We start from the raw sequence: 70819 nt of genomic DNA, 5'->3' as shown, positions 1-70819 counted from the left end.
ATTAAAAACTTAATTTCAAAAATGTTTAGGGACTAAAAACTTAGTTAACACTATAATTTATGAGTCAAATCTCAGTTAATGTTATACTTAGAGACATTGCCTTGTATTCCTTTTTCCTTAACTGTATCTCTCTTGAAATACGATGCCAATCACTATTTTAGGTTTTGATCTTAATGAAGCCCCTTTGATGTAATGATTACATGATATAAGCCCCCGAATTTTAAATTGGCAGGAGTTAAGGCATCAAGTGAATTTAATAAGGAATGTTGCTGATAAAGTGTTGTCTGAGATGGGTTCTTCTTTAAGCTATAAGGTTGGAACTATGATTGAAGTTCCAAGGGCTGCACTAGTTGCAGATGAGGTAACATTTATATCCTGATGTCTTGAAGATTCACTCTTAAGCTCTAGCAAAAAATATTTATGAATGTGGTAAAGAAAAACAATCTTCTTTTCCATTTTCAGTCGGGTTGTAATTAGCCTTAGAGATTAGACTGAGAACTGAGAAGTGTATTGTAGATTTATAATTACAGCACAACAATTAAAAGGATCATTTGTCCTTTCCTTTCTAATTTGATATTTGGTTCATCTAGATTGCAAAGGAAGCAGAATTCTTTTCGTTTGGAACCAATGACCTTACTCAAATGACATTTGGATATAGTAGAGATGATGTTGGCAAATTTCTTCCTATATACCTATCCAGTGGGATTCTGCAGCATGATCCATTCGAGGTTAGTTGCCTAATGCTTGTTTGGTCATTTACTCACTATATGAAGGACGGTTGCGTGAATTTGAATTGTTGACAACAATTGCAGGTACTTGACCAAAAAGGTGTGGGTCAACTAATCAAGATTTGCACAGAGAAGGGTCGTGCTGCTAGACCAAACTTGAAGGTAAGTAGTACTTACCAATAGAAATTTAAATTAAAGTTTTTTTGTTACACATCTTAGTCATTCTTACAAAATCAAAAAATGGCCTTAAAACATTATATTAATTATCAGGTTGGAATATGTGGGGAGCATGGTGGGGAGCCTTCTTCAGTTGCATTCTTTGCTGAAATCGGACTTGACTATGTTTCATGTTCTCCTTTTAGGTCAGATTTTCAGTTCAACATTATCTCAAAAATGAAAACTTTGTAATTTCCATTGTGAAACTGAAACTCGGAGGACTCGTTTACAGGGTTCCAATTGCTAGGCTTGCAGCAGCACAAGTTGCAGTTTAGGAAACAGTTCCTGATGGCATATGAGAGGGATTATTGACTCTCTACAACTGTACATAACTACGGTTCATCAGAAAATGGAGGTTTACACGAAGACGTCCCATATATAAAGGAGGGCTTCTAACATATACGTATAGAAGTGAAAGCAAAGGAAAATAAATAGTAATAAAAAAGAGAAAACATGGTGTACAAATATTCATGCAAATGTTTCTCTTATACCGTGTCTCGTCATCATAAAATAAGAGACAGACTCTGTAAAATTCTTGTACATGCTACTGCTGTATTCTATCACAATAAAAAAGACAAATACTGCTGTAAAATTCTACGTTTACTATTATTTCTCCCCCCAATTAGATCAGTAACATTATTGTGTCGAGACAAAAAAAGGTTTATCTTATTTTATTTAATACTTCCCTTTCTTTGCTGCTTATGCCAAGCCTATTTCCGTTACTCCTTCCAAGTTGAAACAATTTCTATTCAACGTATAAATTATAGTAGGTTAAACTATTTATTTCATCTTTATATTCTTTTCCCAATTTAATTTTTAGTCTCAATGAGAATCTGCAAATTTTAGTCCTGTATATGCATGTCTAACTAAGTTCTGGTCCCCCTCGCTAATATTAGGGAAAACTTTCCTGCAGTATAAAATGCCTACGAAAACTTTCTGAGTGATAAACCACTACAAAAGAAATTGCGTAGAAACTAAAATTAAAAATTTTGTTGTATAGGGACCAAAATTCAAAATCAAGACAATTATAGAGTGCTTCAGTGATACACTCTGTACAATGGGAACAAAGCTCTTTATTGTGTATGTGCCTATTTTTTAAGTCGCCGTTAGCTTTTGGAAAATTATATTCCACCGTCTTTATGGAAGGTTCATTCCAACTCTAAACATTTGCTTCTGGTTCTGGCAAAGAAACACAGACAGCAAGCCAATTAAATCAACTAAACTATCCAAATCCAAACTGCATTTTGTTACACAATCTACCTCATATTCACTATGATATTTAGTTCCAACTGCTTTTGATATATTCCATATAATACTGTAGTTTCTGAACTATATATATTCTTTTCGCCAGTCTGGGCAGATTTTACAGAGAGATCTCGTGATGGAAATAAATTTGTTGTGGCTGCGAGACCTGTAAAACAGGTTCGCCGTAATTACTGCACTGAAACAGAGGATTCTATCATTGAAGAGCGTAAAGCTAGAAGAGAAAATGCTGCCAGTGGTTTCTTTGATGAGACTGAGAGTGGCAATTCATCTTCAAACCTCCTTGATGCATTATTTGTTGATGGTTGATGGGAAATGTGTGATTACTTGACAGTAATGATTAATTGATCTTTGGAATTGTAGGTTGAGGACTTAAATGCTTAAGTTGCAACAGAGGATAACCAATAATCTTCTTTAATGGGGATTGGGGGAAGGAAAACTGATTATTACATGGCTAGCTTTATATATGTAACATTTCAAAAAGAACTATTAGCTGGGGGAAGGTTGCTACTGAGATTTGGTGTGTATATTGTAACTTATGGTGTGTTTGCTGCTACTGCCACTCGTGACAGGGCATGAAGTTGTTAAAACTTAAAACCAAATTGTTCTTGTAACATGATACTGCCATTTGCTTTACTGCTGATGATTATTAAAGCCGCTTAAATGATAAATGTGTCTTCCTGCTATGGTATAGATATTTCAGTCTCTCACTTTCTCTACCTGTATTATTGACTTCTATAGTTTCTGTGAAAATTATTCACCATACTCAAATGATACCTTTTTGTAATATATCTCAGGATTAATAAAAAATAATAATAATATATCTCAAGAATCAAGTGTAATATTACTCTTTTATAATGGACTTTCTCAATGTCGATTCTAGAAGCTGGATCTTATTAGAATCACTTATGGTTGCGCTACGTTAGCCAGCATGTTTTAAGTACTACTATTTACGTCGACAGGTAGTTAATTATCAATTTGTATTCTATGTACATTATTTAAATGAGGCTAATACTATCGTGGGATGATAATTAAGTTGGATTCAAATCCTTTGTTATTCCTCAAAATATTTATTATTTAAAAAAAATTGATCAAATGATCTCTATATACTATATAGATATACTATAATTATAGAAAAATATAGGTATAGTGGTATACAAAAAGTTGGGTACACAAATGATACCAAGATCAGCCCAATATATATATAAAAACAAGACCAGCCCACAGTTGTAAAAAATAAAGGAACTATTGTTATGCATATTATTAAAAATTTCAACATTAACCATTGTTACAACAAATTTCAAACATTACCCTTCTTGTGTCCAACAAATTTCAACATTAACCATTGTTATGCATATTATTAAAAAATTTAATGTATATTTAATATAAATATAAATTTACATAATATAAAAATTAATTTTGATGTAATAATGTAAGTTGCCATACCATCAAGGCTAGTAATCCTAAACAGAAGTGTGGTTGGGATGTTGTGGAGGAGCGGTAGTGTGATTGAGTTCTGGGGAGGTGGTGTTAGAATCAGAAGTTAAAGGGTATCCTATTCCATGGCGATTACTGGGGGAAATGACGAAGTGTCCACCCGCTAATACCCCAATAACTGTGGGCAGCACCTGAAGCAGAAGCCTCTGAGTTGACTCAAAGCCGGGGTATAAGCAGTGCACAGTGTTGGTATCCAATAGCCCTAACACCGCAAACACTAACAAGGATAAAACGGCATGCACGAAATCTCCAAACTTGAGTCTGTAGGTTGACAAGTCAACAGACTCGGATGCTGGAGAAGGCCACAATCCCTTGGTAGTTACGATGCCATAGTGCCTCTGGTTGTCGCTGCCTGTGTAGCTATCTGTGAAGGAAGAAAAGGCGCAACTGAACCCACATGCAACCAGGAGAATGCCGCTGAGCCACTTGTTGCTGGCGTTGCATTCACCGCTGTTGGTCAAAACAGGGTTCAGGAATTGGAACACGAAGAGAGTCCCTGTAGGGAGCAGCTTTATGAAGCTCCCAACTGCTGAGAATGGCGAAGTGTTTGTGTTTGTCACGCTCACGCCTGTACCTAGTAACGGTTGGGTTTGGGTGTTTGTAGACATAGATGAACTGTTTGCATTCATTTTTTGCTTTTCTTTTCCTCTGGTTCAAATCTTTTGATGGGGTTTTTTCTTTCAAATTGTGTTGATCTTATAGAAGCAGAAATAAGGAGTTGGTGTGACAAACAAAACAACACAAATAAATAAAAAAAGAAACAGGGACTTGGTAGTTTCTAAGTAAAATGGCCTCATTTCTAATTGAATTAGAATGGTTCAGACATTCGGCAGCTTTGAACTTTCTTCTGCACTGTTTTCAAACATTTTTGTTATAGCAAATTGCATTATGCAATGCCATCCCATTGAACGATTCCAAAAACAAAAATATAAAATCAGACCAGATAAAAAAAAAAACGCACACAAAAAAGTCAAACGAAAACACGCACACGCAAAGAATTTAATTGGCAATGTAGTAACAGACACATTTTACAGGTGGTCGTTTTTTTCATTTAAAAACAAATATATATCTTTCTCTTGAGTTTCTCATCAATTTAACTTTATTTATCCTTCTACTTAATTCTTTTGCTTCTACACGTTAATTATTTTCGTCACTATCACTTCCATGTATCTTCTAACTTAATGGAAGTAGCGGACAAGATAACATCATTAATCATAGGAATACCCAATACATTAATCATAGTGTGAGATCGATCTAAGAGTAGGTTATGACAGTTCGTTTTGGGTACAGAAAGAGAAAGAACATTTTTCTAAATTGCATGAATTTGCGATGGAGTCTGTGATGCTGATTGAGGTCGTGTGAGGCTAGTTAGTGACTCAACTAAGCTATGATTATGAGGGTATTTTCTGATAATTGATAGACGATCAAACGGTCAAGTGAAACTTAAGTGATGGTTCACGATTAGGATTGTACGAAAGTATAGCAACGACAAAAATGGAAGAAGGAAACCTAATCAAAATGACGTTTTAGGGACTTAATTAAAGATGTTAACTGTTAGACGTCACATTTTTTTGGTAATTTTAACGTCATATATGATACCTTGTTAGTTTGAAAGACGGAAGTGATAATAAAGAAATCGAATAAATAACACAACCATGAATAAATCATGCATCCACTATTCATTAAAAATAAGGACATATTTCTTCAAACAAAAATAAGGACATAAATCTATGGAAAAATTTTCCATAAACACTTACAAGAAAAAAAAATGTAAAAATGAAATAAATTTATCTATAAATTAAAATTATCTTATACATAAATTATAGATAAGATAATATAAAAAATTACAAATTAACTTATACATAAACTAATTTTCTTTTCTATTTTTTCTCTTATAAATGTTTATGAACAAATTTATCTAGACTAACTCTAAGTATTGTTAATTGTTAAACATTAAGGATATCTTATATTCAATTAGTAATTAATATTCTTGCATAATAAAAATTGATAACTTTTATAATTATTACCTTAAAAATTATATTAATAATAATTTGTGACTAATTGTTAGTGTAAAATTTTTACAATAACAATGTATGTATGTGAAACTTAAACTTAAAGTGAAAAATTATTAAGAAAATAATGAAATGAAAAATATTAGACGATTAAAGTCAAATTTAAAATAAATTTAAAACAAAAATATACTAATTTTGTATATAATGGGTATACAAAAATTTTAATTTTATTATTCTTCTGTCAAAAAATGTTTAATTTATTTAATTCGATAACAAATTCACAATTCTCGTGATACCCTTCAGTTTTACGAGGATATATATTTGATATATTCTTAAAAAAATGCTCATTACTTTGTTAATTGTCTTATTTAATTAAAATAATACAAAAATTTATATTTTAAATAAGTGGATATATAAATTAACTAACAACACTGATTATGACAGTAAAAAAAATAACACTAATTGTGAAGGAATTGTTATGGATTCAACTTTTAGCTTAATCCGTATAATAACCTATCCAAATCTTCCTAAAAAAAAGAACTATCCAAATCCAAGTAGTAAATTAGCTCAAAATCATAGTAATTATTGTGGTCAACACATATTAAGATCTAATTTGAACCATGAACATCATTACAACTTCTGGTTGAAACTCTGTGACTTGTGTTTTCTATTTTTTTAATTAGACATAGTTACTCACTCTATATGCATATATTACCAAAAGAATGGTTTTATATATTAAACATGAATATAAATAAATCTAACTAATTTTATCTTATTTAATGTTATTATTTTTAAAATATTTTTATTTAATTTTAATTCTATTTTTAATAACTCTTTTATTTATAATACCATGTTCTAATTAATGAATGACATTTTAGAAATAATTTTATTTTTTATTTGAGATTAAAAAAATTAAATGATGTCAATTAAATTTCTTAATTAATGTGAAATTAATTATTTTTCTTATATATCAGTACTGAAAGAATATTAGATAATTACTTATGATTGTAAGGGGTTTTAAAAAATAGTTGAAGGATAAATTAAAAATAAGAAATGTGTATACAAAATAGAATAATTAGCTTTATTAATAATTATAAATTACACATATAATATACATAAGATGTATTTGTTTTTCCGTTCAAAAGACTTCAAATGAACGTTCAGTCTAATAACACTATTTAAATGGATTGGATTTAACCTATTTTGAAACTTTTTTATTAATAAATATTAATTTGTTAATTTTTTTTAGAAATAAAAATAAGAAATTTTTGAATCCGTGAATTTTTCTTTTCTTCTTTACTCTTAAAATCTTTTTTTTTTTTTCAACCATCAAATCAATTTTATAATTCCTCAAATACTTTAAAACGTGGGTTAAATAAAAACTAAATCCACACAATCATTTTAGTAAAATCCTTATTAACCTTAATGTCTGCCCTTTAATTTGAAGATATGTACCCATATTTTACAATGTCTCAGCTTCATCATCAGAATACCAAATTATATAACTCAGCAAATCTTAGAATTCGATCCACTCAAAATGCATGAGGACAATATTAACTAAAAACTCAGTCTACAAACAATTGTCCACATCAAACACATTAAGTAGTCTATTTCAACACATCAACATTCTTCATCTAGAACAGATCGATAAGATATTCATCCCAAAAAAACTGTAGGATAAAGCAAAATTAATGATGTATTTCCATTCTTACTCGATGAAATTTAAAAACGAAAGAAGTCCAGATCAACATTGAAGAATTTGAAATTATTTTATATTTTACGTTAAAAAAAAAAGTTGACTGATGACTATTTAAACAACATATATAATGAGACCCGTTACATGAATAAATTTAATTCAATTAAATAACAAAAGCAGCCTTGTTTTTTTTTGTATTAAAGCAGCCTTGGTTTTTTTTTTTTGGTATTAAAGCAACCTTTTTTTTTGTTACTAAAGCAGCCTTGGTTTGAACTACTCGATAATTTCTTTTATCCGTCAATAACCATTAAAAAATAATGTAAATTACGAAACCAGGAATCAGGGCTGCCTTTAATTCCCCGAGCAAGAATGTTACGTAGTACCTACTATTGCGGTAACATTTTAAAAAAGGTAGGTCAACATTTAAAAAAAAAAATGCATCTTCCTTTAATGCTCATTAAATTTCTTAATATGATGCCAAATTAGCCTATTATGCTGCTATATATAAAAATGATTAATGCTTTTTTTACATAAATATCTCATCGTAGTTTTTATAATGAAAAATAAAAATGAAAAGTGAGATAAGATGAATAGTCTAATAGAAAGTGATAAAAAAATTAATTTTTTACACACATAAAATAACCATAAGTTTAATATATTATATATATCTAATATTTTTATAAAAAAAAAAGTATATAAGTATATTGAATACGAAAATAATATTACAAAAATAATAAATTAAATGGATTAAATAATTTTAAATAATTATATGTATACACATAAACATCATAAATACTTAATTAATAACTGTAATATCGTCTCTTTATCTCTTTTTCTATCAGATTATTATGTTATCTTACATATTTATATTTCTCTCTTTATTTTCTTTTAAGTGTCGACCATCAGTAATTTTAATATATCATTTTTCAAATAGTTTGTTTATATAAATTTTAAGAAACCATAAAATCATTTTTATAATAATTTAAGTGACCCTGCAAGTCCCTTTCGTTCGCCTCTGCTTGCAATATTTATTCATTTAAATAAGTGTATAACCATGTGGTTTTTACCACAATTTTTATGAAAACTCAAAATTTGAAAGGTCGTTTACGTATACTACCTATAAGCCTCTAAATATGACACATAAATAGGTAATGACTCGGTGTATGTTTGGATGCCAATTACAGGTTTTATTTTCAAAATAATAAATTCTTGTTTCTTCATTTTGTGTGCCTTAGAAATGAGAAATAAAAAAAATTCTAAAAACAGATTTTCAACTTTTATCCAAACATATTTCTCCGTTTGATGTAAAGTCCACGCTGGTTAGAAGGAAGGGAACAAACTTGTTCCGTGCACATATAACGCCTTGAGAAGATAAATTAAACTGCAGTCTCCTAATCCTCTGCAGTGTTCAGAAATGTGAAACAAACTTGCTATGAGATACAGAGATAATACTATTTCAAAGTTTAATACATCAGTTTTACAAAAAGAAAATTGGCTATACAAATGATTAACAACAACCCAAGTTAATTTCAACAAATAAACACTAGTTATTTCAAGGCGCTCAAAAGAAAAAAGACGATTCTTCACTATACAGTAGCCAAAAGCCTAGTTCAACAACACTTTCATACCATGCATGCATGCAGGTAGCTAGATACATAACATTATTAACATATATAGTTAGCAGCTTGCGCCTATTATTTCAGAGGCACAAAAAGTTGCTACAGCACATCATTATTTAGTTACTAAAAAAATAAAACACTAGCTATAGCAATACTAAACAGTAGTACTGTCATTGGGATTAATATTTTGTGGAGGTGAGGCGGTGGTATCATTGGATTTTGGGGAGGTGTCGTTAGAATCAGAAGTTAAAGGGTATCCAATTCCATGGCGATCATTGGGGAAAATCATGAACAACCCACCCGCAAATACCCCAATAGCTGTGGGCAACACCTGAAGCAGACGCTTCTGAGTTGACTCAAAACCAGGGTAGAAACAGTGCACAGTGTTGGTGTCCAACAGCCCTAAAACCGCAAACACTGACAAGGATAACACAGCATGCACCAAATCTCCAAACTTGAGTTTGTAGGTTGACAAGTCAACGGTGTTGGATGCTGGTGAAGGCCACAACCCCTTGGTAGTTACGATGCCATAGTGCCTCTGGTTGTCACTGCCTGTGTAGCTATCGGTGAAGGAAGAAAAGGCGCAGCTGAACCCACAGAGAACGAGGAGAATGCTGCAGAGCCACTTGCTGGTGGCGTTGCAATCACCGCTGTTGGTCAAAACGGGATTCACGAATTGGAACACGAAGACTGTACCTGTAGGGAGAAGCTTTATGAGGCTGCCAAATGCTGAGAGTGTTGTGTTTGTCACTCCTGTGCCTCTGTTTTGGGAGCTACTTGGTAACGCTGATGGGCTGTTTAAGGATGAGCTGTCTGCAATCATTTTTTCACACACCTACCTACGTACTATTCGCTTCTTTCTTTCTTTTCTTTCTACGCCTGATGCTATTGTGTTGATCTTATAGAAGCACAAAAAGGGATTTGGCAGATTCTCAGTAAAATAACTTCATTTCTAATTGACTTAGAATCATTCGGTCATTCCTGTGCTTTGAAGACCTTTTATATATTATCGCAATTGGCGTTATTCCATGTCATGCGCATTGAACGATTCAAGGAAATTTCAGAATAGGAAAAAAAAATAAAAATCCACACAAACACATAAAGTTCGACGGATCTATATATGCGTGTGTGTACGAAAGTAGAGCAACGACAAAAATGGAAGAAGGAAAACTTATCAAAATGACGTCCTTAGGGATTTAATTAACCATGTTAATTGTTAAACGTCATTTATGATACCTTGTTAAATTGGAAGACCGAAGTAATATTAAGAATAAATAATAATAGTACATGCATTATTCATTAGAATTAGTAATGTTAAATTGTTAATTGATAAACATGAAGTGATTAAGAATGACATCTACAATAAGTCCTATCTTGATAAAAAAAATAAAAAAATTATAAGACTTATTCGAGAAAAAAAAATAAAGTAAAATTAATTAAGCTTACCTTAAAAGTCAAAATAACCCATACATCTCATCTACCGGATAAGCTAAAAAGTTTTTTTTATTAAAAATAAGTGCATAAATTAATTTTAAATTATGAAAAAAAATAATTTCTTTTTTATATTTTTAATAAATGTTTGTGGATCATTAATTAATTAAAAGTGATAAGCTTCTATCTTCGAGTATTCAATTCAAGAGAACTGCTACATAGTATTGAACAGTTTTGAACGAATTGCACGAAAACAGGTTGCGGCTGTTTTATAGAATAACTCAATTTCAAGTTGGTGTTTTTACGGAAAACATGTTGTGCCATTTAGAATTTTCCTTAATTTAATACAGTTACATATTGATCTGTTGGGTGTGCAGTTGGCCTGGAGCCGTGGATTTAGAGTTTCATGTGGGATCTGATTCTCAAATTTCGATTGACTTGTTAAGCAAAGGTTATCCCAAAACGCATTCTTCCTCTAAATTGTCCAAAGTGTCATCCAATTTAAGATGGAGGGTGGCAATTTATTCTGGAGTCATGTCTTGCTTGAAGGAAATCAAGTGACGGATAATCTTGTTGGTTATGGCTTATGTTTAATTGATCAAGTTAAAGTTTTTGATGTAGTTCCATCTTTTGTTTTCATCGTTGTTCTAACGGATGTTGCTTCTATTGTGTTTTTACGCGGATTTTAATTCCAATTGTTGGGAACTCTTTGCCTCTTTGATTTAAAAATAATAATAAATATTGAAGACTCTCTTAACATGTAAAGAAATAAAGACTAGAATATGATAAATGCGTTTTTCTAATCTACTATTGCATTATTTGAAACGAAATCCTAACATTTAAGGAAAAATAATCATTATGCTACGTGAAGTAACCCGCTAACTCCTTAAAATTAGGATAATAATTGAACTACTCAAAATAAATATTTTTTTATTTTCTTCCATGCAGCACAGGATCCTTGGACAATTTAATAGCTGAGTTATTGTCACAAAATATTGTGGTTGCACCTGGTTGTTTGAACTTCAATTCTTCAAGAATTCTCTTTAACCAAATGGCTTGACAAGCACAAGCTCTAGCAGTAACAAATCTAGCTTATGTGCTTGACAAAGTAACTATTGGTTGTTTCTTAGATAACCATGAAATGGCACCGGTTCCCAAACATAAAGACATAATCAAAAGTACTCTTTTTATTATCTTGATCTCCTGCATAATCACTGACCGTGAAACCCAATAAATTAGATTTTTCACCCTTTTTATAGAATAACCCAAATTCTCTGATTCCTTGTGTAGGATCTTTTAGCAGCCAACAAATGTAATTATGTAGCTTCCTCCATGTATCTACTAGTCATACTTACAGAATACATTATATCGGGTCTCGTTGTAGTTAAATACATATCGGGTCTCGTTGCAGTTAAATACATCAAACTACCAATAATTTGTTTGTAAAGTGTGCTGTCAACCTTCTTTCCTTCAAGATCCTTGTGAAGCTTTAAACTAAACTTTAATGGTGTGTTTGCTCCTATTCTAGTCTTTATTTTTTTACGTGTTAGTAGTGGTGTCAAGAGCCAAACAAGACCTATATAAAAAAATAAAAAAAACAAAGGCAACAACTTTTATGATAACAACAAACAAAAGAGATATCATTTGAAGGACACTTTGTGCAGCATGTTGAGACTGTTCAAACAACATATAATGAGACTGTTCAAACAAATGACATGAACCCATAGTAGGATGTGGAAAATATGCATATTGAGACTGTTCAAACAACATATAATGAGACTGTTCAAAAAAAATGTAAAATATGCATATTGAGATTGTTCAAACAACATATAATGAGAGACAGTTATGGAATAAAATTTAATTCCTTAAATTATACTCCAAATATCAAAAGCCGCCTTTGTCAGTACAGCTCAGTTGGTTTCTTTTATCCGTCAATTAATACCCATTCAAAAATATGTAAATTATGAAACTAGTGGCTTTCAACGTCGCTATCCGAAGGTAGGTCAATAATTAAAAAAAATAAAAATTGCATCTTCCGTTACTGCTGATTAAATCTTAAGAGGATGCCAAATTCGTTTTATGTGCAACTATACAAATAAGTAATGCTATTTATACATAACTATCTCACCATAGTTTTATTATAAGAAGGGGAAGACAAGTGAGATAAATTGTAAGATGCATGGTGTAATATAGAGGGAAAAAGAGTTTTGCAAGAGTACTGTTGTGAGAAACTATTGTGAGAATAGTATATATTAGTCTAAAAATATTTGACATGCATGGCTTGGGGTTACATAATAATACCTTAACTATTTAATATTTAATTGATAGCTATGATTTTATATTTGATTCTATAAAATTCATCTCATATTAAAAGAATCAAATTCAATATTTTGAATACTAATTCATGGAAATTTTTAGAAACGTTTTCTGAAAAGTACTTTTTTATCAACATTTTGAAAAACCAATTGAGGAATTGAAAAATATTTATCTAAACAAACTAATACATGCGACTTTTTAAATGAGACTTCAAAAGTCTTATAATCACTCTTATGTTTAATTTTCAAGTGCCTCCTATGATGATAATCTTAAAAGTTCGCAGCTAAACAGCGACTAAGTTTTATTTTCATCTCAAGAAATATTCTTTTATATTAAGAAGTTTAAGAGAAGAAAAATTGTCTTGTAAGATTAAAACAAGTCACTGTGTGATCACTTTATCAGTGCTGTTTAATATTTCCTATATAAGTTCAGTCAGGCTGCAGTATAATAAAGGAAAACTAATATGTATCAAGGTATGTACCATTAAATTCAAGAATATAATTGTCAGCCAATTTCAATTAAACTTTAATTAATCCATTGGTTGAAGTAATTAGTTCCTGAGAAAATCTTTTTCATTTTTCTAATTAGTTTCGAACTGAAGCATGAAACAACCATATCTATCTCATATGTTAGTTCCGTGGCAGTAGGGACCTCATCTTCCACATCGCGTCAGGTCGTTCACCTTCCTGTGACAACAACTACCTCGTCCTCCACCATGTCAACCCTTACACCCTCTTCATCAACATCGTGCCGCCACCTTTCCTTTCCTTCCTTTACACCTTGGGTTTCTAGTGTGGGGAAAGGCATTGGTTGTGGAACAGTAATTTCAGAATGGTTTTTCCATTTCAAAAAAGTATTTTGAAAGTGAATTTTTCTTATATAAAAATCATTTTGGAATTGTTTTTTAGTATTTTATTAGAGGATTTCAAAAGGTAAAAATTATCTTTTAAAATAATCATTTTGTAATAATTTTGGAGTACTTATTTTTATTTCGGAAGATAAAAATTACCTTTTTAAAATAATTATTCTAACATAATTTTGTATCACCTTATTTTAAAATAGTTTTGGAACACTTATTTATATTCTAGAATAACTATTCTGGAAGATAAAAATTATTTTTCGAAATGATTATTCCAAAATAATTTTGGAACACTTATTTCTATCGTGAAATAGTTATTCCATAGGGTAAAAATCACCTTCCATAATAGCTATTTTGGAATAATTTTGTATCACCTTATTCTGAAGTAATTATTTCGAAAGATAATTTTTACTGTTTATAATAACTTTGCTAGAATATTTTGGAATACTTATTTTTATTCCGAACTGATAATTACCTAAATTTCAAAATGACTAATGACTATTCTAAAACAGAAATAAGTGCTTCAAAATCATTTTGAAAAAACTATTCCAAAAAATCAAAATTACTTTTTAAAATGAGGAATGTGTGGTGAAAGGATTATTTTTGTGGAGACAAAATGGGAGAAGCCCGATTCAAATGCCCTCCCTCGTACACTCCATGACATTTCAGTGTCGATCTTATTCACTAGGCTTGATATGATTTTTTTTGGGCCTTGCTTGAGGCAATTGTTTTCAAGTAATTTTCTGATCTACAAATTCTTCCATTGCAGGGCTCCCCTCAAAGCCCAATTGTTGGTCAATAACTTATCAATTCGAGTAACCTTTAGATTGCTTCCTCCCTGGTGATTTGTCAGGTTATTGTTTATTTACCTTAATTAATTTGAGATTTATCGCACGATGTTTTTAACTGCGATCTTTGCCAAACGCCACATCCTGCAATTTTTTCCGACTAAAGATATATAAGAAAGAAGTGGTAGACAGACAATAATTTATACATTTATTATATTTTATATTTTTCTATCTCTTTCATCTTATTATTTATTGTATTTAAATTTAAATTTCTCTTCCTCTTTTCTCTTAGTTGTATATTTACCATTTGTGATATACGTATGATTTCTCAATATAGTATGATAAGGTTTAAATTTGTCACAAAACTTTTATTTTTCTCACAAACAATTAAATCTAAAACTCAAGTAAAATAATCAAATATATATCTCTTAAACTATTCACTCATTGATCAACCATCAACTATTTTGATTTATTTTTTCGAAAGCTTATAAAAATAGAAGAAATGGTAGAAAAAGGAAATGGAGGGATCCATTTCCATTTGTCTTGACTCCACAAGAATTGAACTAAAATTTAGTTTGTCCATATATATTACATATGAACTAAAATAACCATATATTAAATATATATATATATATATATATATATATATATATATATATATATATATATATATAATCAGTAAGCTTGTATTTATCCATAAATTTGGTCTAATAGAAACTGTATTATTATATCTAATTAAAATTTGGACATCTCATACATATAGACTATGGATACAACATATTACTACTGATATAAAAACATCCCATATATTACTGCATTATACAACTATACCTAAAATGAAATGTGAAATGTCTACAATATTAATCGATTATAAATAAAATTTAAGATAAAGATTATTATTAGTATTATAAAATATATTTTTTTTTAATTTTAGTTTTGCAAAATATAATAATTTTAATTCTCTCATAAATTATTATTCTCTGAAGATAATGTAATATGTCACTTCATGGTTCTTGACGTAAGATGCCTAGATACACTACATATTACTACAAGTATATTATTTTTATTTTTTATAATATGATGCAAATATTAATTGATCTAAATCTCAAATTTACGAAAAGTAATTCTGAAAAAAAAAATACGAAAAGCATTTGTTTATTCTTATCCGGGGATGTCTTTGCAAAACAAGAAAAAACTTGCAGAAACTAAATCTGATCAAATCTCCTCAAGTTAATAATTTGCTCCACTTTACAAAAAATAGCGTACAAAGAGAAGCTGGCAAATTCACAACAGAGCACGAACCAGAACCATTCACTTGTCGATCACCGTGTTTCACAACACAGCACGAACTATACTTGATCACATCAAACTGTTCATAGCTGAAAGCCCAACCTACACCAAATTCAAACACTTGCTGGATTTTACAAAACTAACTTACATTTCCTCCTTCTTATGCTTCTTCCTCATTTCTTCCCACCCCTTTGAACTGATTGGTATTAGTGTTACAAGTATATAAACCCTAAATTTTATTTTAATGTTTTAATAAACAACCCAAGAAATATGTTACAAGTTACATGATACATAATCATAGCCTCACGGCCCATACGCTACTCCAAACCTTTAAACATTTCACCCCCTAGTTTAGATCAGATCATCCACCCTTCCGTTTAAAAAAATCACAGTCGGGTCAGAACTTCAAACCGGGACGGGCGTAACGGTAACGGTTACGGAGAGGATAAGAGAAAGAGAAGATTCTAGATAGTAATAATAAGGTGAGAGAGAGAGGGGAATATGGATAATTTGTCGGGTCCAACCCGACCCAGAAACCCGGGACTGCAACCCGGCTCGTTTTCATTCGAGGCGGAGCAGACGCCTCAGATCTCGCGTGGCGGAGTCATCAACCGCCACTGAGTCCTGCTTCTTCGTCGAAAAAGACGGCAGAGGAAGCGCTTCCGGCGACGGAGACACCGCGAACGCAGATCCGGCGTACACCTCGCTCTTCACAGCCGAATCAAGCGACTGGCCCCTACGTAGAATCGTAGTCATCTCCAAACTTTGGCTCCTGGCCACCCTTGAATCATCACGGCTCGGTCTCTTCAACACCGCCGCCGCGGCCTCCGCCACCACCGGCTGGGCAGAACCGGGAGCAGCCCGTTTCCTTTGGTCGGGTCGGCTAACAGGCTTCCGGCACGACCTGGAAGTGGCGACATGGTTGTTGTTGTTGTTGTAGTAATAATAATTACAGTAATTACCGGAACTCCTCCGCCGGGAAAAGTCAGCCGGAGGAGCCCTGATTCGTTCTACCAAGCAGTCCTGAGGTCGCAAAATCTGGGTTCCCATGGCAAAAGATTTAATCAATTTTTTTTTAAAAAAAAAAGCGAAAAATAGTAGTTATACCTCCTGAGAAGTAAATGAAAACGAAGGAGGTTTGTGTGTGAGAGAAAATGAAACACGGTATGCTGTGTTGTGTTGTGTTTGGTGGTAGTGAATTGGAGCAAGTGCTAGGTGGAGGAGGCTGATATATAGCATATGAGAAAGGAGACAAGGGTAGGGTTGGGTTGCCACCGACCTTGCAATAAACCAATATGACGCGTCACGAAAGAAATCAAGAGAGAGAGAGAAAGAGAAAGAGAAGGTTTATTAAGACCGCCTCGTCTGACTCTACAACGGACAGGTGTTGTTGGCTGACCAGACTAGGTCTTCCTTTGTGAACTACGTTTTTCTTAACGGCGACTGTTACTCCTTGCTTCGGAGTCCATCTTTTTTTTACTTCCGAACCACCTCATTCCTTTGCTTCGGGAGCTAGCTCCCTGCTTAGCTAACGGCGTCAGGTTAGTTGTCCTCCTCCGCGTAAATTATTTATTTGTCTGGGACCCACCTGATGTTCCTATTAATAATGCAATAAAATTCGTTTTCTTTTTCCCATTTTATTTTACTAAAAGGAAAAAAATAAAAAATAAACTGGACCTTGTACCGAAAAAGAAAGCTACTTTGCCTTAGTATAAAGAAGGAAAACGACACCCGCGCAATGCAAAATTGTCAGGTGGCACTCAACAATTTTCTATAGTTAAAACCAGGTCACAAACCATCAAATAAATTAAAAGTATATTAGTTTCATTTTAATGAAAAAGTTTATTTTCGAGAAAAAAAAAAACTTGACTGTTAATTTAGACTAACACAAGAGACTACTTGTTTTGGCTTTAAAATATTTAAGTGACTTCAGATATAGATTTTTTTTTTGTCTTAAGAAATGTTTTAATGTTAAATTTAAAATAATTTAATTCATACTGTAATTATATTCAAAAACTAAAAATTAAACTTCAGAAGAAATTTCCCTTGTGTTATTTTTTTGCCATGATTTGAAAGCGACTTGAACAGAGTGATAATTGCGAAATCCCAATTATCCTGTGAGTTAGAGAGCACTGATACTTTTTCATTTCCCAGTTCTCACCTCTAAAGATAAAGATGGAAAGTTGCAACTTGCCTGGTCCCCTGCGAGACGCAAGATGCTTAATTAAGGTAATTAATTACTCCTTGGAGCTTATAATACTAATTGAAAGCGGTACAATCTATCTACTCAAATATAATTCATATAAAATGAAAAATAATAATATAAGCCATGATTTTGTATAGATCACATGGCCTTGCTCTTTCCAAATACCGAACCTTCATATCATATGAAGTTGTCTGTTTCTTGGTCACACGCCCACGCCCGTTTGTTCTTTAACTTAAGACATACTCTAACAACTTTTTTATTCGTTAAATCACTTATTATAATCAACAAAATCAAAGGCAATCTTACTTTTCAAGGGATAAGAACGAAATTGGCCATGCAAAATATTAGTAAAAAAAGAAAAGAAGGCTTGAAACTTGAAAGGGACATTTACCCTTACTTTTATGTGTTATCTCTATACGTTAAAGAAAATTACTTATAAATAAAAATTAGTTGAGAACTAAAAAATACTATTTCAATGAAATTTTATAAGTTTCTAATTAATTTACATAATTAGAAGTGTTTGATAATATTATGCCAGCTGGTTTAGTCGAGTATTTCATCGCTACGCGAACATTTGACCCAGCTTTTATCTTGATCAATTTTTATTATAGAAAGAAGATAATTGTCGTCAGCGTTCCAATGAGAACAATTTGAGCCAGTCATCGTGCAATGCACGACGTATTATTCTCCATTTTCTATTTAAAACTGTAAAGTAACGAGTGATTTGATATCTGATCTGACCAACAAGAGTTAGGTTATATCCATTCCATATTCAGCATTAGCTAACTCAGCTCATTTAAAAGTTTTCAATAAGGTTTTTGTATTTTATTTTCAAGTATACGTGTTCAAATCATTTACTGAACAGTTAATTGCTTGATAGTGTTATTCTTCCACATAAAGATTCATTAAAAGTGCTCGTGTACTCTTTGTATTTAGAAATCTTTTGAGTGATTACCTTCAAAACAGTTTTCCAAGTTGAATCTTTGAATTTTCTTTGAGATAGTGTAAGTTTTTTTGAGACAGAGATAGTGTAAGTTAGTCATGATATAATTAATCATTTTAACTTGATACGTGTATGACAGTTGTGACTTAATTAAAATGAATCTATAGTAGTTAATCTTATACGTGTTTATTTTTTCAATTAAATTACTTTTGGTTGCACGATAAGGGATAAAACATAAGCAAACTCCGTAGTATGACTAATTGAGTCACAATACAATTTCTCTGTTTCTATTCATCATGTTCGATATTCAATGTATAACACAAATAATTATGTATTATACTATTATATTTGATGCGTACATGATATTCATCATCTTCAATTATTTATTGAGAGCAAAGTTTCTACTGTTGTTTAATTTATTTTTATCTTTTCTTTTCCATTTTCACGCTCGCTTTTAAAATCAAATAAATAATAATAATTTCATATTGTTGAATAAAAATCAAACATGACATTTTTACAAAATAATTATATAAGATTGAGTGGTTCAGACAAATGGAAAAGAGAACATAATAATAATAATAATACACTTCAAATAAAAGTTTTGGGGAAGGAGTAGTGGAAACATCAAATGTTACTGAAATAAAGAATCGGAGTCTAGATGAAGAATCATGGAAGTTACTTGCATATATGCATACTTTCATAGAGAAGACTGAAGCTCCGGACTAATAAAAAAGAGAGAGAGACTTGTGACTTAGTTGCCTTTTTGTGACGTTTCTGTTTGATGAGCTACTTTAGACTTCAGACTCAGTTGACCGATTGATCCAACACAAAAGACGTTATTTTTAAATTTTAATTAAAATTTAAAAATATTTAATAGTAATTAAATATTACCAAGAGTAGTCACGTGCAAATGTACGGGTTTTGAAGAACAATTTTTATATAGGTATAGATTATACATATTAGTTTTAATTTTTTTTATAGAAATAATGAAAGTAATTAAATATTATTTTCAATATTTTTAATAAAAAAACAAAAAAAGAATAGTACGACATCCATTTTACAATTATAAAAATATGTTGACTTAAAATAAACATAAATTAAAGAAAGCTATAATTTAGAAAATATTGGTCATTTTATAAACTTTCACAGGACACATAATACGTAACCAATCCTATGAATTGTGAAGTATCGAGCTTGGTTAAACTGACTTTAATGTTTAATGAGATTTTTTTTTGGTGGCCAATGTTTAATGAGATATTTAGTTGGAAAAAAAAGAGCTCTTCGTTATTAAAAAAAACGGTCATGTTCATAATTGAACTTTAACTAGTTATATCATGATACAGTTCAAAATTAAAATCAAATAAAATATATACTTATTGGAGTATTATTATTCTTTAAAACATAAAGGCTATCATTCTTACAAATGACACGTATAACCAGTTAATTTAATTTTATTGTCTGTTATTCTAAAAACTAAGGTTTGCTTGGTTAAAATATCTATTTTTTATTTTAATTTTACTCCATGATTATAAAAGTAATATCTATTTCCGTTTATTTCTATATTTTCTAAACTCTGTAAGCTGTGTTGGTTTCACTTGATCATATGATAAAACCATTTTTGTTTGTAAGTTTTCAAATACGATGCTCTATGAAAATCAATTTTCTAATATTTGCTAAAAAAAAACACGTTATTTTATAGTCATATTTATTTAAAATCAATTTTATATGTGCACATCCAAATTTATTTTTTTACTGGTAAACATTTAAAATGTTTAAATTATTTATTTATTTATTTCCATTAAACTAAATTTAAAGTCTAACCAAATTTAATGAGTATGTTTAAAACAAAATAATAGGTTTTTAAAGTTAATTTTTTAAGCTAACTTTAAAAAAGAACAACCAACTGATAGAATTGAAGTGAGTTAAATTGGACTAAAGATATGTTGGCTTCAAAACTTTCGAATCCAATCCATATTGTTTATACTCTTTAGCAAATTAAACAATTTAACTAATCAAATCCGGCCTATTTCAATAGGTCAAAAAACATTTTATTACTCTCCATTATAGGATAAGAAATACTAATTGTATGGTTTAGATTTGCACTACTTTATAGCACACACCTTTCATAATTTCTATCATTATATGAAGGCTGAGGCTAACATGAACCACCTTTATAAGTAGTACAAAATAAATCATTAATATTATCCGTTAGATTAATCTAAATTCACATTATTATGGTATATACGCCTTTTCTGTTATATTTTTTCTTCCTCATTATCATAGTCTTCTCGATCAACCTGCAGCCTCCAAGCTCCTATGTTTGACCCCATTCTTTAATTTTATTTTTTATAAAATATAACATTTCATTTTCTGTAAGTACAAGTATACAAATAAAAATATTAGACTTAGAAAAACATTATTTTTGTTGATTCAAGTCTTCCCTTCTTGCAATCATCCAATCTAAGCTTCAAATGATTTGTTTTTTTACATCGCATCACTTAAATAGTACAATACTTCATATTTGGTCATAAACAAACATTATTTTTCAATCATGCCTCATACCTTGAACACTTTTAAATTCACCTCTTTTTTAGTTTTAACAAAGGCAATCATAGTTATAAGAACAAAATCAATTAATATTCAAATGAAACATTCAAATAAATTTGAGAAGTTAGAAAACAATCATATATGACTCATCTCTTTTTTGTCGATGGATGTAGTTCCAATAGAGAAATTTGAGATCTAAAAGGTTTTCCAAAATTGACATCGCATCAAATCACAAGAGTCGATGGATGTAGTTCCAGTAGCGAAATTTGAGATCTAAAGGGTTTTTCAAAATTGATGTCGCATCAAATCACAAGAGTCGATCAATGAGGTTATTGTTGTTAGAGAATTAAGTGACTCTCGTTGAGGGTTTTTCGTCAACCAAATCAGTCGCGTACACTATTGACAATCAGATCTGCTGCACGCGATGCCGCTCCACCTTTGTGAGACTCGATGTCAACAAAATTTGCTATGGGCGCAATGCCCCTTCACCTTCACAAGTCTATGTGGAAGTAGCGTCACTCCACTTCGTGACTCTTGTGGTCAACTAGATTTGTCGTGTGCTCCGCCTACAATTAGATCTACTTGTCGCCATGACATCCCTCCATCTTTGTGAGTTTGTGTGGAAGCAATTGTGCAAAAGGAGTTGGGAGAGAAATCTAGTGTGGAAGGCACAAGATAGAAACATCTAGACGAGATTAATCTAATCATACATAAAAGTGGTACAAAATAGACTACTTATAAAAATGGTTCACCAAAATAATGGCCTTATATGAAATAATGTAGATGGATAGAGACCACATACACTTGCAAAATTTCCCCCATAATATGTAAGAATCTAGTTGGTTTCACACCACATACACTTGCTAAGAAAGCCTAGAGCAAACTAGCTACCATGATACTAATTCATTGAGTTTTTTTTTCCCCAAATACTTACCTTAAAGTTATGGTAGTAGGAGTATTCACTAATTATCATTTGTGTCATGGTTTTTGAAGTAAACACATAACATCATTTTAGATATTTGTCATGCATTGAACTATAACGATTATTTAACCATATCAGCAAGTTGAATGCATGAAGAAATGGACTCTAAGATACACTAAGAGAAATAGATTTTTTCCGGGCTAAATTTTCAGGTGATAAAATCAAAATTGACACATATATATATGCGTGTATTTTAATATGTATTAAATAGTTCTTTTAGATCAAAGTATGCATTAAATAGATAGGTTAGGCTTCATGATGCCTATCAAAACTTTAGCCCAGCCCACCTCAAAATGTTAAGACGCATGCCATGCAAATTTGGGGTGCTTACTATGTAGGTGATCCAATTGTAGTAGGAAGAAAGACAAATATTTATTTTTCACTAGAAGAGAGAAAGACACATATAATTTGTGAAATTTAATAATTAGTATTTTTTTAATTCATGAATTATATGTGTTTTTTTTTTCTCCTTTATGGGTGTTTTAAGTAAATATAGAAGCAGGAGAAGATGAAAATCACTTATAACTGGATTCTTGGATTTAGAGTAATTTTTTCTCCATTCTTTTTTATTACAATTTATCCACTCTTTTGTTTAGCTGAAAGAAAAATAAAAAATGAGAAGGGTTAAAATTTATATTGAATAATAATAATAATAAAAATTATTTTTAAACTCAACTTTCTTTCTTTTTTAACCAAATGAAAAAATATCACTATTTGTGTTATCGTCTAAACATACCATTCAAGTTATAGCAAATAGAGTAAAAAATGATTAACCTCATTGTTTATACTAAAATGATTCATAATTTTTAAATATACCATCTTTCTTATCATAAAAAAATAATATATACCATCTTTCTTTTTTATTTATTATTTTAACACGTTTTATGTTATTATTTTTCACCTTTTTAACATGAATATAATTGAAAAATCACTAATACTATTTAAAAAAAAATCAAAATAATAGGTAAATGAAGCAGAAAATGAATTTAATACTACTATTATCTAGACACGCGGAAGTTTATGAAAGAAAACTTACAATCAATTTATTTTTCATCTTATTTTCATTTTATTTTCTTCCTATATTTTTTTTATTCCTTTTATTCTTTTGTCATCGCATTCCATATTTTCATTATTATTTTGTGTCAGAGGTGACAGACGTAGTAAACCAACAAATCAGTAATCTCCTTTGTCTCTTCTCCGAATCCTATCCTGTCCATCCTCGAACCTATGAAAGCCACACATATTTTGGCATCAAATTAAAGAATACAAACTATATAGAAGTATAGAACACCCCATCCCTCTGCGTTGTTGTTCCATAGATAAAAATAAACAAAAAGAAAAATGAGTACTAAGTACTAATACCATATAATAATTATTAAAACAGAAAGAGGAGGTACTACTTGTATTGGGTAACGCGCTATGGCGGGCGAATCGGGTGGTAGTGCTACGAACTTGAACTTTGATCTTCCCGAGGAGGTGGTGCAAGTGCTACCGTCCGATCCCTTCCAGCAGCTCGATGTGGCTCGCAAGATCACTTCCATTGCTCTATCGACACGTGTCAACACCCTCGAATCAGACCTATCCTCACTTCGCGCCCAGATCGCCGACAAAGACAACCTCATCGCCGACCTTCAATCTCAGCTCGACTCCCTCGACGCTTCCCTCTCCCAAATCGCCGCCACACTCTTCCAAACCGAACAGGATAAGGTTCTAACCAATTTTCACTCTCTCTCTCACACACACTTTCTCTTTCTGTTATTTGTAATATAGTATTTTGGTGGTTGAGGTTATAGGAGAGCTTGCTCCAGGAGAATGCTTCGCTTTCCGACACCGTCAAAAAGCTCAATCGAGATGTCTCCAAGGTGCATTGTAATGGAATTCAGTTCTTCTAAATACTCAATTTCGATTACAACCCCATTTTTTAGATGAAAGTGGGGACGGGATTGTTAAATTGAATTATTTTGGACTTACTTGGTGTGTGTAAATGTATACATGTATGCAGTTGGAGGTTTTCAGAAAGACGCTTATGCAATCACTTCAGGAGGATGATGATAATTCTGTAAGTTCTGTGCTGGTTAACTTTTTAGTTTCAATTTCATGGACTGATTTGACCTATTCAATGGCTTCATCATATCGTACTGAATTATAGCCATTGCCCGTTGCCATATATGAATTGTTTATGATAATACTACCTTATGCTTTTTTTTTCTAAGGGTATTTAATTATGGAACATTTGGCTTTTACTAATGTTATGCACAGGGAGGAACTCCAGACACTGTTGCTAAAATACAGAGTCAAGCAAGTTTGACTTCCACGTCGCAGATTGGAGGTACTTTCAACTTGTATGCTATCTACCTCTACAACATTGCACTTCTGTTGATTCTTGGTGCACTATGTAAATTGCATTTTCTTAATTCTTATCAGCCGTTTGTTTAATTTATTTTATTCATGAAATGAGTTTTAGAATGCTGAGTTTTACTTCTACTTGGCAGTATAGACTTACTGGCAATGTAGCAACTTCAGATTCTTGCAAGCTCATTTCCTTATCGTGAGGACTATATAAAAGAAATTGGCATGCACTTCAGAAAACTGCTGGCCATAGAGACTGAAATATGAATAAATACAACACTTTTATCCTTTGAATATGTAGTCAGTATCTTATTATTTGGATGTCTGCACTGGCACATATTGTGTTTCCTGTGGTTTAAAGTTTAAATTCTTAATAATGGCAATGGTTATCGATTAACTACTACGATTTGGATCCTCTCCCTTTCCTTGGTGACCATGATAATGCCACGTTTGGAGGTAAAACAATACAGATTTTCCTGTACAACATTTCCTACGCAGGGGGTCACAAATCTTGCATAGGAGTTGTTTGTGTCTTTCTCTATTTGGACAATACATTATTGTCAGGCTGCTAAAGAAAATGAGAGGATCAATAAAGAGTGGAAATGGCTTATGATGTTGTTAGTCTGGTTCTGTCATTAATGTTGGCCGACAATCCAATGCATAAGCTGTAAGTAAACCATTTGATGATTTTAATCAATCTGATCTCTATAAATTATTTAAATTTGATGGACAGAACACCAATGGAAACAATTCAGGTTCTATTTGGAAGAGGGGAGAGAGAGTGATAGGGTCAAAGGGAGATGAATGGAAGGAAACCTTTCTATTTTTAGTACGCATTGTAGCTTTCACCTTTCATAGTTCTCTCCCTCCTGCTTTTGCACATAACACCCTCACAGTTGAGGTCCTTCAGCAGCACTTTTCTCATTTCCTCTTTTGAGCAATTTTAATATTATTGCAGATAACGAAGCTTCATTGCCACCGGCTATATCTTCTTCAACAGGAAATTCATTTGCTGATGATCAGGAATCTGATGGTAATTACTATAACTTATAATGAAATGGATATACACGCATTTCACTTTGCATTCACAAAGACCATACAGCATGGCTTCTGTTTTGATATTGCTGAAAAGTGAACTATAATTTTGCATATATACCCTGACCTTTCTTGTATTCTTTTTCTATTCCATTATTGCAGCCATAAGACCTAGAGTATCGCAGAATCTCCTCTTAGCATCTCAAGGTTCCACCCCTCGGATAACTCCTCCTGGTTCCCCTCCTATTCTGTCGGCATCAGTATCACCTACGAGAACATCCAAACCTGTATCTCCACGGCGACATTCAATTTCCTTTTCAACCACAAGAGGCATGCATGATGACAGGTCTTCAGTGTTTTCCTCAATGTCCTTAACCCATGGTTCAATATCAAGCTCTGATGCAGGAACAGGATCACAAACTGGTGAGTTTTTCCAACTCTTCTGCTGTCGCACTTGTGCAAATACATTGTATTTAGAGATGTTTTAATTAGGTCGCTCTGTAGATATTCTTGGATCTTGCATGTATTCGAAGAATGAGATGCTTAATTAATATTTTTCAACATTGCAGCCCTATAAATAATGTTTTCATTTGATCACAGCTTTTTCCCTAATTTTATATTTTCTTACTGGGTGTTGTAGGACGAACACGGGTGGATGGGAAAGAGTTTTTTCGCCAAGTTAGGTGAGGGGTCTTTGAAAATTATGGAAAAATATCAACTTTTGAGCTAAATAGTTGAATCCTCTATTTTATCTCCTGTTTGTTATTGTTAGGAACCGTTTGTCTTATGAGCAATTTGGTGCATTCTTGGCAAATGTTAAAGAATTGAATTCCCATAAACAAACAAAAGAGGTACTTCCTCCTGTCTTCTCAGTTCTCTCCTCCCTCACGTTTCAGTTAATTGATACATATAATTCACCAAAAAAAGGTTAATTGATACATATCTGTGTGCGTAAAATTACAGGAGACGCTGCGGAAAGCTGATAAAATTTTTGGGCCTGAAAACAAGGATCTGTACACTATATTTGAGGGATTGATTAATCGCAATGTCCATTGACACTGTGCTTAGGAGAAGTTTTATTCCAAATTAGTAATAACGGATACTATCGTGTCTCCTTATAGCAACTCGTTTTTTTCTCTCCTATGTATACCATATTATCACGTTAATTATTGTCTAATACAATAATTTTTTGAACATGAAAATCGGACAGTCTTGGCAGGACTAACAAGGTTGTCGTTGGTTTCCTTGCAGTAGGGATGGGGTGCATACTGCATACTCTAGTTTTAATATTCAATGCTGAGCATGGGGTAATGCATTATTCTCCTTTCTTTTTTCCTTTTCCCCCCAATCTCTTCTTTACCCAACAGCTACAAGTCTTATCGATAAAGGAAATATTACTTCATAACCAACCTCATTTTATCCCAACGTATACAAAGTTAGAAGCATACGTGTGAAAAGAAATGACTTAAAAATTATTTACATTAACATTATGGGCAGGATTTTTTTTTTCTTGACTTAAATTATGCGTAGGAGGTTAGTTACGTTAGGACTTAGTTTTTGTCTACTTTTAATTTGTTCCGTAGTTTATGTCTTTTTAGTTTAATTGATATTATTTTAATTTTTTAGCCAGTTAACATGTCAATGCACCTCCAACGTCAAAAAAAAAAAAATGTCAATAGACCTTAAAATAAGGTGTGTATTATTTTCAATCCATTCTCGAGATAACCTAACTCATTTTTTAATGGGTTAACAGTACGGTGGGATAGGTCTCGGATCGATCTGTTTTTACTTATTAATTTATTTTGGGTTTTTTTACGTTGGAATTTATTTTGGGTTTAAATACTTTTTTTACTTTACAATTTATTTTTATATTTATCTTACCAAATAGAAAAGTATGGTTTTTAATTTACTTTTTTGAAACGGAAAATTCTTTTTCTGGCCTAAACATCGCTTAAAAACCTTTGTTGACTCTTACAGGTGAAAATCCAGCAAAATAAGGACATTTTTATATGTTATTAACCTAGTTTATTAAAACAATAGATATTTTGATACTTACCAATATGATTACTCAAAAAACTTGATGCAGTAAGATTTTGTTATATTTATATGAGTAAAAATAATTTATTTAATGAAAAAATTCATATTCAATTATTATTTTACGTAAAATTTGTTCTTGAATTAGTAAGAGACTGATAATCACACATTGTGAATGTGATTAATATCCTCGTATGGGATTAAGGGACACCGGATCAAAAGAAAAGAATAATGTGATTACCCAAAAATTAATTTGACAATGATTGAACATATACAGTGAAGCAACCTGGTTCCACATAAAAGCAAGAAAACAAAACCACCCTCCCGCTCGGCAACCTGGATTTGGACTGAATGAAAATATAAAGAAAGAGAAGAGAGAAATAATTTTCCGGGAAAATTCAAGTTCCAATCGGAACCGGAAATGAATAGGGTTTGGTTTCTACTATTCCTTCTGCTGATCTCGAAATGCGATCATGTGTGGAGCTCTTACGCGGGTTCCGCTAGCTCCGTCATCAACCCTTCCAAGGTCAAACAGATTTCCTGGAAGCCAAGGTAACCTCTCTTCTCTTTCTCTCTTTTTCCCTCGATTCCATGTTTTACCTTTATAAACCTTCAAATCCATATTATATATGCAGAGCTTTCGTTTATGAAGGTTTCCTCACGGATTTGGAATGCGACCACTTGATCTCTCTAGTGAGTATTCATTCATCTCTATCTCTGTGCGCTCTTAATTCTTCTGTTAAGCAACTTAACTTTCGCTTGTTGGTTTAGGCGAAATCGGAGCTTAAGAGATCTGCCGTAGCGGATAATCTCTCTGGAGAGAGCCAGCTAAGTGATGTTCGAACAAGCTCTGGAATGTTCATTTCCAAGAACAAGGTCTCTCTCTCTCTCTCTCTCTCTCTCTCTCTCTCTCTGTCTGTTTGTTTGATGCATAGAATGAATTGTTCAATCTTCATTATTTCTTTTATTGAGCTTTTTTTAATCTATAGGATCCTATTGTTGCTGGTATTGAGGACAAGATTTCGTCATGGACCTTTCTTCCAAAAGGTACTACTCCGTATATAGAAAATCATCATGAAAAATTGAAAATTTTGCATGCTATGCTTGTAAAGTTGGTATGGACTAATGTTTTCTTTCCTCGGTTCCTCCTAATCCAGATTTTTTTTTCAATGCTAAATGCGTGGTTTATTTTATTACTTGCACTTATAGATGGGTAGACATTCATTATACTTGGTGTTTATTAGCTTTCTCTAGTTCTATAATGTTTGATTTCTCATGATCATGTGTCACAATATATGAAAATAAATTTCACGATTTTCTGTGATCATCGCTTGCTGTTCCTGTAATTGCCTTCCTTGGCTTTAAAAGGAAGTTTGTTAATAAAAAGGAAGTAATAGATAAAAAGTAGATTGCTCTATAGTAATCAAGTAATCATGACTACGCTCAGTAACTCAGTTGTTCATCTGAATGATTAAGTTGGCAATATTCAATGAACTGGTAAAAAAAGAAAAAAAAATCTGTTATGATTTAATTAAGAAAATTAAAATAGGTGACCCATATTGAAAGTGATGCATTATTTCAGGATCAGAAGAGAAATATACCCTTGATTTCTGAATCAATAGTATCTCCCTCCAAATTATACACACACATATATATATAGTCACTGTCTCCTGCAAAGCTTGGAAATTGGAACTCTAGAAAAAAGTGAACGTGAATCTGTATGACTAGTTAAATGATGAAAATGGTCTACATTCTTGTTATAAACACGCAGAGGTGCTATATATGTATGAACTAGCACTAATCAGTGTCCTCGTTATATTTTGTGATTCAATTTCAGAAAATGGGGAAGATATACAAGTATTGAGATATGAGCATGGCCAGAAATATGACCCGCATTATGATTACTTCACTGATAAAGTTAACATTGCTCGGGGTGGACATCGCATCGCGACTGTTCTCATGTATCTCACTGATGTAGCCAAAGGCGGTGAAACTGTCTTCCCTTCTGCAGAGGTTTGTACAGTAAATCAGTAGTAATTGATGCATGTCTTTCTCAGAAAATGAAGTGTATCTTTGTAAAATCTTGTGATAGTTTGTCAATATGTATTTTTCTTCATTGAATGTCCACAGTGTCCAGCTGGGTTCATTTATGCTCTGTTTGGCAGAGATGATGGAAATAGAGAGGATGCAAATACAAGGGAGATTTTTTAATTAAAGTATAGTGTAGGAGATGTGGGTCCCACACAATTTCCCCTCTATTTCTCTCCCCATCCACCCTATCTCCCTCCTACCAAACAAAGCATTAGTGCCGTTATATTATATTGTGCCAGTTGAATTTATCAGAAATAATGAATGATTCTATTTTTCCGTGCACCAAAGTTTCTTGCCTGAGATCATAATCGGTATAAATTTTTCTCATATTTTGACTGTATGCTGATATATTATGCTATTTCTGACCCCAAATAGTGGAAGCTTTAGAAACTGAACAGAAAATTTGGAGATAAAACTTGTGTGTTTGAATAAGGGAAGCCTTGGCTGGATACTCGACAGGGAGTATATGATTTAGCTATACATGTAGAAGTACATATTATGCACACTGGCACTGCACATATTCGTTTTTGGTTTTTAGAATGATGGATGAGATACAATCTTTTGTCCATATGATATTCTCAAGATCTTCTTCTCTAGTTTATTGTTCTGTGTCTATCTTTTATTACCAATATCTAATTTTGCTTCTGAATTTTCGTTTTGCTTACAGGAACCTCCACGTCGCAGAGGTGCTGAAACAAGCAGTGATCTTTCTGAATGTGCCAAGAAAGGAATAGCAGGTGAGCAACTGGATCAGTAATTTTACATTTATGGGTTTTCCTCTGTAATGTACTTTCATGTCACATTTTCTACCGTTCAATTTGTGCAAGTAGTTGTTCTCTTCATCTTACCTGGCATTGCATTTGCGTAGTGAAACCACGTAGAGGGGACGCACTTCTTTTCTTCAGTCTTCACACAAATGCTACCCCAGACACTAGCAGTCTCCATGCTGGATGCCCTGTTATCGAAGGTGAGAAATGGTCCGCAACAAAGTGGATTCATGTAGACTCGTTTGATAAGACTGTGGGAGCTGGAGGTGATTGTTCTGATAATCATGTAAGCTGTGAGAGATGGGCTTCACTTGGAGAATGCACTAAAAATCCTGAGTATATGATTGGATCTTCAGACATTCCCGGCTATTGTAGGAAAAGCTGCAAGGCGTGTTAGAAATTTTACTGAATGCTTTCCTAGATACTACAAGCCATCTCTGCCTCGGGTTTCAAATTTCAACTAGTTCTTGATTTTTTTTCCCGGACTGTAAAGTAATTCTGCATTATTATAATGGTTCCAATCAGGGTTCTACTATCACAACCCCACTTCAAGTGGAAGAATTGAGACCTTCTCGGGGGATTCTGCTTTTTTCTTTCATTGCTTATACTTATCTTCTATGTATAAAACGATATAACAAATACAAATTAATTTATTATTATCTCAATTTTTTATGATAATTAGAAATTATTTGCAATGACTATTTTTATGTTTAAAAATTAGAATATAAGCTAAATTAGTTTTTTGTCCACAAATTTATTGTTTAGGTTCTGTTTAGTTTTCTAATTTTTTTGGGTTCAATTTGATTCTTTAAATATTTTTAAAACTGATTTATTTTGATCTTGTCTAAATTAAACCGATGATGTTAGGAAATATGTGTTTTGTGGTGATTTAAAATCACTACTAAATAGAATTTGTTAATATTATTGATCTAATTTATACTGTTTTTTTTAATGTCAATCAAAAATATTTACAAGGCTCACACATTTTTTTATTCTTTCAAATATATGAGTTTTCTTGTTTTAGTTTCCTAAATTAAAAGTTATTTCTTTTATTCCTCCAAATTCATAAAATACTTTTGGTTCATTCGAGTAGTTTTGGAACATTTCACCCAGAAAGGTTCATATTTTAAAGAATCAGCTATTAACATGTTACAACAACTAAATTCTTAACTCTATGCAACAAAGTGGATACATATAGCTCGTTTGATAATATTGTGGGAATTGGAGGGGACTCTTCTGATCATCATGTAAGCTGTGAGAGACGGGCTTCCCTTAGAGAATGCACTAAGAATCCTGAGTATATGATTGGATCTTCAGACTTTCCTGGCTACTATAGGAAGTTCTGCAAGGCATGTCAGAAATTTTACTCAATGCTTTCCAAGATCCTACATGCCTTTTTCTGCCATGGGTTCCAAATTTCAATTGGTTCTTGATTTTTCTTTTCTTTTTTCCTGGATTATAAAGTAACTCTGCATGATTATAATGGTATTAGCCTTTCAATCGCTGTTCTACTATCACAGCCTCACTTTACTTGTAAGAATTGAGTTCTTGTGATTCTGCAAAAAAAAAAATCATTGGTTATTTTGTATGTGTATAAAAGGATATAAAATAAATATAAAATTAATTAATTATTATAATTAGCCTAAATTTTATAATGATTGGAAATTATTTGCAATGAGCCAATGACTATTTTAATAGAAATGGTAATTCACTTTACGGTGTCAAACTTATAAGAGTATTTTCAGAACCAAACAAAATGTTTACAAACTAAGTGGCAAGTAATAATGTTTACAAAAGTTTTCGTTTCATCCCACCGAAGAGTACTAGATACTGAAATTGATTTCATCCTTTGTATTTATCTGCGTAATGTTACACAATAATCAAATTTGATGTAACATATTAAGACTTAAAATTAAAATTCAATTTAAGAAACAATATTTGGAAAAAAAATATAAATTAAAAAAGTAAGTACTTAATATACGAAAATGACGTGATTTAATATAATTACAAATGATTTTTGAAAATATTATATCCAAGAATTTAAAAATAAAGACAAGAATTATTATTAAAATATTACCGTCCATTACTGGATGCAGCAAGTCAGAAGACAGAAAGAGTACTCAACAATGAAGAAGCATAAGAAGAGTACTATAGAAGGAACAATGGTGATCGCGTCTTTTAGTTGTCTATATATGTATCTGAGTTATGCTATATTATCATCAAGTGTCCTAAAATGAAGACATACAGACGCAGAACAAAAAAGACAGTGCATCTATCACAGGAACTGATCAATGAAATCTTGTTGAGGTTGCCGGTGAAATCTCTTGTCCGCTTCAAATGTGTGTGTAAGTGGCTTTCCCTTATCTCTGATTAGCACTTTTCACTATCACATTTTGAACGTGCAGCCGAAGGCACAGAGAGACTTGTGTTCTTTGAGCCTTCAGCTCCTGAAATCCGATCCATAGACTTCAATGCATCTCTTTACGATGATTCTGCTTCTGTTGCATTAAAGCTCAACTTTTTGCCACCCAAACCTTATGATGTTCGAATCCGAGGTTCCTGTCGGGGCCTTGTGCTCTTGGAGTGCTGTCAAAGTCTCTGGGTGTGAAATCCATCCACAGGTTTCCACGGACAACTAGCTTACCCACCTATAATTGCTCCCAGTAAGAATGTCATGTTTTTGACATTTCTCTATGGTTTTTGGTATGACCCATCAACAGATGACTACTTGGTGGTTAAAGTGTTCTGCCACGCTTGCTCAGCTGTTAGTGCTAACTGATACGGAAGCAGAGGCAGCAAACACAACAACAGGAACAGCAGTCACAAAGCCAAAAACGAAGGTGCAAGTAGAAGAAAAGCCCAAGAGAAAGATCACAAAGCCATCTTACCTCAACCACTACTTTTGAGGAAATGGACAAAGCTAGTAGCGTAATCTGCTTGTTGGTGCTTGTCTACCCACAGGGGACAAGCCTAACAAATTCTGTTAGTGTAATATTCCTAGGCACACATCAGCACAATTTTGTTACTAGGAAACACTATAAATATAGCTATGTAAATAACAAGCAAGTCAATGAAAATTCACAATTACCTTTATCTTCCTTCTTCTTCTTCCTTGCATTTCTGGAGGTTCTGGCCCTCGAAGCCAGTTGAGCATAACAAGGCCTATCATTTGGTGCTCTCGTTGTCCTCATGGCCGATTCCGGCAAAGCTTTAGGAACCTCGGATCGGCTTGAGAATGCTCTGGTTCGTCTCACCAACCAACAACTCTGCTTGGGCGAATCCATGCATTCCATGACCTTGAAAATCGATGAACTCCTCCATCATGTCTCCCCTCTGCTCTCGCCTCCTCCTGTGCCACTTCCCTTACATCATCCACATCCTTTATTCAAACTCACTCAAAGGGGAAATGTGGGACAATACCTATCGAAGTTCGAGGACTTGGCCAACTGGATTGTCGGTCTTCCAGTCCCTTTCCTTCTGAGCTGCTTCGTCTCCGGTTTGACACCGGAAATTCACAGGGAGGTCCAGGCTCACCAGCCTTTGACCCTGGTCCAAGATGCTAGCCTTGCGCGACTTCAAGAAGAGAAAATCCTTGACCATCGCTAGCCGTTGCAGTCACGGGCTCCCCAACCTATCTCACTGAGTCCTCCTCACGCAACACCATTACCACCACTTCTCCCTTCACCTCCGCGGCCGCCACCACCCCCGACCTTGAAGTGCTTGACGCCAGAAGAGATAGCCTCATGCCGCGAGCGTGGGCTCTGCTTCAATTGTGATGAGAAGTGTCATAGAGGTCATCGTTATGCCTCTTGGGTTTTTCTCTTAATCGCGGAAGACGAAGACCCAACGATATCTCATATAGGCCCCAATGACTCGATTCCTGACCCGCCCGATGGGCCTGACTCGTGCCCGGCCCAAATAAGCCTCAATTCATTAGCAGGCCACTTAGCGTCAAAAACGCTCCGTTTAGTGGGAACGATCACCGGTTACTCGGTGATCCTTCTGGTGGATAGTGGGAGTACCCACAACTTCATCCAACAACAACTCGTCACTCAACTGGGATTGCCTTGTTGGAAAACAACACCTCTAAGGGTCATGGTTGGCAATGGACAACAACTGGAGTGCAATTGCTTCTGCGAGGCTGTCACCATCGACATTCAAACTACTCCATTCACAGTGGACCTCTATGTCCTACCGATAGCAGGTGCCAATGTAGTTTTGGGTGTCTGATGGCTCAAGTCATTAGGCCCGGTTCTCACTGATTATAACACTCTAAGCATGTAGTTCTTCCATGAGGGGCGCTTAGTAGAATTACAGGGAGATAATGATGCTAATTTGGGGTTGCTTACGTCGCCACAATTTTGTTGATTATGACGTAAACAAGGCAATGCACCCTGCTTTCACATTACGATGATCTCTGATGAAGCTTCTTCCTCGCTACCAGAGATTCTCATCCGGAACTCCAAGCTTTACTCACTAAGTTTGGCTCCCTGTTCCAGAATCCTCAAATCCTACTGCCGACAAGGGACACTGACCACCACATTCATCTCCTACCGCTGTCAACACCGGTCAACGTGCGTCCTTATTGATATCCCCACTACCAGAAGCATGAGATTGAGCTTCAGGTGGAGTCCATGCTACAGAAGGGTCTTATCCAACCCAGTACGAGTCCATTCTCCTCGCCGGTACTACTAGTGAAGAAGACTACCGAGCCTTGAATGCACTCACAGTCAAGGATAGGTTCCCCATTCCCACAATTGATGAACTCTTGGATGAATTGGGAGGCGCTAGGTGCTTTTCAAAGTTGGACTTGTTGCAAGGGTACCATCAAATTCGAATGCATGTTTCCGATATTCCCAAAACGGCCTTCAAGACACACCATGGACATTATGAATTCAAAGTAATGCCATTTGGGTTGTGTAATGCGCCGTCATCATTCCAGGCGACCACGAAGATGATCTTTCGGCCTTATCTCCTCCACTTCATCATCGTCTTCTTCGACGATATCCTCATATATAGCGATTCCTTTGAGGATTATTTGTGCCACTTGGAGACAACATTTCAGGTGTTACTCGAGAACCAATTTGTTTTGAAATTATCTAAATGTTTGTTTGCCCAATCTCAGGTGGAGTACCTTGGCCATCTTGTGTCTCGAAAAGGGGTGGAACCAGTAGCTTCGAAAGTAGCAACTATCCATCAGTGGCCAATTCCTCGGTCTATCAGAGCCCTGAGAAGCTTCCTGGATCTTGCAGGGTTTTATCACCGGTTCATCTGAGGTTATGCTACCATTGCGGCTCCCTTGGTGAAGGTCACCACCATTGAACCATTTCAGTGGACACCTCAAGCTCAAACAACCTTTGAAGAACTTAAATAGGCCTTATCCACGGCACCTGTCCTGGCCTTACTTGACTTTCAGTTACCCTTCACCGTGGAGACGAATGCGTCGGGAGTAGGAATGGGCATAGTCCTATCTCAATAGGGACATCCCATTGCCTTCTTCAGCAAACCCTTCAGCTCGAAGCTTCTTCGTGCATCCATGTGTGTCCGGGAATTGTTCGTGATTACGACGGCGGTAAAGAAGTGGCGTTAGTACCTCCTTGCCCTCTGTTTCACCATTATTACTGATCACCGTAGTCTCAAGGATCTGTTGACCCAGGTAATTCAAACCCCGAAACAACACATGTATTTGGCGCGTCTAATGGGGTATGATTATCATATCCAGTATCGTTCCAGCATACATAACCAGGCGGCTGATGCCCTGTCAAGATTGCCAGAACAAGACCCATCAATGTTCATGATTCTGTCAGTACCGTGCTTAACTTTCATGGAAGAACTTCGCCGTCAACTTGACAGCCACCCTGAGTATCAACACCAACATCAAAATGTTCGCGATTGCCCCGCCAAACACCCTGAATTTTCCATTACACATGACCTTGTTCTGAACAGAGGTCGTATTTGGTTGCCATGGGGACTTCCGATAATTTCCACCTTACTCACGGAGTACCATGCCATGCCCACTGGAGGACACATAGGGGTTGCCAAGACCTTAGCTCACATAACGGAAAATTTCTATTGGCCTGGTCTCAGGGATGATGTTAACCAATTTGTGGCCAACTGCGTGGAATGTCAGGTTACGAAGTACGAAACAAAGAAGATAGTTGGGTTATTATGTCTTCTCCCTGTTCCATACCGGCCTTGGGAGGACCTCTCGTTGGATTTCATCGTCGGACTTTCATCGTATCATGGCTATACGGTGATACTCGTGGTTGTTGATCGTTTCTGGCTGTGTATAAAGAGATTCAAGTTGCACTCCTCTCAGAGTCTTCACCCTGTTTCAGTCAATATCGATTGCAGGTGGCTGTGTACACAGAGTCTCTACTTTCACTCCCTTATGACAGCAAGAAAGCCGAAAAAGATAACTGATGATAGCAAACGTGAAGAATTAGGTTGTGGAATATTTTCTAATCCTTTACTATTTTCTTTATACTCACCTTGTATAATAATTTATGAATTCTTCTGTCATAATAAAGCATGAATAAAGGTAATACACAGAATGTTTCGTCATTATATATTTTGTTTTATGATTATTTCATCATGATGTTATAATGCGTTATTGTTTGCAATTTGTATCCTTATACTCTTTCCCAGGTATTTTAGCTTAGCCTCAATAGTGAATTTATTGCATTGCTAGTATGAAGTGTAGCCAAGTTTTAAATTGGGACAATCAGTTGATAGCTGACACTATTGATATAAACTGGAAATAACGTTACTGTTAATGGTGTTCAATTTAGTCTAAGCTATATGACAAGATGTTGTGAAGTCAATATTATCAATCTTGGCTTCCATGCCAAACTAAAGGTGTTAATTTTTATATGTCTTGATTAATGCATAAATTATCATTTCTTTGATGAACAATTTTGGAGACGAAGTAATAAGAACGCATAGGAACTGATATCTTATTGAATTTATAACAGAAATCCCCTCAATCCCACTGTTATTTGGTAAACAAAGGAAGAAGTAGATCATCACAAGGAATTGGTAACAGGATAGAACGAAAATAGTGGATAAGCAGCACTTCGAGGGACTGCAATCTCCTTTCCAAATCAATACCTCTTACTCTCTCAGTCCCCTTTTCCTTAGCCTTCTCCTCTACATTTAACTAACCCCAAATGACAAACTCCCTTATCTTATTATTCTGTTCATTCCTACTCATTCAGACTTTAATATTCTTTTATTACAAATAATCCTATCTTTTTCTTGCTCATCACTGTTCCCTCTCTCCTTGCTCATGTGATTCTTCTTCCTGGTGTATACGTGGGTAACTGGAGGCCTAACAAAGACATATATTATCAATATAAAGTTACTCCTCTAATCAATTTACTGGCATGAATATGAAGTAGCCAAGAGAAGCAGAAATTACTCTACCCATTTTAGCAGGCTAAAAATTCTACACTTTACTTACTAATAGTTTTGGAGGATGTCATACAAAAAAGTCCATATTTTAAGGAATCAGCTATTAAAATGTTACATCAGTTAAATTCTTAATAGGTTTTCTGGTTTAGCATTATATATGGCTTTGGTTTTGGTGCGGCTCTTATTATGTGCATTTCAAGAAGTTGATTTCTACTAAGCTTGATATGCAGTTAATCGTGTGTGCCTTTCTTGCGTGTTTGTTGGATTTAAAGTCCTTAAGTCATTTCAGCATTCTTAAAACAAATGTATGAGCAGATGGTGCCTTTGGTTGTAACTTAGAAAATTGCTAATGATCTTGTGTAAACAAAGTTCTGTGCCGGTCATTTAGATGTTTGCCCAATTTTGTATCCTCTGAGCAAGCATGTAACGTTTTCCTCTATTCTGGCAGAGAATCACTGAACAAGTTTGCCCTGTTCTCTCGGTTGATCCAAAACCAAGAGAGTTACAATGACTATTGCTGTATAACGCGGTGATTGACTAATATATAAAAGGATATTATTACAATCAAAATTAGCATGAGACATGCCACGTTCGTAACGAGAGAGTCACGCAATATAAATCCCATATTATGATAAGTGCTAACTACTCTGTCCCGCAATAACAGAGAATATCAGAAAATTAAGGACACCAAGACCCTTCCAAAAGATAAGTTCCACCCTGAATATAAATCCCATATATACACATACATGGACCCTCGCTGCCTCCCACACTCCAATATAATGATGATATTTTGTCTCTATTTTTTTTCAAGCCGAATGAAATGGTAAAACTAATGTAAAACATGCAGTGAAAAAAAAATCAAAATAGGATTGTCATACCAAAGTTTTGCAACATGATCCCACGTTTGGATTATGATTTTTATGTGGGTATTGTCACTCTTCAAAACTAATTAGAGTTACATTACCAAGAGGCACTTTCAAGATGCTGTATTAACGGATTTACATCTTTTCATGTTAAATATATATAGATTTTTTTTTGGTATTGTTTTCATGTTATATTTAATACGATAATATTGCATTATAATAAATTTGATAATTTAATTTTTATGAGTATTTGAATATGATGAAATAATCAATAAAAGATTAATCTAATGACTAAAGATTAAGCTCGTGTCTTAAAAAAACATGAGTTTGAATTCCTATGTCTAAATGAAGACCTTATTAGTTCTTAAAGTATTTTAATAAGGTTCTCTGAGTCTTAAAATTTGTCTTTGGTGAATTTCAGAAATCTAATTCACCATTTTTTTAACCAAAAGAAAATATGATCAAATCAGAACATACAATGACAAATCATGGATAAAAATGATATATAAAGATAAACAGTGGTGGGGTCAGTGATTCTGTAAGAAAGCAAAGAATAGATAGGAATAAAACTAAGACTCTACGGGGCCGGGCAGAAAGAGATAGTAGACGTGCACCAACAGCAACTAGACCTTGGATTTTGCACCTCTATTTCTCATCAATCTCTTTCACGTTCTAACGTGCATTATTTATTTATTTATACCTCCCTTTTGATTGAGCAATAGCATTAAGTATCGTGTAACATAACAAAAAAGTAGTGGCTTGTGTTGTGTGACTGAGGGCCAAAGGCAAAACATGGAGGTGGATCAGATGCAGAGAGAGTGCTTGGACTACACCAAATCCTTATTCTTGGAGGTAAGGTAGATAAACAACAGTATGTGCAATAAATTCACATTTAATTCTGTGGTTGTTTTCATCAGTTGTGATTTTGTGGGTCTTGTTGTTTTTCTTACATATGGTGAGAGAAGGGCTTCTTGGATGGTCAATTTCTTCAACTTCAGCAGCTACAGGATGAGAACAACCCGGACTTTGTAGTTGAAGTGGTCTCTCTCTTCTTTGAAGATTCTGAGAGACTTCTCAATGACCTTACCTTTGCTCTGTAAGTTCGCTATATACTCTTCCCTTAATGTTAATTATTGCTGTTTGGTGGTGGCTTAGGAAAAGTGCATGATCTTCTATCTTCTTGTGCAGAAATCAGAAAAGTATTGACTTCAAAAAAGTTGATGCTCATGTTCACCAGCTAAAGGGTAGCAGCTCAAGGTATTATCACTCTTCCATTGGACCTAACCAAAATTGTGTAACCCATAAGAATCTGAATAAAAAGGAACCTCTTTATTTTGTTTTGCAACGCTTCTGTACTTGTTGATTCTTAACATACTATAAAACACAGACTAATCGATTTTAGATATTATCCTTAGTAGGAAAAAAAAAGAAAGAGAGGTAGTTCCAATTCGGTTTCTGTTATAAACTATGGCTGTCTTTCCTTGGTTTACTGAGACAAATTTTCTGTCTGGTCACAGCATAGGTGCTCAGAGGGTAAAGAATTGTTGCATTTCTTTCCGCAACTTTTGTGAGGAACAGAACATAGACGCGTAAGTTTTTTATCTTTGAACAACTTTTTTCTTTCTTGAAATTTTTACACTCTTGAAGAGTAGTACAAAAGTTTGAATAACAAGGCCTAATTTCAAGCTTTGGTCATAATAGAAAAAATTATATTTTTTAATTGCCACAGGTGCCTCAGTTGTCTGCAACAAGTAAGGCAAGAGTACTGCCATGTTAAGAATAAGTTTGAGACACTGATCAGGGTAACGTGATAAAAACTATAGTTGAAGAACGTTCTGTTTCATTCTGGAGTTGAAATTTATATATGTTTTTTTTTTTATTTGATGCAGCTTGAGCAACAGATCGTGGCAGCTGGTGGGTCAATCCCAATGATGGAATTTAGTTTCTAAGGATGTGAATTTGTAGAGAAGGAAACAAGAGTATTTTGTGATCCACTTCATCTTTGGTGAAAATTCTCTTTTATGTTTATGTCTCTGATGAATGTATGGATTTTCATGAAGAGATAACTCAGATAAGTTTCCATCTAGTGTAACCCTTTTCACAAAAACAAAAAGCCTAATTTGTAATCTTTTGCATGCTTTAATGAACACCAGATACCCTAGTTAAATTAAAACATACGTCACAAGTATGTTTAGCAAAATAAACCTTATTAAAACCCTTAAATTGATATAGACAAGTTAAAAATAGTTTCAACAATGGTAGTGGGAGGATAAGGTTAGTGATTTTATAAGACTTGTGAGTGATTCTGTAGTCATTACTTCGTTAGACTTGATTGCACTGATGTAAGACCAGACCATGTAAACTGTTTCGGTGGGGCTAGATCCAAGACTAGTGACATTGTCGTCATTACGTGGAAATGTACCATAAGTCATTAGTTGGCATGAATTCATCGGTTAAAAAAATATAGTGGTTGAAGATTATGCAGATATAAAGTCACTTTATTTTGGAATATGAAATTTGGGAGGGACAGCAGATAATTCTTTTAAATTCGTGTTCAAAGATAAGGGGAATCCGTAAAAGATATGATGCTTCACAAATCAAATCAGTGTCCGGTGGTATTATCGGTGTATGACAAAGTGACACCTAATGGAGGAATACATGATTTATTTATCCTTCTTAAAAAATCGCATTGCATATATGTACTTAAATTCAAGAGTATTGGTTAAGTTGATTTAAAAAAAAAATATTTTTATTAAAATTAAAATAAATAGTATACTATTAAAGAAGTAATTTTATAAACTATATTAGTATATTTCTTCACTACACCCGAAATACAATGAAATTATTCCGTCGGATATTTCCTTTTATATGATAATTTATAGTATCAACAACACTAACAAAAAAGTATTGCTGATGGATTAGCTAGGTCTTCTATAAACTTTGCTAATCCACAATCTTTTCATACTGTTCCAAGTTGTATAGCTGATCAGTATTTGCAGGAAATAATAATATGAGCAGCTTCTATTAAAAAAGAAAAACCACTAACAAAATAGTCGTGGAAAGCATAATGGCTATTGATGATGTAAAAAGTAGATTCAATCAGAATACGTGAAAACCTTGAACTAATAACGTGTCTGGATGAGAGGGATTATAAATTGAATAATGATACATTAATCACATACAAGTGAAGTGAAGTGATCTCTATTTTTTACTGTGAGGATGATTCCATTTTCTCCGCTGTTTCTCAAAGCTGCCTATCTTTGCTGATTGGTCCTCATCGCCAAGCTTGTTTGCATACAAACTATAATAAACCTTTGCATCCACACTGCTTAAAATTCTCACTAGTTTTCCACCTTTCTCATCCACCACAATTTTTCCATCACTTGATTCATTGCCATCAGCCAAAACATTAACTGCCTTCACCTCAAAATTTGGATTAAGACCGGAATTGCTATCAGTCAAGACAGCTGCACCTACAATTTCCCCCAAGAATGTGTCCTGAAAACACAAAGGGCATTAAATAGTAGAAATCCTAATCTAGTTCTGCCTAATGCAATTTCTTAAAATGATTCTAAAGTTGGCTATTCTCCTTTTTGTATCACAAGTTATAATGAAGTTTAAGCATAACTAGCACTGAAGTTAAGATCTAAAAGAGGAATAAGCTAGAAAAAAAGAGAAGAAATTAGCAGTGGACAGGACAGGAACTTATACCATATGCTGATATCTGTTATGAGTTTGCTTTAAACGGTATAGCCTTGACAGAAGACGCTCGGAAAACACAGCCTCAGGTGTTCTTGGTGTCCTACGCAACTCGCCTATAATGGTTGAAAATGAACTTACTTGGCGCTGTGTGTTCAGTGGAATGAGTGTGATGTTAACTTCTGATTCAAAAACTGTCTTGGCTGCTAAAGGATCCAAGAACATATTGAATTCTGCGTATTGGTTGGAAGGAACTGAAAAGATATTTCCTTTGTCATTGACATTGCTGCTTAAGTGTCCCCCCACTACATATACCTCCTGCATCATTTTGGAATGTTATTCCAAGCTATCAGTACAATTTTCATATTTTAATCATCTGCACGCAAAATTTTTAAGTGCAGAGTTAAGTGTGTCATTTGGCTAATTGTACTAAAATGACTAGAATTTTTTCTGGGGTTACTCTCAAGCCACATACATAGCAGCTTATGGTTCTTGCTGATATACTATAACTCACCTGAATTCTTGAGCTTATGTTTTTCACCGATACAACCTTTGCCAGGTTAGTCAAGGGTCCATTAGTCAATACTGTAATCTTAGACCTTGGTTTAGTTCTTTGCAATACAGAGTCCCAAACTTCCATGGCTAGTGGTTGTCTGAGTTCAGGGTGATCCGTATCCCGAGGAGCCCCCCAAACTTCAGAGTTCTCTGCTGTATACCTGAAATGGTTCACAATGTGTTTGTCAGTTGCTGGTAAAAAACACTGGAAATTTTTAAGTGCGAGCAAGCCAATACATAGCCTTATTACAAGGTGTCTATGTTCCAGAATGCATGGAACACTTAACAAAGTATAAGTAGCAATTATTAGTAATAAAGTTAAAAGAGTTAGTTTTCGCAAATTGAAATATTATTGTTATACTACTATTCAAGAGAAATAACTCTTTCACATTTCTTCTTTACAATATGCTTCAAGACGCTAAGTCTTTGATTCTTATAGATGCTAAGTCTTTTATTCTTTTCTCAGATTTTGTGTACCAACATGGCGTGGTGCATTTTAGATTTACCTAGTAGTTTTAATTTCATTATGAGATAAGCCTAGTCTAATTAATTTCTGCATAGCCTGCACGATTTCAATTTTTTCTGATGCACTGTAATGCTGATAAGCAATACAAAGCCATAAAAGTAACTGAAAATCACCTTCTTGGGCTGCGTGGTAGGTCACGAGCAAGACCATAAAGAGTGTCAGAGTCTAGTAACCCCCCACTTCCATGGGGAATGGCTTTTACATACTTGCATTCTCCAACAGGTGGGAATATTGGATCTGACTGATTCATTGCAAAAACATCTCCTAGACCAACTGGGATATCGTCACGACCCATCATGTGCAGTAAGTCATAGATGACATCTATTGTTGCCGAATTAGTCCATCCAGTAGGGCTCACAATGAGTGCCTAAAGCGAAAGGTGCAAGGAACCCAAATTTAAGGTGCTCAGTGTGTGTGCAATCGTGTATATATTTCAACATATATAATAAAACTTGAATTGTCCAGTGTAAGGCAGTAACTAAAGTGCCCAAATTAAAAGTACAAAGTTTCCTAATTGAGCTAAAATCATAAAAGGTTTTTCATTTGGGCACCTTCCTATCTTAGTGTCAATATTGGACTTGGTCTAGAACAAGTAAATCAAAGAAACAATGAAAAATCAGAATACCTTAAGGTCAATTACTTGAACAGGCACTTTTAGGAGGTAAAATAGAGCCAGAAAATCGCCTGCACTCATGTCCATATCAAACACAACAGGTTTCCCCAGTGTTTTATTTTGAAAATCTGGCTTGTAAGTTACTTCTTTGTAGTAAGGAAACTGTGTGATGAAGTTGAACCTCCCAGCATTTTGTGGATGCTTTAGAACCTTTTACCCGACAAAAGACATAAAAAGTCAGATTCATATAGCTTTATCATTTTAAGAATCTATTAATATACATTTATAAATTTCTCTATTGGAACTATCATGTAAATGCTCTTTTTTCCTCACATGCATATATATATATATATATAAAGTGTGAGGGATTAATCTCGAAGAAGTTTGAATAATATACTGAAAAAGTAAACATATACATTCAAGAAGCTTATGAAATATTCTCTGTCAAGTGAGCTCCCGACATCCTTGTTAGGTTTTGCTTTTGTGGCAACAAGTACCCTCACTGAGTCTGGACCACTTACCTCTGCTGTGTAACCATCCTATAGAACATGTTGCAGTAAATAACACGTTAACATTTACTATATGTAGGTGTGAATGTGTACGTAACAAATTGAAGTTGGGAAAGTAGCAATTACCTGACATTTCCCTTTCCCATTATTCACAAAGCAGAGTGGATCTCTAAGTCCTTGTTGAACATGGCCACTATGCACCCCACCTTTTTCTAAATTGAATTTAGGAACTCTTCGGCCATCAAAGAAAGGGTTGGAGCCATCAGATACCCCATATGGTTTGTTTGAAGTGATTACAGTTATGTTCATATACTCCATTTCAGCAAATTCATTTTCTCCTTTATGGTTATTGGGTTTACTCATGATTGAGACGGCTACACCAGCTGTGAAAGAGTCCCACATAAAATAACTCTGCCACCAATGAGTTATTAACTTATTATGAATATTAGTTACTTTATCAAACAAAGTGCATGTTAAATTGTTAATGACAGAAAATAATATGCATGCATAAATTCATTAAGAAATTAATTACCGAATAGAATTCGTTGTCAAACCAAGTATCACGGACCATTTTCTAGGATTTGAAAATGTAATGTGCCTCATATGTGTCTTGACTCTTTTCAAATGCATCAAAGAATTCTTCGTTGATGGGGATTGTGTTTGTTGCATCAAGAGGAACAAGGGTGACAGGAATTCCAGAATGAATCACCTGAAAATCAGGATATATTTTTTTGTTGTGAACATATTTTTTGTCTGATTCAAGGTGTATTTAAATAAACAAAAACAAATAGACATTTTATAAAACTTTTTCTTCTTCTCAAAATCTACTTTTCTAAGCTTTTAAAAACATGTTGAAATAATGAGTTTTTTTTTATAAATAATTTAATTATTATAAATTTTTAAAACGTGTTTCAAATTTTTAAAAAAAAACTTTTTCCTTGAATATACACAAATAAATAAACGGATCTACGTATATACACCCATAAAACCATTTTTATCATAGCGTACATTAATCTTAAACTTAACAACAATAGTGCCAAGTTGAATGCAGTTGATATCAAGGGCAAAGTAAACATTATTATTGTTCTATATTTCAATTGAAACAGAAAGTATAATTTATTACTTAATTAAGTAATATCAATAGATAGAACAATAAATGTACAAATTAGAATTTGCAATATCTTAAATTTAATGAAATTTTTTAAAAATGATTTATATAAAACTAAATGAAAATGGCCTCAAAGAGTTGGGAAAAAAAATAGCACAATTCTCTGATTACTAACTAATAAGGTGTGTCAATAATTTACTTTTAAAGCAAGAACTGGTTTGATGTAAATCGAAATGTCTGACCTGGTATGCTGCAAAAGGGTCTCCAAATATATTGAACTCTGCATAAGGGTTGGTATTATAATCTGTAAACATATTGCCACGGTCACCACACTGCATAGGCACGCAGGTAGATGAAGCATTTTTGGGGCAACAACCTGTTGGGTTGCTTGACCTTACACCGCCACCCATTATATAAATATGTTCCACATTTTTCTTTAGGTGTGGGTTATTCATTAGGAAAATTGCAATGTTTGTATGCGCTCCAATCACAAGCAGAGTTATTGGACCTGCAGATATTTTTTCAATCAACACTTGCTGTGCAGTTGGTTGCTGTAGTGGAATGTATTTCCTAGTTCCCTATTTTCATGATGATTAGTATGAGTAATTAGGCTATAGACAATTAAAACAAATGAGTACAAGCAAACTTCTATAGAGAATTCACGTTCAATAAAATATTAAAATAGTAAAGCTAAACAGAAAAAGTTATCTATTCGAAATGGAAAATTTTACAATTAATAACAAGGAAATGGAAAAAAAAAGCTTATTTTAACAGAAAATTCATTTCCCGTAAAGGGTAAAAGTTAAAATTACTCATAAAATGCTTATCTAAGTTAATTTAACATGCAAATTCACTTGAGACGCATCACTAATGACATAAAACATTTTTATGTACAAAGCAAAAAATTGAACATGTGAGTTCCTCTACCAGTAATTAAGCTACCTTAATTAGCGGGTCATATATTAGGTATTATATTTGTACCTGCGGTAGGAAAGCCTTCCTGATACCATAATTGGCATCGATGTCTAATCGCCCTCCAAGACCTACAGGAATTGCCCCTCTGTATCTGCAACCTCCTACTGTTGTCATTCCCTGCTTAATTCACACGTCAATATCATTGACAAATATAAGAGAGAAATTCTTAATACTCATAAAAAAATGTTCTTTCTAGTATGTTTTATTATTGATTTAAATTTTTTAAAATTTATTAATAATTTCATTAAATAGAGCATAAAAATTATATCATTTCATAAATTTTAATTATTTTAATTAATAATAAAAAAATATATTGATAAAGATATATTAAAAATATATTATATTTAAATATGGTTTTTATTTCTATATAAGTTAGTTTTTTCTCACTTTTAGTTTTTATAAGTTTAATATTTTAATTTTAGTCATTATAAGGTTATGTTTTTTAATTTTAATTCCGGTAAAATATTTAGTTTATTTTTAGTTTCAATAAATTTATATTTTTTATTTATTTTGATCCTAGTAAATATAAACTTATAACAATTATAAATAAAAAAATTTAGAAATTCACATGAATTCAAACTGAAAAAACGTCAATTTATAGGAATTAAAATTTTTTTAAAAAAAAAACTTACAAAACATAAAAAATGAAAAAGTATTAACTTTACGAAAATCAAAAAGTAAATGTATTGCGGGAACATTCTTTATATGTTTTTCTTTTTTTAGTTATTTACTAAACTACACTTGTTTAACTTATAAATGGGATCGTTTGTCTTTGTTGAGCAGACACTTAACTCTATGTTGTGTCTCCCTATTTTGAAGGAGGGTTTGCAAAAGGATAAGAATATACCTGTTCTACAATAGGAAGATATCCACCGACGTTAGGGAGTATGGTACCATTTTGTAGTATTCCACCCTCGCCTCCAACTCCAACGGCAACGTCATCTCGCCCCATCATGTAAAGTAGATCGTAAATGTGATTAACAGCATGACCAGCACTCGTCCAAGCATTTGCACTGATGGTGATGCCCTGAAGATGAAAAATCAACGAATATATCCATAAATTCGGAAATGGATTATTAATTGCGTACTATCCAATATCAAACCATCTTTTACCGTGATACTTCTTATCAAGAGAGTATAATATTATAATCTTTCTTTCTTTTACTTCATATTTAAGTATTGTTCATGTAACTAGATTGTAGCTCAAAGGAAGAACATCTGGTCTAAGAGCATTTATATAAGTGTAAAAATATAATTCTCTTTAGGTCAAATGTACAAATACATCTTATCACGATCCTATTGGTCCCCCGAGATCCCCGGAAATGTCTTGTGTAAGCGGTTAGTAGGTTTACTTAATAATAAAGGGTTAAATGATGTGTATAACGGATACTGATTAGTAGTTTCGAAAAATCGATTGAAATCCAATAATTAGTGAAAGTCGTTGTCCAAACAATGAGACTACTATCACTCTTTAAATAATCTTCTAACAAATAAATAAGACTTTGTATTTTTTTAATAACTAGGTACACACAAACCAAAATTAATAAATAGGTACACAACACCAGCCCGGAAGAAACAAGCCTTCATCAAAATATTACACACACACACACACACACACACACACACACACACACACACACACACACACACACACACACACACACACACACACCACACACACACACACACACACCACACACACACACACACACACACACACACACACACACACACACACACACACACACACACACACACACACACACACACACACACACACACACACACACACATATGTTAAAAGTCCACAATTTGTTATTTAAGATTTAGCTTGTTCATAATTATATTTTTATTTTAAGTTTTTGTTTAATTTAATTTTGTTTCAATAATTAAAAGTATAACTCATTTAAGTAGTTCCTTGTCCACAATTTGCGGAACGTATGAGTTATGACTTCCACTGCACGTGGATACACACGCCCACGCGGAGGACTATTCACAACTGGAAAGACACACCTTTTGTTTTTATTATTATTATGGTAAAAACCCCCCGAAAGAAATAAAGAAAAACTCGTCAATTTAATTAGCTAGAGAACAACTATATTGGTCGGGAAGTAATTAATGATATTAAAATACACAGCTCACTCAGTCAAATAGTATGTTAAGATAAGTTAATTCAGAAAAGCTTTTATAAATTAAAATTTATTTATACATAAATTAAAAGAACTATACGCAAGAACTTTATAAATTAAATGATAAATAAACAAATTTTATTACCTTATAAAAAAGCTCATTATTCCATTTTGATTTTCTTCATAAGAAATATTATTTAAAAAATGTATCCAACCAGATTGAAAGTCTAAATGATGATGGTTTACAATGAAAAGAAGAAGAAGGATGAAGGTGGGAAAAGAAAGAGATGAAACTGAAAGTATATATTGTAAATTGATTGAAGGATTGGCTTGCTTACCTCCAACTGAAACTGTGAAGCGTTGAACTTCAAGAGATAGAGAAGAGCAAAGAAATCATCAGTGTCAACATCTGTATCCACAAGAATCCGATGAGGCCTACTACCCTCTGCACAACCTCCTATAATAATCAACACTACCACTGCAATTGAAGAAACTAAAACCCAACACCTTATCCCCAACAACAACATTCTATTCGTCAACGTGGAGTATTTATAATAGAAAGAAAGATGAACTAATTAAGCAGAGTCGATGACCAATTACCAAACAGATATATAGTTGAACGGGGAGGACCGGAGGAACCACCGCCAACTGTGAATGTGATGTGAGAGTGCTACAATTAATAACAATACATAAAATTTTCACGTGCTTGCATGCTTGCATGGTACTTCAATTTTGACCACCCACGCAGAAAAAGGAGCCACATGCATCTAGAAAAAAGAAAAACCCAGTGAAAATGATTTGATATATATGTGTGAGTTGTACTCTAATCATCACATTCAAGAAGAAAGATTAATTTATGGGTAGTTTTTTCATTTGACATACACAACCATGAATATAAATACCAGTTGTGACGTGATTTTAAAAAAATGTCAAACGTGTAAACACAACTTACATTCTAATTTAAAAAAATAAAAAAAAGAAGGTTGTCTATGATGCACATTAATTAGATGATTTTGAATTTTGTCATTATTTAGATTAAAAAAATATAAATTCGAATGTAACTTTTTTGTGGTGAAAATAAATAAAAATATAACTTGTTACTGCCACATCTTATGTCCGTGTTTAAAAACACATTTTCCAGTTAATAAATTATATAAAATAGATAAATGACGCAAAAATTATAACTAGCAGCTTTCATTAAAGTGTGAAACACTTCATCCACGCAACGGAACATGTTAAAACTTACAGTGTTTTTATTTATTTTTTATTATTTTTATTATTATTTATCATTACTATTATGAATATTATTATTATTATTATTCATAAATCTTACAGTGGGTTTGATTCCACACTTTAAATATGATTTTCAGAAACTAATTGTTATACTTTTTATTTTTTTACTGTATAGTTTTTATATTTTAAACATTATTATTTCTTCTTAACAATATTCCATATATGCTATTACTCCGATTATATAAAAACTTTACAAATTACACTGCGTGATTTGCAGCATGCATAAACAAAACACACGAATCTGTCGCTCCACAAATGGTATGTCAAACTTGTCAAAATTAAGACATCTAACTTGTGGTTTGTTGTAAAACATCTATTCTCTTATTGAGAACTCATTTGATCTTCATATATTTCTCGAAATATTTTCTTACCAAGTTTTGTTAAATTGGACGTTGGATCCCGTGCATGATTAAATATAGTTGACGTTGGGTCCCATGCATAATTAAATATGAGTAATTCGTTGTTGTTGTTGTTATTTTACCGAAGAGTAATTCGTTGTTAAATCTTATATATAATGTTTAATTTCAAATTATATTTTAGTGAAATTCCAGTATTTACTAATTAACTTCACTGTTAATTCTTTTAAAAAGCAATTAAATGAAGATCAACTAGCATTGCAACTATGAATACAAATGTTGAAGCCCCTACCGTAGTTGGGTTTCATGGGCGGCAGCATTTACAAGAGTCAAAAGCGTTACTTTCTAATACTAAATGTTTAAGGTTACTGTACATCCACTAAAAAATATTAATTCATATTTTTTATTTATTAAAATATTCATATTTAATCATGTTATTGAAATCATTATTCACCATCAATATTTAGATAATGGAGAGTCTATAAATTATGTTAGGTGGATATTTTCATTAATGAGTGATTAGCTATTGACTTGAGAGTATTATTGTCTATTTTAGATAGCACTAAAATTTCAATACACAAATAAGGATTGTTGAAAAAAATTTGTAAATTTAATCTTGAATGTATAAAACATTAATAGTTTTTAGAACAAAACTAATGCTAAAACATCTATAGTTTAAGAATGGGAGAGTGTCTTTAAAAAAATATTATTTTACTTCTATTTAAAATTTATTAGTATTTAATATCAATGATCATAAATCAGAGAAAATTTAATCAGTACTATAAAATATTATTCCCCTATCCCAACATAAATGTTGTGTTAGAAGAAAAATAACTTAAATAAGTTTTATTTTATTTTTTCAATATAGTATTAATTAATTTTTCCATTAATATCCAAAATAAATGTATCACTTTATCTTTTCAATATAGTATAATACAAAAGATTAGTTTTATAAAATTATTATTCATTTTTCATCTATCTATTAAGTTTTATTCATCAAAGTGAGTACTTTTTCATTTATACTCTTAATAATATTTGTTAGAATGGTACTATTGTGTTTATAGCAAACACATTAATAATAAAGTTAATTTGATAAAATTGTTATTTTCATTCATTTATTCATTAGTTTAACTTAATTGCCCTTTTAAACCTCTTTTTTTAAAAAAAAAAATTGTTTTGTAAAATAATTTTGAACCACTCACAAATCATTTTTTAATATAAATTCTATTAAATTTTGGAAATTGTTTCCAAAACACCCTTACAAGTCACACCCCAACTCACGCTTTACTTTCTTTTTTCGTAATAACGGTAATTAGTATTTCTATAAGTTACATTTCGATCGATGGTCCCCTCTTTCATAACATACTCGTTGTTGCAATCATATTTCAGGTATGCATGTTAACCGGTTTCTTTTTTTTACATATTCAAGCACTCTCCAACCCACATCTCGACCAACACACCATTTGAGTATATTTTATTTTTATGTCAAACTTGACATGAAATGAATGTTCCATGGATCCTTTTCTATATTTTATTTTTTATGTTAAACTTGACATGGAGGGTGTGTTTGGGATGAAAATAGAGAAGATGGAAATAAAAAGAAATTTTTGAATTAAAGTAGTGTAAGAGATATGAGACACGCCTAATTTCTTCTCTATATCTCTCTTTACCCCCTCAACCAAACACACCCAAAATAAATGATCCATTCCGTAACAAAAATAATATAATCCCAACAAGTCAACAACTATGTTTGACAGTAGGATGGCTGCCTAAGCCTAACTAAATATTGATAGCTGCATGTTTGTACAAAAGGCCCTCTAAAACAGATATTGATAATCAGGGCCACGTACTCATGGATTCACCACAAGAGAAGTGTTAGCAACATATTCTCTCTTGTTAATTAAAATGTGTTGAAAATTACAAAATCAAGAGAGTCATTAATAACTATGTGGAACCCACTAAATCTTGTGATTTTTAATAACTTTTAACCAATAAAAGATGGTGTGGTCAAAAGAATGCACTAGAGAGTATATGATCTACCATTTTTCTTCACGGAAAACTATGATCTATTCTACATGAACCCGGTCCCCATCAGCAAACTGCACTCGATTATCATCATTGTCATATGAAGGGAAATTGGCAACGTGTTTAATTCAGTGACCGGATAACATGAGGAATGGAATCGTCCATTCCTTTCCCTCTCAGTCTCTACCTACCATGCAAGGATTCATAGCAGAAGGCTAAACAAGATCAAACCTTGATTGGGTTGGGCATGCCATCAGATCCAAACCCAAGCCAGCGTTCAAGATAGCTAAACATATTCCATTTACGCCACCACAGGCAGAATATAAAACCCCAATAATGCAGTATAATATATGACAGAATCTTAGAACTCTGTTAAATATCCGAAACTATAATATCCACATTTATTAGACCCTGCCATCGAGCTTCTTAAGGAATAAGCCTCTTTTACTTCCTGCAACATACTTCTCCCTACTTAAGGAAAGGAACTTAAAGTTTCGAGGATCTGAATGAAGCACAAGAGACCCCAAAAATTGTGAAGAATATTTAAAGGAAAAAAAAATTCTATGAACCAAAACAACCTTTCCTTCTTACTCCTAATCCTATGAACCAAAACAACCTTTCCTCTCCCAAATTATTGAACTTTACGAAGTCTCAATCTAATAAAAGGTTCATGGGTAATTGGGTATTCCCAATAATCAGGTGTTAGTCATCCAACCATACTAACTCTAAAGAACCGCAACAATTTGATTCCACTTAATATTAAAACTTTAAGCAAGGTTCAATTAACAATCTTGCCATACTTTGAGTGCATAACATACATTATGTTAAACGATCAATATCCTAGAAAATATGAGCCTATATAAAACTGAACAGATTTACTTTTTCATTGATTCATTACCAATCCAAATTATTCACCCACCTTACTTATAGAGCACACATAATCAACCCTTTTCCCCCCTTCAAAAAGGATAAATTATAACACAAGCACGTCATTAACCTTCCCACCACTTAAAAATACACCCAGAGAAAAGCCCCTAAATCTAGAATATGATGGTCATTATGCAATTGAATAAGATAAGATTCGTCTACCTCATTATTGTCCATATAAGACAAAAACCAGATATGCAAATCACAGAATCGTGAGGAGAAAAAAAAGAACAGAAAGAAAATCTTGAGTGACATGTATTTATCTAACTATAACTAAGCAAAAACTGTGGAAATGGGCTTATGAAGAAGCAGTTTTCGGTAGTTAGCACGAACCCCTGAGTCGGACTCATCGTGATACCAACCGACCGATTTCTGAGCCTCAATGACGATTTGGGAAAGACCTGAAGTTGAGAAAAAAGGGTAATTGAAAAAAAATGGGAAACTAAAGAGAGAGTTGAGAATTTGGAATAGAAAAAGAATAAAGGAACCTTGTCTGACAGTTTGCTTGTTGTTGCGGATGTCGTGGACGGTGGCGGAGATTTTCCAATACAGAGGGCGACCAATGTAGAAGAGAAGAAGAAGCAGAAGCGCCACCACCACAATACGGAACACAATCCTTGATGTCGGTGAACCCATTCCTCTCTCTTCTTCTCCTTCACGCTCTCTTCTTCTCAATCACACAAACAATAAGAACAAAACAAACCCTCTCTATCTCTCCTTTTGCAGTTTCTGCTGTTATACTTGTTACCACGTCACCCCCATTTTATATACTCTCTTATTTATTTATAACTTATACAAAAGTTAATTTTGATAAAGAAAAGTTAAATTTAACTGCAGTTTTTATAATTTTATTTTTTTTTCCATATATATCTAGACAGTTAAATATTAGTTTCTCAAAATATAAACATTTATTTAAAAGATTTATTTACTAACAAGTCATTCATTGGTTTGATATTATTCTCAATTTTTTTAAAATAAGATCTCAAATATAGATATATTTTATATTACAGAAAGATTAATCATTATGAAACTAAAGCAAGAAAAGAAAAAAAAACAATTAACTAGAATCTAGAAAAAGCTACACCACAAGTGTCGGCTTCTAACACAATGAGTGATATTCCGATATTAGTGGTTCATGAGGATGAGACCATCAAAACCTGATGCTCCTGGAATGCCAATGGAGCTGCCATCGACGTTAATTTGACAAACCCCTCAGGAGGAGTCCATTAGACAAGACGAATAGCTGTCACTTCGGTTGATGAAACATCCTGCTGAAGAATATAATGGGTAGTGTAAATCTGGTCAACAGTGAACTAGTTAGTCCATATTTAAAGGGTTAATCTCATTGACTAGATCGTTGAATATATGTATATATATATTGAATAAATCTCAATTATAAAAGAATTTATAACAACTAATATTACTATTCAAATAATTAAGTTAGACTTTTCTTAACAAAGGGTGCAACTTAGCTTGCTAGATAGAATAAAATACATAAGTTATTATAAATTAATTATTACTTGTGTTTAATTTCTACTATAAACAAACTCTCTTGATGTATGATGACATGTTTAATATGCATAATATATTTAATAACTTTAAAAATAGCTTTTTCAGTATATTATTTAGAGATGTATTTCATATATTACTCTCACAATTGGGCAAAAAAAAAAATTCTCAATTATCTAAAATTGCCATCATTTTATTTTTAAATATATCAATATAATATCTTTTATGATTTTATCTCTATCTTTATATTGAATTTTAATAAAAAAAAATTAAAATTTGTCGATAGATCCATTAGTCTTGAGAAACGAGAGGCGCCGTTTGAACACATCTGGATCTGGCTAGGAAAGTTCCATGTGCATAACCTACCCTTAGATTATAAGTAGACCATGATTAAAGTAATGGCTAAGATAGTTTCTTTGCGCAGGAAAATGCTTGAAGAATGTGAATTTTTTTAACCATTAAGCTAACAATATAAAAATGGATACATATCAACTGCTATTTGTCACATTAATACAATTCATCTGCACGTAAATCCCATTATGTTTTTTTTATGCATTACTTGGCAATGCAGATCCTAACCATTGTTTCAAATTAATCTAAAAGAATTTGACTAGTAGTAATTGCACATGATCCTCCTGCTGGAAATTTTTGGCACGGACTGAGATTTGGGAACAACATTTGGAGGCAATTGCTGAATTTATCCATCCAAGCTTTGTTTCTCTTTTTTTCCTTCTATGAATTGATGCATGCCTGAACTTCTTCCAGTGTTTTTCCTTTGGTTTCTGGGAGTAACTTTGCTACGAAAAGAATAGTCAAAAGGGAAAATCCAGCATACAAAAATAAAGTGATTTGAAATATACGTTACCAATTATTACCAAGAGAACTCCAGCTCATTAGAAAGTTGAAAGTATATGAAACTACCCAAGCTCCTAGCCAATTCACCAAAACCACCAAGCTCCCTGCAGTTCCCTTAACGTGTATGAGAAAGATCTGCAATGTGAAAACTAGTATTAGAACATTGCTTGAATTTTCCTATCGAACACCATCAACAGGAAAAGAAGAAAAAAAAGCTCATAAAGATATGCCAAAATAGTGCTCAAAACCATTCAAATGTGTTTTGCCAAATGACTCATACCTCAGACATTATTACCCAAGGAACCGGTCCCATTCCAATTGAAAACGCCCCTACGTAGATCTGATTACAAGTAGTGCCAAAAAGGTGATGGATTTTCAGGTTAAACTGGACTTTGAGTTTAAAAATTACACAATTAACTACTCAGTGACCCTAACAACATCCTTAGAAGAAGACTCACCAGCACGCTGGCAACTGCCAATATTGGTACACAATCAAGCAATAAGCTCTGATCCTGATCCATGGAATCATAAAGCAAAATTTTAGAATTGAGTTATGCACACTTAATATATGGAGAAAAAATGATTATTAAAAGCTTGCCTTGAGAAAGAAAGCAACTCCTGTAATAAAGCAGCCTAAAAATGTCCCACTTGCTGAAGCCTACATGCATACAGGCACTTGCTATTAGGCATCAAAGCTCTTATTCCCCTTACTTCTTTTAGATGACATTATTAAAAATTCAAATGCTTGAAAAATAGATCTACCATTATAAGTGGTCTTCTTCCAGACTTATCCATCAACATGGCTCCCAATACAGTGAATGGAACCTGCCATTCATTTTATTAGATGAAGTTTAAACAGAGAATTAAGGTTATATTATACTATCATATATGATTATCGTCTGTGAAATCCTTAGAGGGATTAACTACCTGCATACAAGCGTATGCTATGCTACCAATTTTTCCTGAAGAAAGTCCTGTAAATCAAGTAGTACGGGAATGAATAAAACAGAACAAAGAGCTACTTCAAGACCTCAAAATCAGCATGCGTTTTTTTCTTACTTACCAGCTGCTACAAAAGTCTCAACAACAACAACAACAACAACGCCTTATCCCACTAGGTGAGGTCGGCTACATGGATCAACTTCCACCATAATGTTCTATCAAGTACCATACTTCTATCCAAATCATTAAGTTTGAGATCCTTTTTTATAACCTCTCTTATAGTCTTTTTGGGACTTCCTCTGCCTCGAATAGTTTATCTTCTCTCCATCTGGTCTACTCTCCTCACTACAGAGTCTACCGGTCTTCTCTCTACATGCCCAAACCACCTAAGTCTATTTTCCACCATCTTTTCTACAATAGGCGCTACTCCAACCCTCTCTCTAATAGCTTCGTTTCTAATTTTATCCTGTCGAATCTTACCACACATCCACCGCAACATCCTCATCTCCGCTACACCTACTTTATTCTCATGTTGGCTCTTGACCGCCCAACATTCTGTTCCGTACAAAATCGCCGGTCTTACCGCAGTCCGATAAAACTTTCCCTTTAGCTTGATCGGTACCTTTGCATCACATAACACCCCCGATGCTTTTCTCCATTTCATCCATCCTGCTTGAATGCGATGATTCACATCCCCTTCAATTTCCCCATCATCCTGTATTACAGACCCAAGATATTTAAACCGTGTGACTTGAGAGATAATATGGTCTCCTATTTTCACCTCTGAGTTAGAAACCCTCCTTCTTTTGTTGAACTTACATTCCATATACTCCGATTTGCTTCTGCTTAGGCGAAAGCCATGTATTTCTAGAGCTCGTCTCCAAGTTTTCAACCTCTCATTCAACTCCTCCCTTACAAAAGTCTCAGCTGTATAAAATCCAATACCATTAATTCCAACAGATTGTTGGCATACCATTAATCCAACTCCAATCTGAAATCATTACAAACTGTTAGAAATATCCGATTACTCGCATTCTCTGATTGAACTTATGCTAGAAAAGTATGTTACTTACAACTACTGATCGCACATGTTTGCTTTGGAACAGAGCCAGAAACTTAGTTTTAGGAAGGCTTTGTAGAGTTTCAATATAATCCTGTTCACAAAAAACAAGTCGGCTCAGCTTATCAAGCATGTCAAATTGATTAGGGAACATTTTAAAGATGCTCAATCAGTTAAGGGAGCTTGGGAAGTACAAGAATTTCATCAGCTTCTTGAGATACATCAACATCTTTTCCCGAGTTTTCTTAAAGCTACTTGAAATTCTTTCTTGAGGCCAACCTTTGCCTGAAAGTAAAATTATTTTTAGTTTATTTGGAAAAAGAAACCAAAAGAAATGTTTCGCTTTAGACTCTAAATGTTTACCAGCCATCTAGGAGACTCTGGGATAAAGTGCAAACCAATCAGCAATGAAATGCAAGGCACAAGCCCTTCAATGTTCAAGCCAAGACAGCAGTCAGACCTTTTCCTCCATAACTGGTTAAAAAGCAACAACCAAAGCTAATATTATAACTTACCTGCTAGTGCTAGCTGTCTCCAACTTAAGAAACTTCCTAATAAGAATGAGATTGATGATCCAATAACAATCATAAGCTGCAGAACAATTAGAGTCAAGGTCAAAATGCATCTCAATGATACTTAACTTTTAGTCAAAGAAACAAACATGATAATTCTTGTTAGTCCCCCACCTGATTTGTTGTTGCAAGTCCACCACGAAGATTTTTGGGTGCTATTTCAGCTATATATACAGGCACCTGTTCCATTTTGGTATTTTGTTACAACTTTGAAATATTATCATCAAGAAGCAACTTTTTGAACAAAAGCAAACAAATTTTTTTATGGTTATAATGTTGTAGTTAGTTGCCACTTACCACGAATGAGATAACTCCAATTCCATATCCTGTGAAAAATCTTCCCAGGTCAAGTGAGTAAGGATCCTGCAGTTGATAGAATAACACAACTGAGACCTCTTTTCCATTTTTCAACATTTTTCTAAAGATGAATTTGTTCTGTGCAGAAGATGCATGCCTTTGAGAAGAAAACAGCTAGCCATCCTGTTATGCAAAATCCTGTTGACATTCTCATCGCCTGTTTGTCATTAAAAATCAAGGCTTATGAATACTGAAAGGCCTTATAAAGTGCATAAATTAATCTAGAATTTATATTTCAAATACCCCTTTCCGGCCAATGAAATCTGTAATCCGGCCACTTGTTATAGCCCCAAGCGTTGCACCAATGGTTACTAAAGAACCGAACATAGAAAACTGCAATTCCCCACAAAACAATAGTAGTTGTCTTTAATTCAGATAATATGGTATAAATCATTTGTCAATAAGAAGAAGAAATTAAAATACTAACCTCAGCAAGAGATAGATTAAGATCTTCCCTGATAGCCGCTTGAGTGGGAGCTGAATAGCCCACCTGCCAAAATAATAATTTGAGCTAAACATACAACCCTTTTTTTTTTCTTTTGATTTTTGGGTGTAATTTTGGTTTGGTCCTAACCCAGAAAACCAACAGAAAAAATGAAAGAGACATTTAGTGAACAGTGATTTCAGAAATTTTCTTTCTTGAGCCATGCACCATACTTCACTATATTGTTTGTCACTTAAAAAATTAAAAAAACTCCATGGCTTTACAGATTATATATAGAATTTTGAGAAAGCTTGAAGATACTTATACAAGTTCCAAATGAGAAAGAACCACAAACAGCAACAACACCATTCCGATAGATCCATTTTCCACTGTTGTATTAGATTCAACATCTTTACAGGCAGCAGCATCCTTCTCATGTTGAATGAAGGGCTCTTGCAAACCCTGAATCCTATTGGCTTCTCCACTATCAACATCCTTGTGCTCCTCAATTGCCACTTTCTTCAATAGCAATATGCACTCGAAAAACGAGTAACACAAGAACAATGAAATAGTCCCACCAAAAGTTAAAAACAAAGTTATGATACTAACAGTGTACATGCAAAAACATGACGAGTTGGGTGGTATTTATAGTACGTGTTTGGCTAAAAGATATTTATTTGTTAAAAATCTTATCTCTAAATATTGGTATTCTATTAATTAATTTACGAAGTTATTGGTTTAAATGGTATCTTGATTATTTTGAAACATCTATCCTGTAATTAATGATTATTAGTATAAGGTAAGTGTATTTGAAAAATGCAATATGAGTTGAATGAATTCAATTATAGTAGCTGAAAGCATTGCAATTTACTTTTTATGAAATAAATAATAAGGTTTTGTTTGATTTCTTTCTCACTCTTTAATTTCAAAAACTTTTTTTTAAAAAAATTCTATACTACTCAATAATTAATTTGTCGTCCAAAATTTATTATGTTTTAAAAATTGTTTAAAAATTAGTTTTAAAAATAAAAATAGAAATAATTAGAAAAAACATTCCCATTCCCTTCTTTTATTTTGTGGTTCTAGTTCAAGGATGTGAATCATCTAAAATGGCGTTGCATGTAGTGAGATATTTAATTAGTCTATGTAGCTATGTTCTTTATTTTTGAAAAACTAAAAACAATTTTTAAAAATAGAAACCAAATACATCCCAGATCTTCTTTCAACTTTTTTCATAAATATACACCTTTGACGGTGGCCTTTTCTCTTGATTAATTACAATACTTTCCATCAAAATTGGAAAAGAAAGAAATAAAATTATAATCCTACAAATCAAAGAAATCAAATTAACTTAAAAGTTATCTAGTTGAGTGTAACTTGTTTTGCAAGATATAACTATCAATAGAAGTTAAAATAAAATGTTATAGTAATTTATAATAGCTGATGGTAAAAATGTAAAAAAAAAATGATAACAAATGATATTATTTTCTTTATAATAGTTATAAATTATAGATTACTATTTTTTGTCAATAAATTTAAAAGGGTTGGTAACTACTAAGTACTAACCGGGCTGTCATGGAATGGGCTTGAGCCTAACATTAAAAAAAAAGTAAGTCAACCAAAAAATCCCCACTAAGAAAGTAGCTAGCTTTGAAAATCCTCGTTACCATAGTGTAGCGGTCAGACATAAACTTCCACCAGCCAAACTGAAACCACAGGTTACAAAAATCCATCCCACCAATCTCCTTTGCAATTGACAATTTGTTCCACGACAATCATTTGCAGCAAACATAGTATAATTATAATTTTTTTTCTGATTATATTTATTAACTAAAATAATGATTGAATTTTTAATAACTTGTTATTTGTATTTTGTCATAATTTTGATTATTATTTTTTGTCAATAAATTTAAAAGGTTGATAACTACTAAGTGTAGGGCGTGAAGCAAGACTTCAGAAAAGCAGTGTCATAAAATGGGCCTAAGCTAACATTACCCGGATTTAAGTCGACCCGCAAAAGGTCAGTCAACTAAACCGGAGCGGGTCGAATTGAAGGAAGCAACTATATATATATATATATTTATTTATTTATTTATCTCAACGTTGGTGGCTTCGTATTGTCGTATCGCTTCGCTCCCTTGGGTTAGGGTTTTAATTGTGTCTTCTCGGAAAGCAAACTAGGGTTTGTTTGTGTGGCAGAAGGAGGAATGGGAAGGTATCGTAGCCGGAGCAGAAGCTATAGCCCCCGGCGGCGAAGCAGAAGCCCACCGGCACCGCGCGGACGGAAGCGCTATGTCGACGATCGCTACGGTGACAGCAGGTCTTACAGAGACCGCCGCTCACCTCTTCCTTCCGGCTTGCTTGTTCGCAATCTCCCCCTTGATGCCAGGTCATCTCCTTTCTCACTTTCTTTAATTCCTTCTTTCCACTATCGCATTGCATTGCATTGCTCAGTATGCATGTAACAAAACTGGTCTAGATGATAAAAGGAAGTAGTTGGAACAAAAAGTCTTCCAACACTTGACACCTGTTACTCATTTCTTTGCGTGTTACTTGCTGTTATTATTATTATACCTCATTAAATGATGCAATCTTGAAGAAACAGGATTCTTCCCTATTTTGTCAATAGGTGTTTTTTTTTTGGAAAAGAACACACTCATGTATGATAAGTGGTTCCACATAATAGTGATATTTCAATACATATCCTCATTGGGAACGGATAAATAATTTTTCTGCAGTGGCTGTGTACTTGCTTGATGTTCTCTTTCTTCTATTTCGTGGCACTCTGTTACATTTATTGAATGTGAAGGAATTAAAGAAATCAAACTGAAATTTTCGATTTGTATTGCAGGCCTGAGGATCTTAGGATCCCATTTGAGCGCTATGGTCCTGTGAAGGATGTTTATCTACCTAAAAATTACTACACTGGGTATTTCTGCTTTACTATCAATACAACCTGCTGCTAGGCTTGTTGCTCACCTATCTTATACATTGCTTTTTTAAATGCATTTTGCTTTCACAACTTTGAAATTTAATTGAATTGATTTTGTAGTGAGCCTCGAGGCTTTGGATTTGTGAAATATCGGTATGGTGAAGATGCAGCTGAGGCAAAGCAACATCTCAATCATACTATCATTGGTGGACGTGAAATAAGGATTGTTTTTGCTGAGGAAAATAGGAAAACTCCTCAAGAAATGCGTGTTAATACTCGAGGAAGGTGTGACTAGTTTGATTTGCTAATTGATTTCAGTTTTGCAATATTGGAAATCTACTTCGATGGACTTTTTAAAGTTGAACCTTTCTTTTGTGTTTCTGTTGTAAGTGGTCGACATGGAGGTGGTAGAAGGAGGAATCGTACTAGATCCCCACGACCCCGATGTCAGTTTAACTACTCATCTATATTTCACTTTCATGTTGTAATAATTTTATGTTTTTATTTTGGGTTTAATCTTTATACTCGAAGCTCTTCCTTGTTTTTTTATGTTATCATACATGCTATTTTTGCAGCCTATTCTCGGTCTCCATCACCAGCTAGGGATGATTCAAGGTATGAACACAATAAATAGCTGATTAGTTTTCATTTTGAAAAGGTCCAAATTTTATTATTGAGCAATGCCATAATTTTTGGGCATCATGTATGAATTTAGGCCTAGTTTTCACTATAATGATGGTGGTGCTACATTTTCTAGTATTTAGGTACTGGAATATTATTTATAGTGCTTCAGAAAATACTTGAATTTGCTAAGCCGTGAGCTTTTTTATTTGAGATGCAATATGACAGGTTTCTAATCACCACAAGTGAGTGATGTACTAATGAGATGTTTGGTTGAATTATGATTTATGATCAAAGTTGCTCAGAGGGCTGTAGGTGTTGAAAGTAGATCTGCTGTTTGTACCCTTTTCCTGTTTTCTTTGTGTAAATAAAAACCACCCAATCAGAGTTTGGTAGATGGTAGCTGATTTTATCACACTATTATTTTATAGATTTCATGTTTCTGTTGCAACTTATTTGTCTGATGAAGTTATATTATATGATATTCTTACCGACCTGAATCTGTTTCAGGCCTTTTGAGTAATACATTATCTGTAAAATACACCTTAAATTTCTCTTTGAACCGGATGTCTTCTTTATTATTGTAAATGGTGTTGGTGCCTTCTACATTACTTTTAAGCTGTTTATGTTGCACAATGGAATGAAACTAGCGTCTTTTAGTGTGTGTAATAGATGTATTTCATTCATTTCATTTTTGTTGTTTTGTTGTCAAGTTTCAGTCTTGTCCTTAATCTTATTGAAATTCTCCCTTATAGTAGATCACTACTGAGTTGGTTAAGTTTGGCTTACTAACGTACAGTATAATGTACATGTGTTTAATAGTGTTTCTATACTGCTAGACATTCAAAGTGGCTAGCTGATTTATGTTGATGTTGATAATTGTGCCATTCCCTTGTTCTGCTAGAGTATAATTAGAACAGCTTCAAATCATTTGACCTTGACAACAGTCCTTTAATGTGTTTTAATGAATTGAATGATATCTGCTTATGGTCTTCTTTATGCAGATAATAAAGTGAAATTGGAAGACTTTAAAGATGGATTAATAAAGATTAACGAGTAAAGAGGCTTAAAGTGATGCGCTACTTGCTTATGTAGCTATCAAAGACTCCATAAGAAATATCCATATGAAAATTGCCTTTTTGTGCCAGTGGCATGGGCTTTCCCTACTTTGTGGTATTTGATTTGTGGCTGAAGAAATGGTTCAAATGAGTACTCTTTTCCGATTCCCTTGTATAAATTTTCTGTGAGGAAGATCTTATTTAGTTTAATATCTTGTTTTGCGTATACTATCCCAGTTAAGAAAGAATATAAAGCTTATAGTTGGCCAAAGAAAATTACATCTTCAAAGAATGGAAGCCAAAGTTTATACGGGTAGAGATATGATGACATTGTGCAAGAATGATAGTTGTGATTTTAGAAAGTTGGAACAAAGAGAGCTATGAAGTTACCAGATGCTGATCTTGCAGTACATCATTCATAACTCTCAGTGTTTGGATCCAAGTGTCATATATTTGTCCAGAAACTATGGAAAGAAAGGTACAGGCACAGGTCATATTTTGGCTAATTAGATTTTGAAGAGGAAGTAAGTATTAGTTATCACATATGAAACAAATTAAAATTTTGGTTTGAGTGATTGTGTGCTTAATTATCTGCATATTTTGTTGTAGACTTGTAGTTGCACATATTCAGATATCTATTGATTTATGAGATGCTTATGGTTGGCATTCTCTCCCTTTTTAATGTGTAGTATATGTAATTGTGTTGTTTTAGCTATTTTTATTAACTTTGGTTTGGATAATTGAGAATCCTCACTGACATGATGACATATAGGGATGGCAGGGGTAGGGATGATTATTATTCTCCTGAGCGATCAAGATCTTATTCTAGGTCTCTCTCTCCCAGTGGTGGGAAGGACTACAAGAAGTCCCCTCGTCTCAGGGAGAATGGTCGGAGTCCTAATGACCAGAAGGATCAGACACCCCGTAGATCCGAGAGTCCTAGGGACAATGATTGCAGTCCTTCAAGGTCTCATTCACGGTGATACAGGTATGAATTTTATGAGTATATTTATTGATTGAATGTATGGTATAATTGCAATTCTAGTTACATCAAATTTCTGTTAGTTAAAATACAATCTTTAAGACTTTGAAGCAGTCAGAATTCTGGAAATATAATCAGGTAGTAGAGTCACATAATAACAAATAAGGCTCAACAGTAGAGATGAATATATCATTAATTCATCCTTGTACTTTTGATTTTAGAATCAGGCTCATTAACTTAAGTACTTAATCTCAAACATTAGAGACTACAGCACTTGATAGTTGGGGATTTTTAGTAGTAAATGTAAAACATTTAAATAAACAAACTAACAAGTGTCATTTCTGTTTCCTTCTGAGGCTAAGCACTAATAATTAACTCTTTTTTAAGTTAAAGTGTACTGTTAATATATTAGTAATGAATATTTTGTCAGAAGGTTGTACATTAATCACTCTTCAGGAAATTCATGTGCTGAAATCGGACATTTATATTTTTTAGATTGGTTTGCCTTGAAGTTCAAATGCCTTTTATATTTTTGAAGCAAGCACTATTTTTTTGTTTGAATAAATGATATCTTGTAGGATTACAAATGGATTTTTATTTTAAGCCTCATTGGAATTGAAATCAGTCTTTGATTAGTTCTTTCCTTCTGCAGTCCACGCTGATTTGCGAGCAAGCAGAGATTGGAAGGTGGTCAATTCGGTTTTTCCTGTGACCACACACTGTAGCTAAAACTTTGACATTTTGAAAGATACAAAAATGTAGCTAAGCCAAGTCTGTGATGTTTATATTAGTATTCCGTGGGTGACAACCCATCAGAAGGTAGTTTGACTTGGTGTGTCATTTTGGATGGCTCAGATTAGACTTTTTCATCAGTTTACAAATTTTTGGATACTTGTTCATGAATCATGTCTTTATAATATGTTTGGTCCATCTTTATAGCTTAAATGCTACTTCAAAGTTAAAGTTTAAAGGGAGAGTTTTAAAATTAAAATAGAAAGTATTTCTTAATTCAAAGTTTTGTTTACGCCGATGAGTTTCCAAAGAGTTCTCAAGTGCAGTTTTTTTTTTTTTTCGAGTTACGTCATTTAGTTATTTTTAAGCTACTTTTTCCCTATTTTATATAAAAAAAAAACAAGATTCTCAAATTTTAAGGTTTTTTAAATGTGTTTTGTTGAGTTTGTTTTTAAGGAATTAAAGAGTTTAATAGATAAGCACTATTTTTATAAAAAGATTTTATACTATTAACTAATAAGAAATCAGCCTGGCATGAATTTCAAGAGATTATTATCAAACTCAAATGTATTATATATGATGCTTTGTTATTCAATGATGATGTATTTTTTTTTACAGTCAGTGCTTTTGGAAATTTTTTAGAAAAAAGTCTGATCATACACTAAATTTCGAACTCGTTATCTATTTCGGCTGGGAGTTTGGAGAGCACCAATATCCTGGTTTAGCAAGTGGCAAGAGTGCACGACTTGGCATTGGTCATAATAATGCTAAAAAGTAAATATTAATCTATCAATCATAGTAACATAGAGAATCCTAGGTTTACTGTGATCTAGATCCTATGTTACTATTTATTTATTGGTTTTATACTTTGTTATTCTTGTAAAAAAATGAAAATTCTTGGTTAATACTCTTTACTCTTTTTCTTCTTGATTAGCTGTACTTTTTTTGTCCGTGCATATTCATGGGATTTTAGTCAATCGTCTAGTGTAAGTAGTGCTAATTGGGCGAGTGGAGTGAACTTTTATAGGAGCAAGGTAAATTCTTACGTAGCCACGTTGACTAGAGGTCAACATAGGGTAGTCAACCTTGCCTCGTTGCCTCACTAGACAAAGGTTTGATTACTTACTAAGAATTTCAGTTTGACTCCTTTTTAGACACCTTGTCTTGAAGGATTGAAATTTGATTTTTGATTTGAAGATAGAGTTGTGATGGAAGGTACTACTTGATCTACAAATAAACTAATCCAGTGAAAAAATTAGTTAAATGTGAAATATAAATCAAAGATCTCATTAAGCATAATATTATTTTGGAAGAAGACGATGAGATCTAAGGAAAGGGACAAAGAAAAAGGCATACTGATTATCCGTCTATCCAATGAATCTATCCACTTATGATTTGCGGTGACGTGGTCCAATGGCACAACACAAGACCAGCACCTCCTTCCTACTTATTTGTTGGACCCCCACAATACAATCTGTCAGCGCCTCCATGGATCTCTCCGCTCTCTCATCATACCGCACTCTCGGGAAGTTACTTCCTCTTCCCTCTCACTCTCAATGGGGTCTCCATTTCCTCGCCCACGCTCACCGCCTCCACCAGGTTATTACCATTTTTGTATCTAACTACCCTGTTGTTTATTCCCCAATTAATGAATGGCTTTGCATATTTAGATGAAGAAAAGGCCATGTGGGGTATATGCATCCCTCTCCGAGAGTGGAGAGTATTATTCCCACCGACCGCCAACTCCCCTACTAGACACCGTCAACTATCCTATTCATATGAAGAATCTCTCTACCAAGGTAGCTCCAACCCATCCATCTTCCTAATAATATTAATGGTTATGTGAAAAAGGGTCGATATTGATTTATTGATGCAGGAGCTGAAACAACTCGCGGATGAACTGCGTTCTGATGTTATTTTCAGTGTTTCTAGAACTGGGGGCCATTTGGGCTCAAGCCTTGGTGTGGTGGAACTCACTGTTGCACTTCACTATGTCTTCAATGCCCCTCAGGACAAGATACTGTGGGACGTTGGTCACCAGGTTGGTTTTCAACTTCCTTGCTGCTTTTTGCTTTACTTGTTCTAAACTAAATTGGACAACCTTGTATGAATTTGCAGTCTTACCCGCATAAGATACTCACCGGTAGAAGGGACCAGATGCATACCATGAGGCAGACAAATGGCTTATCTGGCTTCACCAAACGTTCTGAGAGTGAATTTGATTGTTTTGGCACTGGTCACAGCTCCACCACCATTTCGGCAGGACTTGGTACTCCTTCTCTTCTGTCTGCTCTCTGCCTTTCAACTTTCAATTAAATAAAATATGAGTAAACATCCAATCACAAATTGTCATGTACGATCAAATTTATTGACTTCTATGATAATTATCTTAAAAGTCGTACTTATCATCTTTTCTGATTGTCTGACTGTGTAAAGATTTTTACATTGATGATGCATAGAAATTCAACTCAAAATATTACATGAATGATATAATTGGAAGGTGGTAGTATGAGTTTGTTCTTTCCTGTTTAACAATGGGAGTTTGTGATTTGGCTTTAACTTTTTGAAGTTTTATTGAATCAACAGGAATGGCTGTTGGGAGGGATCTGAAGGGAAGAAAGAATAACGTGGTTGCTGTTATAGGCGATGGTGCCATGACAGCAGGGCAAGCTTATGAAGCCATGAACAATGCTGGATATCTTGATTCTGACATGATTGTTATTCTAAATGACAACAAGCAGGTTTCTTTACCAACTGCTACTCTTGATGGACCCATACCACCTGTAGGAGCCTTGAGTAGCGCTCTCAGTAGATTACAATCAAATAGGCCTCTTAGAGAATTGAGAGAGGTTGCCAAGGTGAGTGATACAAGTTCATGAGTTTCTCAATGAGGTATTTGCAGCCACAAAGTATTATTGATACTGAATCTTGATGATATTTCATAGGGAGTTACTAAACGAATTGGAGGTCCTATGCATGAATTGGCTGCAAAAGTTGACGAGTATGCTCGTGGCATGATCAGTGGTTCTGGATCATCACTTTTTGAAGAGCTTGGACTCTACTATATTGGTCCTGTTGATGGTCATAACATAGATGATCTTGTTGCCATCCTCAACGAAGTTAAAAGTACTAAAACAACCGGTCCTGTATTGATTCATGTTATCACTGAAAAAGGCCGTGGATACCCCTATGCAGAAAAGGCAGCAGACAAATACCATGGTAAAGGAAGAATTACTAAATTTTCATCAACTTAATTCATAAAACAAATATATCACATTTTGGCTTTGACTTGCTGTATTCGTCATGGATATATATGACTTGGTTTGATTTTGCAGGGGTTACCAAGTTTGACCCACCAACTGGAAAGCAATTCAAATCCAAGGCTACCACTCAGTCTTACACAACATACTTTGCTGAGGCTTTGATTGCAGAAGCCGAAGCTGACAAAGACGTTGTTGCAATCCATGCTGCTATGGGAGGTGGAACTGGCATGAATCTCTTCCATCGCCGTTTCCCAACAAGATGCTTTGATGTGGGGATAGCAGAACAGCATGCTGTTACATTTGCTGCAGGTCTGGCTTGTGAAGGTCTTAAACCTTTCTGTGCAATTTACTCATCATTCATGCAGAGGGCTTATGACCAGGTAGGATAACTATCTCCTTTCGCAGGAAAAATTTCTGCTCTATGATCATACTTGATAAGACAATGAATTTTAGTGGTCAAGAAATGATCAATATACCACCATAACATTAACTTAAAAATCAGGGCTCAAAGCATGTGTTCCATGTCCATTCCACAGGTGGTGCATGATGTGGATTTGCAGAAGCTGCCTGTAAGATTTGCAATGGACAGGGCTGGATTAGTTGGAGCAGATGGTCCCACACATTGTGGTTCTTTTGATGTCACATTTATGGCATGCCTGCCTAACATGGTGGTGATGGCTCCTTCTGATGAAGCCGACCTTTTCCACATGGTTGCCACCGCAGCAGCCATTAATGATCGACCTAGTTGTTTTCGATACCCAAGGGGAAATGGCATTGGTGTTCAGCTACCAACTGGAAATAAAGGAACTCCTCTTGAGGTAAAGTTAGAATTATATCCCCATACACATCCTCATGGAGACTATTAGGAATAGTTTTGCATATCCATTTGATGTTTTTGTTATGATATTGTATCAGATTGGGAAAGGTAGGATATTGATTGAAGGGGAAAGAGTGGCTCTCTTGGGCTATGGATCAGCTGTTCAGAACTGTTTGGCTGCAGCTTCCTTAGTGGAATGTCATGGCTTGCGCTTAACAGTTGCTGATGCACGTTTCTGCAAACCACTGGATCGGTCCCTGATTCGCAGCCTGGCAAAATCACATGAGGTTTTAATCACAGTTGAAGAAGGATCAATTGGAGGATTTGGTTCTCATGTTGCTCAGTTCATGGCCCTTGATGGCCTTCTAGATGGCAAATTGAAGGTAGGAAACCAAACAAATTTTTCATTGTGAACTATTAGTATTTTGCATCTTTGAAGTTTCTATGAACATTTTACTAGCTGCCCAAAACTCATAAGCTTTGCATGATATCTATGCAGTGGCGGCCAATAGTTCTTCCGGATCGTTATATCGATCATGGATCACCTGCTGACCAATTGTCTTTAGCCGGTCTTACACCATCTCACATAGCAGCAACAGTGTTCAATGTACTAGGACAAACAAGAGAGGCACTAGAGGTCATGTCATAGAAATATTAAGGGGTTCAATTTTTCACTTCACACGATGTACAAAGTATAACATGATTCACCATGTGTAATATGAAAAAGTAATGTAATATTGTGAAATTTTGAAGTGTATGATGTAGATTGTCATATAGTAAAACGACTAGTTATAAAAGAGAAAAATGTTAAACTTTTCTTTAAGTGCAAAAGAGTAGCCTTTCTGATATGGTCTAAACTAAACAAAAATGATGAAAATATTACGAGGATCTCACAAATTAAGAGGCATCATTGTCTTGGTCTCTCCTCTTATTTTATCTTGGACTCTATTTATCAGTGACCTGATTAAATTTAAAAAAAGGCGTTTTTTTATTTATTGACATGATCAATTCATTTGCAAATAAATATTAAAGATA

General features: G+C 33.6%; 9 protein-coding genes and 4 pseudogenes across 13 annotated transcripts in view; 7 read left to right on the top strand and 6 right to left on the bottom strand.

The window, feature by feature from the left end:
• Window positions 1-1578, top strand: part of LOC114420101 (pyruvate, phosphate dikinase, chloroplastic-like) — a 9147-nt gene extending 7569 nt beyond the window's left edge. For all 4 annotated transcript variants that reach the window (XM_028385958.1, XM_028385955.1, XM_028385956.1 and 1 more), the window contains 5 exons: window positions 233-361; window positions 591-728; window positions 813-890; window positions 999-1090; window positions 1177-1578. In XM_028385958.1, the coding sequence (XP_028241759.1) occupies window positions 233-361; window positions 591-728; window positions 813-890; window positions 999-1090; window positions 1177-1219 (480 nt within the window). In that variant the 3' untranslated portion in view covers window positions 1220-1578. The remainder of the gene's footprint in view (window positions 1-232; window positions 362-590; window positions 729-812; window positions 891-998; window positions 1091-1176) is intronic.
• A 1948-nt stretch (window positions 1579-3526) lies between these two features.
• On the bottom strand, window positions 3527-4559 carry LOC114420103 (protein DMP2-like). Its single transcript, XM_028385959.1, has one exon. The coding sequence runs from the start codon at window positions 4331-4333 to the stop codon at window positions 3671-3673; it is 663 nt and encodes a 220-aa protein (XP_028241760.1). The 5' UTR covers window positions 4334-4559; the 3' UTR covers window positions 3527-3670.
• A 4284-nt stretch (window positions 4560-8843) lies between these two features.
• Window positions 8844-10007, bottom strand: LOC114420100 (protein DMP2-like). The gene has a single exon (XM_028385954.1). The coding sequence runs from the start codon at window positions 9852-9854 to the stop codon at window positions 9186-9188; it is 669 nt and encodes a 222-aa protein (XP_028241755.1). The 5' UTR covers window positions 9855-10007; the 3' UTR covers window positions 8844-9185.
• A 5557-nt stretch (window positions 10008-15564) lies between these two features.
• LOC114420099 lies at window positions 15565-17011 on the bottom strand. The gene has a single exon (XM_028385953.1). The coding sequence runs from the start codon at window positions 16763-16765 to the stop codon at window positions 16277-16279; it is 489 nt and encodes a 162-aa protein (XP_028241754.1). The 5' UTR covers window positions 16766-17011; the 3' UTR covers window positions 15565-16276.
• Window positions 17012-23686: 6675 nt separating this feature from the next.
• On the top strand, window positions 23687-27106 carry LOC114420097 (uncharacterized protein At4g15545-like). The gene is made up of 9 exons (XM_028385951.1): window positions 23687-24100; window positions 24187-24255; window positions 24396-24452; window positions 24653-24722; window positions 25701-25775; window positions 25940-26200; window positions 26418-26460; window positions 26550-26628; window positions 26741-27106. The coding sequence occupies exons 1-9, from the start codon at window positions 23813-23815 to the stop codon at window positions 26831-26833; spliced, it is 1035 nt and encodes a 344-aa protein (XP_028241752.1). The 5' UTR covers window positions 23687-23812; the 3' UTR covers window positions 26834-27106.
• A 970-nt stretch (window positions 27107-28076) lies between these two features.
• On the top strand, window positions 28077-31347 carry LOC114420098 (probable prolyl 4-hydroxylase 4). The gene is made up of 7 exons (XM_028385952.1): window positions 28077-28363; window positions 28447-28504; window positions 28583-28687; window positions 28801-28858; window positions 29649-29824; window positions 30570-30639; window positions 30771-31347. The coding sequence occupies exons 1-7, from the start codon at window positions 28233-28235 to the stop codon at window positions 31064-31066; spliced, it is 894 nt and encodes a 297-aa protein (XP_028241753.1). The 5' UTR covers window positions 28077-28232; the 3' UTR covers window positions 31067-31347.
• A 1526-nt stretch (window positions 31348-32873) lies between these two features.
• Window positions 32874-37233, top strand: LOC114420095 (annotated as a pseudogene).
• A 2268-nt stretch (window positions 37234-39501) lies between these two features.
• On the top strand, window positions 39502-41118 carry LOC114420096 (histidine-containing phosphotransfer protein 1-like). Its single transcript, XM_028385950.1, has 6 exons — window positions 39502-39797; window positions 39911-40041; window positions 40134-40202; window positions 40463-40534; window positions 40675-40747; window positions 40835-41118. Exons 1-6 carry the CDS (start codon window positions 39738-39740, stop codon window positions 40892-40894), a joined length of 465 nt encoding a protein of 154 aa, XP_028241751.1. The 5' UTR covers window positions 39502-39737; the 3' UTR covers window positions 40895-41118.
• Window positions 41119-42014: 896 nt separating this feature from the next.
• LOC114420094 lies at window positions 42015-49688 on the bottom strand (annotated as a pseudogene).
• A 4072-nt stretch (window positions 49689-53760) lies between these two features.
• LOC114420093 lies at window positions 53761-54405 on the bottom strand. The gene is made up of 2 exons (XM_028385949.1): window positions 54149-54405; window positions 53761-54061 (listed from the first exon to the last, which is right to left on the bottom strand). The coding sequence occupies exons 1-2, from the start codon at window positions 54294-54296 to the stop codon at window positions 53934-53936; spliced, it is 276 nt and encodes a 91-aa protein (XP_028241750.1). The 5' UTR covers window positions 54297-54405; the 3' UTR covers window positions 53761-53933.
• Window positions 54406-55598: 1193 nt separating this feature from the next.
• LOC114420742 lies at window positions 55599-59997 on the bottom strand (annotated as a pseudogene).
• A 1469-nt stretch (window positions 59998-61466) lies between these two features.
• LOC114420092 lies at window positions 61467-65917 on the top strand (annotated as a pseudogene). Its single transcript, XR_003668343.1, has 7 exons — window positions 61467-61768; window positions 62231-62308; window positions 62432-62596; window positions 62702-62757; window positions 62887-62926; window positions 64763-64978; window positions 65625-65917. The product of XR_003668343.1 is annotated as a serine/arginine-rich SC35-like splicing factor SCL28 (transcript).
• Window positions 65918-67145: 1228 nt separating this feature from the next.
• LOC114420091 (probable 1-deoxy-D-xylulose-5-phosphate synthase, chloroplastic) lies at window positions 67146-70615 on the top strand. The gene is made up of 10 exons (XM_028385947.1): window positions 67146-67303; window positions 67375-67503; window positions 67581-67745; window positions 67823-67973; window positions 68291-68562; window positions 68650-68923; window positions 69040-69347; window positions 69504-69785; window positions 69883-70167; window positions 70284-70615. The coding sequence occupies exons 1-10, from the start codon at window positions 67193-67195 to the stop codon at window positions 70431-70433; spliced, it is 2127 nt and encodes a 708-aa protein (XP_028241748.1). The 5' UTR covers window positions 67146-67192; the 3' UTR covers window positions 70434-70615.
• The last annotated feature ends 204 nt before the right edge of the window (window positions 70616-70819 follow it).

This window comes from Glycine soja, chromosome 7 (genome assembly GCF_004193775.1).
Source record: "Glycine soja cultivar W05 chromosome 7, ASM419377v2, whole genome shotgun sequence".
NCBI lineage: Eukaryota > Viridiplantae > Streptophyta > Magnoliopsida > Fabales > Fabaceae > Glycine > Glycine soja.
Note: the sequence above shows the minus strand (reverse complement) of the source record. Positions and strands in the feature narration are given on the sequence as shown.

What these genes read in the sequence shown, in the direction of transcription:
- LOC114420093 (XM_028385949.1), bottom strand. Translation starts at nt 54,296, where the DNA reads ATGGGTTCACCGACATCAAGGATTGTGTTCCGTATTGTGGTGGTGGCG. An exon ending in CAAGCAAACTGTCAGACAAG is followed by an intron (nt 54,062 to 54,148) that starts GTTCCTTTATTC and finishes TCTCAACTTCAG; the next exon opens with GTCTTTCCCAAATCGTCATT.
- LOC114420098 (XM_028385952.1), top strand. Translation starts at nt 28,233, where the DNA reads ATGAATAGGGTTTGGTTTCTACTATTCCTTCTGCTGATCTCGAAATGC. An exon ending in GCGACCACTTGATCTCTCTA is followed by an intron (nt 28,505 to 28,582) that starts GTGAGTATTCAT and finishes TTGTTGGTTTAG; the next exon opens with GCGAAATCGGAGCTTAAGAG. An exon ending in TGCCAAGAAAGGAATAGCAG is followed by an intron (nt 30,640 to 30,770) that starts GTGAGCAACTGG and finishes GCATTTGCGTAG; the next exon opens with TGAAACCACGTAGAGGGGAC.
- LOC114420091 (XM_028385947.1), top strand. Translation starts at nt 67,193, where the DNA reads ATGGATCTCTCCGCTCTCTCATCATACCGCACTCTCGGGAAGTTACTT. An exon ending in ATAAAGGAACTCCTCTTGAG is followed by an intron (nt 69,786 to 69,882) that starts GTAAAGTTAGAA and finishes ATATTGTATCAG; the next exon opens with ATTGGGAAAGGTAGGATATT. An exon ending in TTCTAGATGGCAAATTGAAG is followed by an intron (nt 70,168 to 70,283) that starts GTAGGAAACCAA and finishes ATATCTATGCAG; the next exon opens with TGGCGGCCAATAGTTCTTCC.
- LOC114420103 (XM_028385959.1), bottom strand. Translation starts at nt 4,333, where the DNA reads ATGAATGCAAACAGTTCATCTATGTCTACAAACACCCAAACCCAACCG.
- LOC114420097 (XM_028385951.1), top strand. Translation starts at nt 23,813, where the DNA reads ATGGCGGGCGAATCGGGTGGTAGTGCTACGAACTTGAACTTTGATCTT. An exon ending in TTCCACGTCGCAGATTGGAG is followed by an intron (nt 24,723 to 25,700) that starts GTACTTTCAACT and finishes ATATTATTGCAG; the next exon opens with ATAACGAAGCTTCATTGCCA. An exon ending in AGGAACAGGATCACAAACTG is followed by an intron (nt 26,201 to 26,417) that starts GTGAGTTTTTCC and finishes TGGGTGTTGTAG; the next exon opens with GACGAACACGGGTGGATGGG.
- LOC114420100 (XM_028385954.1), bottom strand. Translation starts at nt 9,854, where the DNA reads ATGATTGCAGACAGCTCATCCTTAAACAGCCCATCAGCGTTACCAAGT.
- LOC114420096 (XM_028385950.1), top strand. Translation starts at nt 39,738, where the DNA reads ATGGAGGTGGATCAGATGCAGAGAGAGTGCTTGGACTACACCAAATCC. An exon ending in CTAAAGGGTAGCAGCTCAAG is followed by an intron (nt 40,203 to 40,462) that starts GTATTATCACTC and finishes GTCTGGTCACAG; the next exon opens with CATAGGTGCTCAGAGGGTAA. An exon ending in AGTTTGAGACACTGATCAGG is followed by an intron (nt 40,748 to 40,834) that starts GTAACGTGATAA and finishes TATTTGATGCAG; the next exon opens with CTTGAGCAACAGATCGTGGC.
- LOC114420099 (XM_028385953.1), bottom strand. Translation starts at nt 16,765, where the DNA reads ATGGGAACCCAGATTTTGCGACCTCAGGACTGCTTGGTAGAACGAATC.